Source organism: Macaca nemestrina, chromosome 14, assembly GCF_043159975.1.
Source record: "Macaca nemestrina isolate mMacNem1 chromosome 14, mMacNem.hap1, whole genome shotgun sequence".
In the NCBI taxonomy this organism is placed as follows: domain Eukaryota; kingdom Metazoa; phylum Chordata; class Mammalia; order Primates; family Cercopithecidae; genus Macaca; species Macaca nemestrina.
The window spans coordinates 51129951-51202039 of NC_092138.1; the positions used below are offsets into that span (position 1 = coordinate 51129951).

A 72089-nucleotide genomic window follows, 5' to 3' on the forward strand; every position below is an offset into this window, starting at 1 on the left:
CTTTTGTGGTATCAAGAACTTTGATGTTTCTGCCTAGTAATTTTCTGTCCACTGACCATGAAATCGAGGGGGCAGGGGCTTGAAGGGTAACATATTCATGATAAAAGAGACCTAGATAGAAAATTGAAGGTGGCAGAAGGAAGGAAGTGCAGGAATAAATGGAAGAACAGGTCTTAGAGGAGCCATATTGGTAAGACTTTAAGCTTCCCAGAAAGGCCATTGAAGTTTTACTTTTTTTTCCAGCAAAAATTATGCCAACAAGAAGGGAGGCAGAGGGATCAAACATATAATTTAAAAGAGGTTTAGGTCTACTGAAGAAACTTCCCACGGGAGAAACAGGATCCCATTTTAAATCTCTTGTCAGATTTCAGCAAGAATAAGCAGCCAATATTTCTAGCTTTTGAAATTGTTTTCTTTTTTTCCTTTTCTCTTTTAAAACAAAGGTATCTACCAGGTAACTCCAAACAGAAACCAATTAAGTCTTTTATGATTAATGAAGGATGCATAAGACATCTTCAAAGAAATGCAAAGATGCAACCCTCTCAGAATTCAAAGTTACCCCTAAAAATAGCCAAAAGAAAGATTTAGACACTTTGTGAGCTAGCAACAGTCGATGACATGTAAGCTTGTCATGGGAGCCCCCAACATTTTTTTTTGGCCACCTGCACATGCAGGTGTGTTGTACAGGCAGCAAGCCAAGCCAGGTTCTCAGGACACAATATGAGACAAACAGGGACACAATAGCTGTCTATGGAAGGGAAAGGTTTAATAACAAATGGGTACTTTAAATCAAAATTACACAAGAATTACAATCCAAACAAATAATTTTCTCCTGCTATCCTGAATTTGGAAAAAAAGAAAGAGAAATTTTTACTTTCCATCCTTGACCAGGCACTATAGGCAGAGATCCAGGAGAACAGACCTTGATATAAATTCTTACCTTTCTTTGCCAACTTTTTGCCAGTTGTCCCGGGACCTCATCAGTAGGTGAGTCAGTTGCTTCAGCCATCCCATCCTCATCACCAGGACTATAGGGGCAGAAATGGTGGATCTCTTTCCTTCCTATCGTAAGGGTCATAGCTGGCACCTCTTTAACAAAAGAAAGACAGGTTAACAAAAGAAAAGCAAAGCGTATTTATTTAATTATAGTTTTATGCGACATGGGAGCCTTCAGAATGAAGACCCAGAGTTACGTAAAAAAATATTCATTTTAATGCTTAAGTTCAATGAAGAATGGACAGACAGCTGTGTAAAAACTGTGATTAGACAAAAAGGGCATCACCTAATGCTAATAGACTGAGTGGGGAAACCCAGCAAGGCCTTTCTGGTCAGATTCTTCTTGACCTCTCTGTGCAGCATTCCTTCCTCCCTGGCATGGGGCAGAGCTCCTTTTGGAATGGAGGTCTTATAACCTACAATTGAACAAGATAGTTCAAAGAATTTCTTTAGAGTCAGTTCTTACACAGAAAAGTAAGAGTAGTATTTCTAGGTTTTATGGCTTACTTTGGGGAAAAGGAGCCTTGGGAAAGGGGGTTTCTGGTTTTTATGGCTAACCTCTAGAGAATGAGGAGTGAGAAACAGGAGAGGAAAAAAGATCAGAGAGAAAATTTGCTTCTGAGGCTGCTTCTGAGACCATCAATTTTGAGTATTGTTTTTTCTGAGCCCCAACAAAAGTGAAGAATGGGATTCAAGAAAACAGGGGAAGAAGGAGGGAATTCTGCTAGGTATCAGAATCAGCCAGTATATATTATGTATAATTTACATCAGTTTAGGGAAACAAACTGAACATATTATGAAATATATTATATGTATTTCATAAGTTACCATTTCCTGACTAAATATACAAATCAAACTTACCTTCGATGTGAAGGGTGACTATTTTTCAGTTTTCTCCAGAATGCTTCCAAGAATTCTGTTTTTCAGACTGTCACGTTCTTGAAGATAGTAGGTACTGAGTTTGAGGAGAGTGTTCAATATTCTGATATATATGTATAAAATAAGAAAATAACCATATATCCATAAAATAAGAAAATGATGGCCATATATATGTATATATCAATTTCTAGATATTTATGTATAGATATATGATGTTGACTGTGTAGCTTGAGGAAAAGATTCAAGAGACCCCTCTGCAGTTGCAGGTCCTCCCTCCCTGCTACCTCAGCAATTCACACACACTCCCTGGGAAATACCTCCATGAAAATATGGTACCAATTACAGGAATGCCTCTCAAATTCTACCAAAATTGACACATGTGAATAAACAGACTTCACTAGCTCTCAGAGAATAATAATAATATTATTATTTTATATTCTTTAGCTTCTGTGGGATTTTTCCCTTTTGCTATCTAGGTACAGTTTTTATTGCTGAGCTGAGGAGTTGTCAAGATTACTATCTAAAGTTACAGTAAGAAAATGTTGATTTGTTAAAGTTTGAACTCTGACATTGGGAAGGAATCTGTAAAACTAAGATTGCACTGTCAAGAGTTTAATGCACTAAGAAACATGATATTTTTGTGAATAGTATTAAGTTCCAATCCAAATTGGCAGTTCTGTGTGTCCCCAAGAGTCCCAATATATGTGGAAGGGGTGATCCTAGGGAGCGTAGACTGGTCTACACAGTAGGCTGTGGGCAGGGAATACATGTCTCTCTGTCCCTATAACTGGAAATCCCAAGGAATCCATGCCCTGACTGTAGCCAGAAACTCATTCTCTTTGTAATAAACCAAGTGTAAGGAAACATGCTATGACAGCATACAAATCTCTTCTGGCGAAGAAGTAGCCTTTCTGCAGCATGTGGATAAATCCCCAGAACTGGTAGGATTTCTTCATAGATCAGCAACCTGCCCTCCAGTTTTGGTTGCTGCCCTTGTCACACTTGGCCCCCAGGGACTGTCTTTCCCTGAGAGGTTTGCAGGAGCCTACGTATAAACTGAATTCTGCTTTCTCTTTCCTTTTTGCTACGCTACTATTATGTCATATTCAGTGGAGATTCTAGAAAGCCCCTCTTGCATGTGTTTCTGTAAAACCTAGAAATTTTATTTCACTTCTGCTTTCTCCTTGTGGCATTCTGCTATTTAGGGAAGCCATTTGAAGCCAGAACCACAATAGAACAGAAAGCTGCTCTGTGTGAATAGGCAGGAAAATCAAGGGAATGAATGACCAGGATCCCATGGGAAATCCACCTCGGAGAGCAAGGAAACCCTGGTGATATGAAAATGCCTCCTGGAGTGCTGAGAGACAGGGAGGGAATGTGTCAGGTGCCTGAATCAGTAAATAAACATCACATCTCTTCTCCACTTCAATCTATATGCTTATTCTCCTGTCTCAGGTATTTATAAAAGCCACCATTCCCTGACTGCATATAAATAGGACATTTCTTTGAAATGAGGAGTAACCATTTTTCAACCACTCTACAGTTGCTGACAGAATCTAGCTTTTTTAGGCCACTTCCATTGGCAGTCACTTACTGAAATGTAGGACACAGGTCCTAAGAATTTTATAGAAAGATAAATATTATCCTCATCTACAGCTGTATGAAGAAAATAGGGAAATACCTATGATATTTTAACTTCTTACTAGATAGAAGACACAGTGGTAGGTGCTTCAAAATGCATGTTTGTTTCTAATATTCACAACTACACAAATATTTTAAAACCAATTTTTATGAGAAAAGTGAGGCTCAGTGAGATTAAGTGGGTTGATCAAGATCACACATACATCCAAGCAGAATGAAATTTCAATGTCAAAGTCTTTAATGCAAATTATGGGTGATTTTGTCAGTTTTGTATTCTGGATTTCTATTACAATTGCTAAATCTCCTTGTACTCGTGAATTATACACAACTCTTTGGTACGTTCTGAATTTCCATGCTTCGGGTTGTATTTTTAGCTGGTTTGATTAATTATTTTCTTTTCCTTAAGTATTGAGGAAGAGATTCTCTGATCCAGTTTCCCAATTTAATTTGTGAAGGAAGTTTGTGAGTTTGTATGTTTATGGTAATTTAGTTATTTTTGCATTCATGTAAGATTGTGATATTCATAAAATCAGGAAAAATAATTACCAAGGAGTATTAAACTAAAGAGCTTCTGCACAGCAAAAGAAACTACCATCAGAGTGAACAGGCAACCTACAGAATGGGAGAAAATTTTTGCAATCTACTCATCTGACAAAGGGCTAATATCCAGAACCTACAAAGAACTCAGACAAATTTACAAGAAAAAAACAAACAACCCCATCAAAAAGTGGGCAAAGGATATGAACAGACATTTCTCAAAAGAAGACATTCATACAGCTAACAGACACATGAAAAAATGCTCATCATCACTGGCCATCAGAGAAATGCAAATCAAAACAACAATGAGATACCATCTCACACCAGTTAGAATGGCAATCATTAAAAAGTCAGGAAACAACAGGTGCTGGAGAGGATGTGGAGAAATAGGAACACTTTTACACTGTTGGTGGGATTGTAAACTAGTTCAACCATTATGGAAAACAGTATGGCGATTCCTCAAGGATCTAGAACTAGATGTACCATATGACCCAGCCATCCCATTACTGGGGATATACCCAAAGGATTATAAATCATGCTGCTATAAAGACACATGCACACGTATGTTTATTGCGGCACTATTCACAATAGCAAAGACTTGGAATCAACCCAAATGTCCATCAGTGACAGACTGGATTAAGAAAATGTGGCACATATACACCACGGAATACTATGCAGCCATAAAAAAGGATGAGTTTGTGTCCTTTGTAGGGACATGGATGCAGCTGGAAACCATCATTCTTAGCAAACTATCACAAGAACAGAAAACCAAACACCGCATGTTCTCACTCATAGGTGGGAACTGAACAACGAGATCACTTGGACTCGGGAAGGGGAACATCACACACCGGGGCCTATCATGGGGAGGGGGGAGGGGGAAGGGATTGCATTGGGAGTTATACCTGATATAAATGACGAGTTGATGGGTGCTGACGATTTGATGGGTGCAGCACACCAACATGGCGCAAATATACATATGTAACAAACCTGCACGTTATGCACATGTACCCTAGAACTTAAAGTATAATAATAATAATAATAAAAATTCTGCAAACTCCCAAAAAAAAAAAGATAGGAGCAATTATTTAGATACAGTAATCTTGACATCAATGGAACAAAGTAATGGTCAATTCAGAATTTTGAATATAATTTGTAACACAAACATGCAATGGGTATTATCAGACAAATGAAATCATCTTGGAAATAAGTAATCTTATCAAAATTATGTGAATAATGCCAATTATAAAAATGTGCAAAAACATTAGTATATAATAAGATAAAATAAAAATGTCCAGAATTTACAGATAATCAAATATCTGTATTTCTATCTGTGCATCAAAAAAATGTATTCAACAGAAAATATACTTCTAAATAAATATATGGGAAATTGTTTGTCTCTGAGAGGAATATTATTGATAGATTGTGTGTGCATATGCAGTGTTTTCTAACATGTCTTTGCACAACTGGTACATTTCTGAGTAAAATAAATATTTTAAAATGCAAAAAAAAAAAAGATTTCTTATCATATCTGGCTCTATCAGAGAATTGCAGTGAAATTGTAGTAAACTAGCATGACAATGGCACAAAGTAAGTAACTTAATTAAAGCCAGTAATTGCAATAACCATTATATTATCAATATTAATTGAATATTTTGATGAAAGATTGAATTAGTAATCTATTCCGGCCTAAATAATTAACAAAACTAGGCATCTTACTGATAGTCACAGTAGTATTAATTAAAACTGATAAATTACTATTGTAATTAAATATGCCATGACTTAAAATAAATATGAAATATATTAATGTCATTTGCCAGTACCTCAATTACATGAAATCTATTCAGAAAAATATACATTGCAAAAAGGAAAAACTATGCACAGAAAAAATAACCCACATTCTTTTCTAATCCCATTTTCTTTCTTTCTCCACTTAAGGTCACTAATCTTATTTAAACTTCCACTTACTCCAGTATGGTTTCTGTGTATTAATTTTACCCAGCCGATTCTCACTAAGGGTGCCAATGCCATCTATTTCCCAATTAGTAGGCAGTTTCAAGCCACACCTTGGGCAAATCCACTGAATCCTCTTCTCGGCACATTTATTTCCTTTTGTTTGTTTGTTATTTTGAGATGGGGTCACTCTCCCTCTGTCTCCCAGGCTGGAGTGCAGTGTTGTGATCATGGCTCACTGCAGCCTTGAACTCCTGGGTTCAAGTATTTATCTTCCTAAATACACTTTCATTATCTTTCTCTCCTCTTGCCTTCTAATGTACAGCCATTCCTTTGTAGCTGTGGTTGTTTCCTTTGTGGCTGTTCTCTCCCCTCCCTTTAAAAGTGAAAGGTCCTCAGAATCATGTTTAAACCTTTTTCTTTCTCTACACTCTCCTGAAATTGTGACCTTCATTTCTTGGCTTTCCCTTATCACATATGAAACCCCAGCAATCACATTCCTTGCAAATTGCAAACTTGTATATCTAACTGGCAATGGACAGTTTCTACCAGATGTATACTAGTCAATTCAAAGAGAATATCTCTGTCTTATTTTTACTTCCTCACATGCCTCCATCTACCTTCTGCAGAGAGAAATCATCGGTTGTTCCTTCTTCTCTTCATACCATTTACCATAACTGATATTAAGTATGATTACCGTTTTTAGGTTTTTTCATACAAAAATCAAATACGCAAGAGAGCAGAATTGTATTTGTTGGGTTCACCTTGTTATCTTGAGTACAACACACAACCTGTTCACAGAAAGTTTATTTTTACTTATATCTTGAATATAATATTGATGGATAAATGAAGTGTACCAGTTATTCTTTAATTAGGTTGCACAATTAGGCTTGGAATTTCATTTCAAAGAATAAACAAGTACAAAAAGTTTCCATAGCAAAAGTTCAATGAACAAGACAAAATAAATCTACCAAAAAACATATTTTATTACATTAACCACACTGCAAAGGTGCACATGACATAATAAGAACAAAAATAAGTTAAGTTTTATAAGTAGTTAAATAATATTTTAAAAATATTTAAATAGTAGATCAGTCAGCATGGTCATCTGTAAGGGACTAGTGCCTTAAGAGCTGAATACAATGTTGCTTAACACTCCTAAAAACATTTGAAAAGATTTAAATCATGTCATGGTCATAGCAGAAACATGAATCTTTGAAATGGCAGATCATAAAAAGGTGAGCTGGTGTATTAGTCAATGAAAATAATTTCCATGTTGAACCAGTTTTCATTCCTTACTTCTTAAACTTTCTTGCAAGTTTGTTGACAAAGAAAAAGATCTCATAATTTCTGCTCTGACAACCTCCCAGGCACAAAGACTGTATTTCTTCTCTTTTAGATAGAGAGTGATTCTTTGGAAGTATTTCCTCACGGCCAGGATGGAGTTCTTGTTCATCAGGGGAGTCTCTGTCACCCCCATCTCCTGCATCACACAGGCTTCCAGGTCATTCAGCTGCTGGTAGAGTTCAGTGTAGAATTTGTTTAGGAGGGTCTCATCCCAAGCAGCAGATGAGTCCTTTGTGCTGAAGAGATTGAAGGTCTGCTGGATCATCTCATGGAGGACAGGGATGGTTTGAGCCTTTTGGAACTGGTTGCCAAACTCCTCCTGGGGAAATTCAAAGTCATGTCTGTCCTTCAGGCAGAAGAAAAGAGAGATTCTCCTCATTTGTGCCAGGAGCATCAAGGTCCTCCTGTTACCCAGGCTGTGGGTTTGAGGTAGATCACAGCCCAGAGAGCAGCTTGACTTGCAGCTGAGCACCACCAGGGCCACCAGTAAAGCAAAGGTCAAGGCCATTGTAGATGTTGCAGATGCTGCTAGGCTGGTTGAAATGGGTGAGCCTAAATGTTAGGCTCTAGGTTCTCTGAAGACCTTGCTTTGTGCCTAGCCTTAAATAGGGAACATATTCATTTACATTTTCCAAACGCCCCTGTGTTACTTTCTACTTCTCTTTTTGCTTTCTTTATGCACTCCTTATGTGGGTTTTAAGCCGTTTTTCTCACCACATTTTTTTCATTATTGTTTCCTTCCTCTTTTACCCCATAGCCTTTTTAGAAACTTTTTCTGATTGAATCTCCCATTATATTTTAATCACATATATACTGTGTATCTATTTACATATCCTATGTATATCTCTATTCTATACATTAAATTAAAAAGTATAAAGTTAATGTTTTTTATTATTGTAAAGAATGGTAAAACAATTAAAAATTAAATTAAAAGGCTATTGACATTTTACTTAACTTGATAATTATATTTTAGAGCAACCTTTTAGAAAATAGATTTTTGTGGGTACATAAGAGGCATCTGTGTTTATGGGATAAGTGAAATATTTTGATATAGGCAGACAATTCATAATAATCACATCAGGGTGAATGGAGTATCCAATGCTTCAAACATTTATCATTTCTCTCTGTGACATACATCCCATTTATACTATTTTAGTTATTTTACAATATATAATAAATTATCATTAACTGTAGTCATTCTATTGTGCTATCAAATACTAAATCATATTCATTTTTTCTAACTATATTTTTGTGCCTGTTAACCACCTCCATTTTCCCCCATATGATCCAGAAATCCCACTACTGGGTATTCATCCGAAGGAAAGGGAATCAGTATGTCAATGAGATATTTACACTCCCATGTTTATTGAAGCACTATTCACAATAGCTAAGATTTGGAAGCAACTTAGGTGTCTAACAGATGAATGGATAAAGAAAATATGGCATTTATACACAATGGAGTACTACTTAGTCATAAAAAAGAATGAGATTCTGTCACTTGCAAAAACATGGATGGAGCTGGAGGATGTTATGTTCATTGAACAACATCAAACCCATTGATTTGCACGTACTTAACCACACTTGAATCTCTAGGACAAATTCCACTTGGTCATGTTGAATGATTGTTTTAATGTGTTCTTGAATTCAGTTTGCTAATTTGTTGTTGAGGATTTCTGCATCAATATTCATCAGAGATATTGGCCTATAGTTTTCTGTCTTTTAAATGTGTCTTTCTCTGGTTTTATTATCAGAGTAATACTGGCCGCATAGAATACATTTGGAAAGATTCTGTCCACCTCTATTTTTTTAATAATTTGAGTTGGATTGGTATTAGTTTTTTAAATATTTGGCAAAATTCATCAGTGAAGCCATCAGATCCTGTATTCTTTTCTGGGAGACTTTTTTTTTATGGCATGTGTCTCATTACTTGTTATTGGTTTGTTCACATTTTGTATTTCTTCATGGTTCCATTGTTACATGGTTCCGTGAAGAAATACAAAAACCATGAAGGAATACAAGAAACAATTCTTGTATTTCTTCTAGAACCATTCTTGTATTTCTTCATGGAACTATGAAAAAATACAAAACCTGAACGGATCAACATGTTGTATGTTTCTAGGAATTTATCTATTTTGTTTAGGTTTTCCAATTTATTGGCATATAGTTTCATAGTATCCTCTAATGATCCTTTAATTTTTTGTGGTATTGGTTGTGATGTCTCCTTTTTCATCTCTGATTGTATTTATTTGGGACTTATTTTTTTCTTAGTCTGTGGTGAGAGAAAACATTTGAGATTATTTCATTTTCTTCTACATTTTAAGATTTGTTTTGTGACATAGCCTTTGGAATATCCTTGAGAATTATCCATGTGCTGAGGAGAAGAATGTGTATTCTGCAGCTGTTGGATCAAATGTTCTGTAAATATCTATTAGGTCCATTTGGTCTATGGTGCAGATGAAGTTTGATATTTGTTAATTTTCTGTCTGGATTATCTCTCCAATGCTGAAAGTGGGGTGTTGAAGTCTCCAGTTTTTATTGTGTAGGGGCCTCTCTCTTTAGCTCTAATAATATTTGCTTTATATACCTGAATGCTCCAGTATACGGTGCATATATATTTAGAATTGTTACATGCTCTTGCTAAATGGAACACTTTATCACTATATAATGTGACCTTCTTTCTCCCTTTTCATAGTTTTTGTCTTGCAGTCTATTTTGTCTGATATAAATGCAGCTTCTGCTTCTTTTTGTTTGTTTCCATATGCATGGAATATTTTTCCATCCCTTTACTTTCAGTCTATTTGTGTCTTTATAGATGAAGCATACTTCTTGTAGGCAATGGATCATTGGATCTAGGGGTGTTTTGTTTTGTTTTGTTTTGTTTTTTTGAGGCAGAGTCTTACTCTGTCACCTAGGCTGGAGTGCAGTGACTCGATTGATCTTAGCTCACTGCAACCTCCACCTCCCAAGTTCAAGCAATTCTTGTGCCTCAGTCTCTCTAGTAGCTGGGACCACAGGCATGTGCCACTATGTTCAGCTAATTTTTTGTATTTTTAGTAGAGACAGGGTTCTGCCATGTTGGCCAGGCTGGTCTCGAAACCCTTGGCCCAAGAGATCCACCAGCCTCAGTCTCCCAAAATGCTGGGATTATAGGTGTGAGCCACCACGCACAGATGGGTGTAATATTTTTTTTTTGAAATACATTCAGCCACTCCATGTCTCTTGATTGGAGATCTTAGTCCATTTACATTCAGTGTTATTATTTATAAAGACTTATTCCTGTCATTTTGTTATTCATTTTCTGATTATTTGATGGCCTTCTCTTCCTTCTTTTCTTCCTTTTTGTGTTTCTTTTAATGTAGGTGATTTTCTCTGCTGGTGTGTTTTAATTTCTCCTTTTTATTTTGTGTGTATTTATTATATGTTTTAGATTTGAGGTAACCATGAGGCTTGCATATAGTGTCTTATAACCCATTATTTAAACGGATAACTTAACACTGATTGCATAAACAAACAAGCAAAAAGAAAACAAAAAATCAAACTTCATCTCCCCACTTTTAACTTTTTGTTGTTTCTATTTATATCTTACTGTATTGTCTCTGTCTTGAAAAGTCATCATAGTTATTATTTTTATTGATTCATCTTTTCTTCTTTCTACATAAGACATGAGTAGTTTACACAGCACAGTTGCAGTGTTATAATATTTTGTGTTTTTCTTGTACTTACTATGACCACAAGTTTTGTACTTGCACATGATTCCTTATTGCTCATTAACATCCTTTTCTTCCAGATTGAATAACTCCCATTAGCATTTCTTGTAGGTCAGGGCTGGTGTCGATGAAAGCCTTCAGCTTTTGTTTATCTGGGAGTCTTTTTTTTTCTCTTTTCTTTTTGAAGGATATTTTTGTCAGTTATATTATTCTAGGGTGAAAGGTTTTTTTTGTTGTTGTTTTTGTTTGTTTTTGTTTTTTGTTTTTCTTTCAGCATTTTAAATATATCATGCCACTTTCTCCTGGCTTGTGAAGCTTTCACTGCAAAGTCCGTTACCAGATGTGTTGGATGCATTATTTTCTATAGTATACATTATTTGTTTCTTTTCTCTTACTACTTTTAGGATCTTTTCTTTATCCTTGACCTTTGGGAGTCTGATTCTTTTTTTTCTCTCTCTCTCTCTTTTTTTTTTCCAATAGGGTCTCACTCTGTCACCCAGGCTGGAGTGCAGTGACATGATCTTCGGCTCAATGCAGCCTCCACCTCTGGGTACAAGCGATTCTCATTCCTCAGCTACCTTAGTAGCCGGGATAACAGGTGTGTGCCACCATGCCCGGCTAATTTTTGCATTTTTAGTTGAGGTGGCATTTTGCTGTGTTGGCCAGGCTAGTCTTGAAATCGTGGCCTCAAGTGATCCGCCCTCCTTGGGCTCCCAAATTGTTGGGATTACAGGTGTGAGCTGCCACACCCAGCTGGGAGTTTGATTTTTAAATGCCTTGCGGCAGTCTGCTTTGTGTTAAATCTGCTTGGTGTTTTATAATCTTCTTGTAACTGAGTATTAATATCTTTTACTTTTACTTATGCTTCATCAGAGAAAATAATTTGTAACTTCCACAGCTGTTAGATATTCATCCAAATATCAACATTTTTTTTCTTTTCAGCACTTGACATAATTATTGTTGTGTTGAAAAACATTAGTAAAACTAAATAATAAAATGCAAACTATTTGCATTTAATTCTCAAAGCCCACCTTACACTCAGAAGGAATGAGGCTCAAACATAAGCAACATTCAGGAGATAGCCAATGATATCTCACAAGTAGGTAAAGGCCACCACTCACAATATGACTTTGAGATTAAGCAAATGACTGAAAGTCCTCCAGTAAGCTCTCTATTTATCACGGGTTTCTAACACTTACCTTGCATGTATTTTCTCTATCTTCAATGAACTCAATGTCAATGCTTCTTGTGTGATACATGAGAAAACACAGTTGGAGAAATGAACACTAGGGAACAAGATTATGTTAAATAGGATTAAGCTTTGCAGGAATACAAACTATTGTAATATTTGGTCACACCTCAGAAACTAATTTTCACATGCTTGGGAGTGTTACCATCTCCAACAAAACTACACAACTTAGAAAATATCATCAATTTGATTTTTGTTTTGCATTTTTTTCATTAAAGTTCAAACATCCTAAGGAATTTTATATGTTTCAAACCAAGGTAATTCTTATAAAACAAAGAAAATAATCTTTTTCTTATATTTTAAACTGGATAAATGTTGAATATTAGTATAGGAAGCACTAACTTACAGCTCCTAATCCTGAACTCTGGCCTTACTTTTTATTTTGCGTAAGAAACTATGTTGTCTCAAACCTCTAGATTCCTCCTCATGTAAAAATGGTAGGTATGGGATCATCTTCAGCCATTCAGCTTTTTAATAACTGGACACTGTCTTATTCATTGCATTATCCTCAGCACCAGGCCTAGTGTACTCACTCAATAAATAATTTTTACAGAAGCAATTCCTCAGATTTTCTCTTCCTACTGGAAGACACTCATGAAGTATTTTATTTCATCATGGTCATATTTGCTCAATTTAAAACAGATAATGACTAATATTTTCACTTTACTCTTACTGAGTGTCAATAATGCCTATTGAGCCTATTGCTAAAACCAGTGGATATCTAATACTTTAAGGCTTACATAGCTCTTGGGATTCAAATTGCAACAACAGCATAATATTCAACATTTGTCTAGCACTATATTATGACCTCATCTGTAATTTGTCCTCTACTTTGTCTTAAAAGAAAATAACTAGCCTGTAGTTAGATACAAAGATATATGTCTAAATTCAAACTCTCTGATTCACACAGCTGTCAACAGACAACATACCATTCCACTCTCTGGGGTGTGGTAGCCCTACTTCCCCCAAATCATCAATCTTCTACCTTTCCTGCACTTGTAAAGGATGTATTAAATCCCCAGAATGTGTGTGTGAACTATAAATAGTTGTGACATCATTTTCCATCCCTCAGAAACCTAGGCTTCAAATAATTTGATGATCTTTAGGCAACATTAGTATAAAATCAGTCTATATATAGAGAGAGCAGAAACAATCAGTTTTTTAAAATAAACCAAATAAATTGTATTATCGATTATTTTCATGATACAATTAAACTGTATTATTAAACAATTCTAATGCTCCAAGTTCTTAAATGGGCACAGGAATTTCTATAACGGATAAACTTTCTTTTCAGAAATATATATTGCAAAAATTAACAACTTTTAGTAGTTTATCCAGTCAGTACATTTTTATTGGCTTAAACGTTAGTCTGTCAAACACTGAGAAATGAGCATTTTGTCTATATTCAATTCAGATTTTGCTGGGAACTTAAGTATATTTACTTTTTATGTGGTATTTGACCATGCAAATTTGTTTGGCTAATCCTGATTTTTTTTATTCACCTTCAGCTTTATGTTAATAAAGGGATATGAATATGATAAAACCGTTGGAATATAAAGTATTTCCATATAGTGCTCACAAGACCAAATATATTTCTTTCTCATTTTACTTTTTGTAGAAAGCAAAACTAGTCTGATTTTGCATCCCAATGCATAGGGCCTAAAATAAAATAAATCTATGTCTAAATGAGATAAGAATTTAAGAAGGAAGTCAACAGAAATTAGAAAACGTCTTGAGATAAATGAAAATAATAAGACAACATTACAAAACTTACATGATGCAGTAAAAGCAGTACTATGTGGAAAATTTACAGCTATAAAAGCTTACACGAAAAGAGAGGAAAAAAAGAGCCCAAGTAAACTACCCAATTTTATCTTATGTAACTAGAAAAAGAAGTGCAAACTAAACTCAAAGCTAGTACAAGGCAGGACATTCTAAAAATTGGAGCAAAGATATACAAAATAGAGAAAGAGTAATTTAAAAATTAACAAAGTAATAGTTGGTTTTTTGACAAGTTTTTAAAAATTGACAAAACCCTAACTAGATTGATTAAGAAAAATGAGAGCGTTATCCTCATATCAAATCCAGACAAGGACATGACACAGACTACTACAGAACAACATCCCTACTGAATATTGATGCAAAAATCCTTAACAAAAACTTGGAACTCACATTTAATAGAACATTAAAAGGATTATGCATAATGACTAATTGGGATTTATTCCTGGTATACAAAGATGGTTCAACTTAAAAAAAAAAAAACCAGTGAATGTCATACGCTTCATTAACAGAATGAAGGGGTAGAAACTGCAATCATCTCAACTGACGCTGAAAAAGCATTTCACAACACTCAATACCCTTTCATGATAAAAACACTCAACTAGAAACAAAAGGAAATTCTCTCAACATGATAAAGGCTATTATATGAAAATCCCACAGCTAACATCATATTCAGTGGTGAAAAACTATAAACTTTTACTCTGAGATCAGAAATAAAGCAATAATTCCACTCTCACCACTTCTATTTAATGTAATACTTGAAGTCCTAGCCAGAGGAATTGGTAAGAAAATGAAATAAAAGGTAATCTCAGTACTTTGGGAGGCCGAAGCAGGCAGATCACAAGGTCAGGAGATGGAGACCACGGTGAAACCCCATCTCTAATAAAAATACAAAAAATTAGCCAGGTGAGGTGGCGGGCACCTGCAGTCCCAGCTACTCGGAAGGCTGAGGCAGGAGAATGGCGTGAACCCGCGAGGCGGAGCTTGCAGTGAGCCGAGATCGCACCACTGCACTTCAGCCTGGGTGACAGAGAGAGACTCCGTCTCAAAAAAAAAAAAAAAGAAAAAAAAAGAAAGAAAGAAAATGAAATAAAAGGCATACAAACTGGAAAGGAGGAAGTAAAATGATCTCTGTTGGCAGACAGAATGATCTTATATGTAGAAAATCCTAAAGATTACACACACACACAGGCATATACACACATTGTTAGAACTTATAAATGAAATGAGTAAAGTTAATTAAAATGTACTTCCTGCTTCCAGCCTGTTGTGCAGGTCACAATCTCCTGACTAACCTTCCTTACCACACTATAAAGTGGAGCTGGAAAAACTCAGTGTGGAAGTGCAGTGGTAGTTTAAATCAGTGGGAAATCTCCTAGTTGACAGTGTGTGAAATATCTTTGTTAACAGTACATTTCCAGTTTCACAGGTTCATTATGAATATCAGATAATGTCTGCCTGTATAATTTGAAAATACATTCATCATCACATTAGTCAAATAGAGAGCTCAGATATATTTTAAGAACTTGTTAGAGAATTCTACATTGCCAACTGTCAGAGGCTTTTTCATAGAAGCATATGGATGTTGGTAGAATTTAGGAGATGTTACTGTAACCTGCACAATTTTGTATTTGAGGTCATTAATGAGGAGGTTTGTGTGCATGTGTGTGTGTGTGTGTACATTGATTGCTCAGGCAGCTGGAAGGGACATCAATTTTTGGGAGGGTTTCTTGAATCATTGTTTCAGATTTCCTAGCCAATGCTTTAGCCTGCTTCCCTATAAATTGGAGGGGAGGGTCTTAGTAATATTTTAGTATATTTCTGTCCTTTTTCTTTTTCTCCATGACTACTTCTGGGTGGACCAGGTTAGGAGCAAGGGAAAGGCTTGGCAACTTTTGAATCTCTGTTTCTTTCTTTGATTGCCTTACCTATTTTCAATTATTATGATCCTTTCTATTCATGGAATGCTGTAGAAGATTAGGTATAATACATATATGTGTGTATATATATGCATACACAGACATACATATAGACACATGCATGCATATAACTGATACATATATTAATAATTTTACTTATTTTTGTTCATTTTGTTACGTTATTTTTAGTGTGAAAAGATTGTCCTAGCTAACTCTGTTCTGTCACTTTGCCCTGAAAATCTCTGCAGCCATATCAAGAGTTATTAACTTTATGCATAGTTGACTGTAGAACAATGCAGGAGTTAGAGGCTGACCCCCCTCGAAGTGAAAAATCTGCATATAACTTTTGACTTTCCAAAAACTTAACTACTAATAGCCTACTGTCAACTGAAAGCTTTATCAATAACATAAACTGTCAATTAACATATTTTGTATGCTATATGTAATATATATTCTCACAATAAAGCAAGCTAGAAAAAAAGAAAATGTTTTAAGGAGATCACAAGAAAGAGAAAATATATTTATTATTCATTAAGTGGAAATGGATCATCATCAAAGTCATCATCACACTAAGCTGCGAAGGAGGAAGAGGAATGGGGGGATTTGTCTTGCTGTTTCGAGAGGTGGCAGAAGTCAAAGAAAATCCACTTATAAGTGGGCCCTAGTAGTTCAAACCTGTGTTATTCCAGGGTCAACTCCATATTCAAAAGAACTGGAGAACCGAGGCAGCGCTGGTAGCAGCAGAGTTGGGGGCAAGAGCTGATCCACTGCAGCGCTGAGCCACCCATCCACTCTGCCTAAGTCTCTCTCCGGCTCTGGCCTTTAGCCACTGAAGGCACATTCTCACTTGGGAAGAGGATGAGGGAAAACTTGGGTCACAACTATATTGGTCACAAATGTCTTTGCAGAATCATAGTGCAGTGTCAGCAGGAAGAAGCTGAATTTGAAGGCAGATACACCTTGACTCTTCCTGCCTGCCAATGCCCTGCATTGCAGTGGACAAGTCTCCATAGATGACCAGCCAAGCACAGAAGTGCAGTAATAGAGGGGTCTGCAGTACCAACACTGCTCACACATCTATACTTCACAAGCCGGTAAAGAAATCCATTGTGGATTTGTTTAGGTGCATTGAAGTTCTTATTCCTCTAGGAGGAGATTACACAAGTCATATGATGCTCATTTGCTTAATAAAGAAAAGTGAACATCAAGAACTGTGAAGATATTCCTAGAGCCAGAAGCAGCTTGAGAACTTGGAACGCAAGAAACTCAGCAAAATCTGGTATTCTGAGCTCTTGACTGCACAGACAGAATTTGTCAAATTTGTTAAAAATTACAACTGTGTTATTTACACACAATTATTTTGACAGTTAAGTTCACCCAAATATTGATATTGTGTGAAAGTATGTGCCCACAATAGATGCCATGATCCTGTCCTCCAAAGTTGCATGGGCTGTCAGGACAGATCAAGTACTCATAAGTCACCCTAGTGAAGCCCCATATTTACAGAGAACCTCTGCTCTGCTCACCCAGTGCCTCAGTCCTCCCCCTAATTCTCCTCTAATCCTCCTAGAAACTAGGTTATAAACAAATCTTCTGTCACCAGCACTAGTGCAGTCCAGGCTCCCCCAAGGAGTCTGGGAGTTTGGAGTGCTTCTCAACATTATGTCCAGAAACAAAGGGTGACTTTCACACTAGTTTAACATCCCCCACATGCAGAGTGCTGAGATGGGCTGACTGGAGAGAGGAGACTACCACTCTTAACCCTCCTGGCCTCAGATTCTGCCTGTTCTGTAGAAAGGAGAAAAAAATAATGGTTCTGCCCCGTGCTCAAATTGGACTCTGTTCCTTGCCAGCTGTGGCCTTCAGGCAAATCTCTACTCTTCCCGGAGCCTCATGCTCCCCACAACCTTCTGAGACACAATTTAGAAAATATGAATGCTAACAGTAAGTGTAAAACCACTGCAAAGTGTTAAGTGGATGTTACTGGTTATTCTTCAACATATCTAATTGTGTTGAACTGGACTACTTTTCCAGCTTTACCGTTATTTGTCATAGGATTGTTTGTTGGTTTAAAAGTATGATTCTGCAGCCACAGTTCATAGGCTGGATCCCAGGTCTGACCTTGTAAAATACCCTAAACGTGTGTTCCCTAGTTTCCTTATCTTTAATATGGGGACAATTATAGTATTTTTTTTCCATAGGATTATTGTAAGGATTAAATGAGTAAATACACACAAAAGGCATCAAAGTATACCTACTAAAAATAATTAGGACTGTTAGAAGTCAGAGTAGCTACCTTCAGGGAAGAAACAGGAAAGCTGGTTTTAAGTAGTGATGAGAAGGCAGCACTCAGGAGGCGTCTACGTCCTGAGCAAAATCTTTTATTTATTTTTCACACAGGTGCTAGTTTCATAGTGCATTCAGTGTACGAACATTCATTGTGCTGTATGCCTAAGATACTTGTAATTTCTGCGTATTATACTTTTTCTTTTCTTTTTTAAGATAGAATCTCATCCTGTTGCCCTGGTGGGAGTGCAGTGGCATGATCATAACTCACTGCAGTCTCAAATTTCTGGGCTCAAGCAATCCTCCTACCTCTTATCTCAGCCTCCTGATTAGCTGGGGTTACAGGCACATGATAGCGCATCTGGCTTTGTTATTTTCATGGTTAAAAAATACCACAATATGTGTAATTATATATATTTGTCTGCTATGGTATATAGATTTGTCTGCTATGGCTGTGTCCTATTAGGCCCTCTAAAAAGTTGTTCATGCTTGATCAAGGACAAGATTCGGCTTTTTGAGAATCTGTTCCATTATGGCTAAATGTTTTCAAAAAAACTGGTTGTGTAAAAATATTCTAATGAAGATTTGATTCATTGTGACATCCTCTTTTATTCCAAAGAATCCTTTTAAAATTGTTTCCATGCATACGTTTTAGCAGTAATGCAACGTAATCAAGTATTAGCACCTCAAAAATATATTCAAAGATTTGTAAAACTCAAACAAAACTTGTGACCATGAAGTTTTGATGTTTCGTCATGTTTCCTAAAATAGAAAGTTTACAAAATCTTTCAATCTCATAAGTTACTAGATGATGCTTACAGAAGCAATAAAATCAGAGAAATAAAAATGTTAGCAAATTTTTGCAAGTGATTTTCAATATTGTTTTATTTTATGCAAAAAATAACCTCTTAAAAGGTCCCAGAGTATTAGCAGCCCAAACTCTGGAATATTCTCAATTTTAGTTGAGCTTTTCAGTTATTATAATATTCGTATAGCTACTCATATAATTAATAATAAAAAAGGTTCTAGTCTTATTTGTGAATAAAGTTCAGAATGAGTCATAATGTTATAGGTAATCATGTTAGATATAAACCACTATTGAGAAAGAATATAAAAACAAAATATTTTTTGATTATACAATATACATAGTCCATTATGTTCACATTAAGAATGATGTTAACAATTGTTTTATTGACATTTTTTAAATGAAAGAAAAACTTCAATATATCTAGTTCATGAAACTGTTAATAAACTAGTAAATGATACGGACATAAAAATGACACTAGCCAAGTATATGATAACGGGGCAATGGTGGGAGGTGCACACAAAGGCACAAAAGCCATTATTTCCCACCCAAAATGGTAATGTGACATACGTGCCTTACTCAGCTCATAATCTTATATAAAATTCTGCATTTGTGAATTAAGATAACCTTTTAAAAGTATTGTACAAAGGGTATATATACATTTTTGAATTCAACTAGCAGATGGGAAATTATCATATCTGTATTAACCACTACATTAAAAACACTTAAGGATATCTAGGGCATAAAAATCAAAATCGATGTACTGGCACATAAGATAAATATTAAGTAGTAAATGATACCAAATGCAAACCTGCATTATGCTGAAATGGAAAGCATCTTAATGCAAACAGATTACACATTTTTATGCAACTTATCTATGTGGGATGACATTTTGAACCAAGTGGAAAATGTTAATAAAATTCTCCAATGAAAACCATGACTATACAGCATATGAAGCTGAATGGTTCATAGAAAGCCCTTGCTTAAAACAAACGAGATTTAAAAGTTCCTGAAAGTTGAAATTAATGAAAATAGTTATTGGTTCATGAGATATTGCTAAATATGGTAATGCTCTTAATTGAAAATGAGATAAGCAGAAAAGTAATTTTGAAAGTATTCTAATGTTTGCCTGCATTAAAATCAGAAACTTACCAAAAAAAAAAAAAGAAAAAGAAAGAAAGAAAAAGTCTGGTCTTGGCATAAACTTAAAATAATGTGTTTTAATAGTTTTCAGTTTTCAAGTGTTTTCAACTACTTTGTTGTAGGAAAAAATAACCATTAAAACTTAATACAATCACCTACATAGGGGCACACGTTTTCCTTTTCCCCGGGGTGCCCTGTCCACTGAAAGGTGGACAGTACTTTGTAAACTCGCTTCCCGTTTGTTTATGATTTTCCCCTTTCTCTGAATTCGGGCCTTTCTCCGTAGAGATGGCCCTGAATCTCTAACACAGACTACGGCACGATCTGATTTTGAGCCGTCAGTCCCCTCAATACACTGGCACAATATACAGGTCTCGCTAAAATGTTTCATGAGAAAAACGTCTCGGGGAGGCGGCGGTAGAACTCTCCCTCTGTAGTCAGAACCGTGAGAGGCGGCGTTTACTCGCTGCTCACGAGGCCCGTGGACCCTAATCCCCAAGCGCCGGGCCTCGACTCAGCGGACCCCGAGCGCGGGTCTCCTTGAGGAAGCGGCGCCAGCGGGTTAAGATCGCTGGTGGGTACGTTACAGCTGGTCCGGCGACCGCTGCCGGCTGTTTGGAACAGCGAAGGGAGCTTTGTGCGCTGTTAGCAGTGGTCGCGCGCTCAGTGTCACTGCTGTCCTAGTGATTGAAATTCTCGGGGGAGGGGGGAGGGATTGCATTGGGAGTTATACCTGATGTAAATGACGAGTTGATGGGTGCTGACGAGTTGATGGGTGCAGCACACCAACATGGCACAAGTATACATATGTAACAAACCTGCACGTTATGCACATGTACCCTAGAACTTAAAGTATAATTAAAAAAAAAAAAAAAAAAAAGGAAATTCTCCGTGTCCTGATCTCTGCTGATGGCACTCATCACCTGCTCTACTCCATCCTTCACATTTCACTCATCAGCATATGTCATCTTCTATTTTCACAATCATTTCCCACAGTTACGTAAATTGGAAGCATAAGTATCCTCTCCTTTCCACCCACAAGAGCCACTAGCTCTGTTTTCTACAGGAGTCACTGAAATAATTGTAAAAAACTCACTCACTGGTCCAGAGGTCATAAGTCTCACAGGTCTTGTCTCCCACACACCTCGTGAACCTACAGTGAGAATTAACTGAGCAACTATAGAGCCACCTGGGCCACAGTAAATATGGTTATTTTATCCAATAATTATGGTGATTATTAATTTTGTTGATCACATTTTAGACTCTCAGAGATAATTACCAACTGTTCATTTCATTTTGCCAAGTATATAAAATAGTCAAGATATTTCCTTGTCATTTTGTCAACACATCTACACATTTGTAGGTGAGGCACAAATTGGTGAAAGTATCTGATAATTTGTAATCAATTTGAGAATTGTAGGAGACCATAAAGGAACATCAGTGTATTATAAGCAAAGTGTAGGGCTTTCTAGAAAATAAGTGATGGTTCAGCACATGTTTTAATAGTTTTCAGTTTTCAAGTGTTTTCAACTACTTTGTTGTAGGAAAAAATAACCATTAAAACTTAATACAATCACCTACATAGGGGCACACATTTTCCTTTTCCCCCGGGGTGCCCTGTCCACTGAAAGGTGGACAGTACTTTGTAAACTCACTTCCCATTTGTTCATGTTGGTGAGGAGGAGGTGGAGTTTGGAGTCTGACAAAAATCTAGGTTTTGAAACCTAGATTTGCCTTTTATTTACTAGATTGTTTTAGTTATATACACTCTGTTAGCATGTAGTTTTTTGGTAAATGAGATTATGGTGGGGGGATTAAATGAGTCCCTCAGAAAGGGGAAAATAATTTGTAGTTGCTATCATCATCATCATCATCATCACCACCATTTTTGATAAAGGCTGAAAGAAGCCTGTGTGATTTGTCTGTCAGGCCCTTGGTGGTCATGATCAGAGCAACACTGAAACATTTAATTAGTAATCAATTCGGGATTAATGTGCCATAAGAAAATAAAGGCAGCATCAAGGAATGTGTTCTTTATCCTCAAACAAATGCGGAGAATAAAAACTATTTTAATGAAACCTTGCCATATAACCATGATAACCTGAGATCTCTTCATCATGATATCATTCACGTAGCACCTGTAATACATTAGATTGTGACCCAATATTTCAAGTTTAAATCATATATGACAGACAAAATTATCAAGTATAATTATTAACCCTTTCTCTAAAAGAGGATCTCATATCTATACTCACAAGTAAAATCACAGATATTGAATCAATGAAAGGAGAGAAATGATGGCCTCAATTTGGCCCCATTTAAGAAAGGCACAGGGGTATGAATGAGAGAAAGAAACCCACAAGAAGTTGGAGGAGGGTACAAGAAAGAATACGCAGTTGTTTGGGGGGAAAAAAAACCACATTTGCTCAGAAGGAGCTACCATGATAAAAGTGACTCATGGAGTGAATGGTTAAAGAGCATTTAATTTTTATGTTTGTTTCCTTTAGAGACAGGTCTTGCTATGCTGCCCAGGCTGGAGTGCAGTGGCATTATCACAGTGCACTGCAGCCTTGAACTCCTGGGCTCAAGCTATCCTTCTGCCTTTTTCAAGAAACATAAGTAAAACTGAATTAGTTCCAGCTAGTAAAACTGCCAAAGTGTTTGGTGCATCTTTTTCATAGCCCTAGAAAGGGTTCCTACTGATTACTTACTCTATAAGACCTGTCACCTTTTCCAGAGTGCTCCACTACAGAAATAATACATTTCTCTTATTTACCAATATATTCACTAAATAAGTACATTACTTGAAAAGATATACTCAAAATATTTTGTGAAGCAATGAAATAAAACCATTTATGTTCTTTTTGAAATTGAAGGCAGATTAAAGGTTTGTGGACATTTAAAAAAAAACAAAAAAGAAAAAACAGAAGGCAAAGCTGACCATATTTATAAAGAATAAAATTTGAAGACAAGTATAATGAGATAAATTGTAATTGTTACAAACTACAAATGTAATTTCCTTATATTCAAAAGTACTGTACAATTTCTTCTTATTGAAAAAGTCTAACAAAAATGACTCAATACATTTTATTATAGAAGCAGAAGGAAAGTCTTTGAACTGAGCTTAAAGCAACATATTAACAGATGAGACCCAACTGACCAAAATGAAGTTTACATCTAAATCTCTTTTCCAAACTTCTGAGTTTTCTGATAAGCCTATTAGCACAGAGAAATAACTTACTGATTCTTACTTCTTTATTTCTGGTAGGACAATGTCCTGGGCACAGCAGCTATGTACTTTTCTTTTTCAGATACAGACTGGTCCCTTGGGAATAACCCATCACAGCCAGACTGGAGTTCTACTCAAGGTCTCTTCCATTTCCTGTTCCAAACAGCTCTCCAGAAATTCTAGCTACTGATCAAGCCCAGTGAGGAATTTCAGCCCTTTGTGCTGAAAACATTGGAGATCTGTTGGATCATCTCATGGACAATATTGGTGGCCTGAGCCTTTTGGAATTTAGTGCCATCCATCTGCTCCAGGAGAACCTTAAAACATTCTTGTCCTTCAGACAGGAAGAAAAGGAAGATTCTTCCATTTGGTGAAGAACTGTGAAGGTCTCCTGCTTCTGGCAGGCTGGGCCAGGTCATAGCTAAGGGTACAGAGAAAGCTGGAAAACATCATCCTCAGTGTCACTAGTGAAAAGGTTGGCAGGGCCACTGGTGGGATGCAGCTGGCTGGCCCTTGTGAGCCTTCACTCAGCTGTCTCAGCACTTTCTGGTTGTGAGACCATTACATAACCAGGCTAGGATTTTCAGTTTTTGTACTTATCTCAATTTTGTTTCCATTTTGTTCACTTTCTATTCTACTTATGGATTTCAGATAATGTCATGACCTCAACACTTCTTTTGTATTATAATCAAAATTAAACACTTCGAAAATGGCAGAAATCTCAATCTAACAGGATGTATTCATCCAAATGAGAACCAATGTTTAAACAAAAACCTGTCTGAGTCTTAATCTATTTCTCTTAAAATTCTAATAATGGTACTTAGAGGTTTTATCTTAGATGTCATTTTTACTTTTTTTTTTTTTTTTTTTTTTTGAGATAGAGTCTCTGTCACCTAGGCTGGAGTACAGTGGTGCGATCTCTGCTCATTGCAACCTCTGCCTCCTGGGTTCAAGCAATTCTCCTGCCTCAGCCTCCCAAGTAGCTGTGATACAGGAACCTGGCACCATGCCTGGCTAATTTTTCTGTATTTTTAGTAGAGACAGGGTTTCACCATGTTGGCCAGGCTGGTTTCGAACTCCTGACCTCAAGTGATCCGCTTGCCTCAGCCTCCCAAAATGCTAGGATTACAGGCATGAGCCACTGTGCCTGGCCCATTTTTACTTATTAAATTGCACTGAAATACATATTTCCTCACCTCTCTCCATTTCCCTTTTAAGGGGTTAATGCACTAGATTTGATTTCTTCCACCTTTCTTTACAGGAGCCACAAATCACAATCTACAGATCACGGGGCATAAAACTGGCATACCAATGGTTAACTCATCCAGTTGTCTTCATTCTGTCACTAAAAATGTGTTCACTGCATACATGGGACAAACAATGTGCTTGGCAATGTGGATTCAAGGATAATAAGACAGGAAGATAATTGCCCTCTAGGGAACAAAAGCCAGACATTAAAGATATGATTATGATTAATTAAGCACTAGCATTCTCAGTGCAGCCAAGAGGAAGTACTGAGAGCAAATCAAGAGGGGAGTTGGGAGGCAGTAGAAAGCTTCACTTTCTGACAAAATCTGAGACTCTTAGCAAGTTAAACATCAGATTTTTGTTTCCTCTTCTGAAAAATTTAGAATATTTTAGTAGTTGTCATGTTAGAAACTGTAAAGATTAAGTGAAATGAAGTTTGGAAATTACTGGCTGAGAATATGAACATGATAAATTATAGTGATGTGGTTTGGCTGTGTACCCACCCAAATCTCACCTTGAATTGTAATAATTCCCACATGTCAATGGTGGGGCCAGGTGGAGATAATTGAATCATGGGGGTGGTTTCTCCCATACTGTTCTTGTGGTAGTGAATAAGTCTCACGAGATCCAATGGTTTTATAAATGGGAGTTCTCCCTGCACAAGCTCTCTCTTGCCTGCCACCAGGTAAGACATGACTTTGTTCCTCATTCACCTTCTGCCATGATTGTGAGGCCTCCCCAGCCATGCGGAACTGTGAGTCAATTAAACTTCTTTCCTTTATAAATTACTCAGTCTTGGGTATGTCTTTAGTAGCAGCATGAGAACAGACTAATACAGATAGTAACCTTTAGTATAAATATAATCTATATAGTTTGAATTTGTGAACTATATAGAAAATACATATACATACAACCATATATTTATAATCTGTATAGTCCATATTCAACCAAGTCCATCCAAGAAAAGCTTTGATTGCAGCTCCCCTGACACTCTCAGGGTCTTGCACGCTGACGCCTCCTAAATGGAAACTCTAGGAGAGGAAATAGTCTGTAGGACTAGAAAATATTTTAAAAATGTTTATTCTGAGCCCATATGAGTGACCATATCCTGGAGAAGCAGTCTTAAGAGGTCCTGAAAAAGTGCACCCAAGGCGGTTGGGTTATAATTTGGTTTTAGACATTTCAGGGAGATACGAATTGCAGGTAAAATCATAAATCAATACATGGAAGGTATACATTGGTTTGGCCAGAAAAGGCAAGACATCTCAAAGTGGGGATTTAAAAGTCACAGGTGGGTTTCAGGGATTCTTTAGCTGGCAGTTGGTTGAAAGAGTTAAGCTTTGTCTAAAGACTTGAAGTCATTAGAAAGAATGCTTAAATTAAGACAAACGAGTCTACAATCTGCCATGCAAGGCTATGTGACAGTTAGGTTAGAAAGTGAGCCACATTTTACTGGGTTAATTTTTAAAAATCCATTTAAGGAGATTTTATGGTTTGCAGCGCATGACTCAACCCTTGCCTTGCATGGCCTTAGGTCTTGCTTATAATTTGCTATCTTATTGCCACAAAGAGTCTGTTTTGTCTTATTGTCTCTCTTATAACATTAATGCTGGCCAGTTGATGTCCAAACTCCAAAACGGAGGGGGATATAATGAGGCGTGTCCAACCTGTTTCCCATCATGGTTGAGAATTCAGTTAAGGTTTTCAGGGTCCCATTGGCCAAAAGGGGGCGTGTTCAGCCAATGGGTGGCTTAGTATTTTACTTTTATTTTTAGTTTATAACTATATATCTCTATATATGTAAGAATATGTAGTATATGTACTTACATTTTATATATTATGCGTTTTTAAATACATACATGTTATTTTATATAAAGTATATGCTGAAATATATAAATATGTTATATATAAGTATTTAAATGTACAGAAACACATAAAATAGATCAATATAAAAATATACATCCTTTATATATTTAAATATATATACTTAAATTATAAACTCAAATAGTATTTTAATACAGTATTAAAATTGGAAATTAATGCCTAAACATCAATGATGAGGCAAATATCAAAATTTTAAGTAAAGGCAGGAAATGTAAGAAGACCCTGAGGGTCTTACAAAGGAGAGGGGCCAGTGTAACAAATTATGGCAAACTCCACTCAGGCTTTAAAATTCTTACCCTAGAAAATAAAGTTCTGACCTGCTTCTCTATTCCTTGTAGGCAACACTGCTCATTTCTCTTTTCAGCAACACAAGTCAAGGTGGGGTCCTGAGGAAGGCCTTTCAGTAAACTAAAATTAAATAAAATTATCTCAGTGTCCCTGAGTCACCGGAAATGTCAAAGTAGGGATCTTGAAAGCATTGCTGAGCTTGCTTCCTTTAAAGCTAGGGAAGTAAGATCACAACATTCTTGTTTTGGTATAAAGTATTTAAAATAATGCTGTTGAGTTTTAATATACCTGAGTTGAGTTATGGTTTCAGCGATGTTGACGTCTGAAGCTGAAAGCTTAGCCCCTGGCACACCCTGGGGCAGGCACGGGCGCCTCTCTCCTCCTGGCTCGGTACGCGGCGTCCCCAGCCCCGGGCGCTCCCAGGACCCGTCCGCTCGCCCCAAGGTCCAGCGTGTCCCCTTCCCCAAGACGTCCCTGCCCCGCGCCCCCACACAAACGGAATCCCGAAGATTAAACCCGTGCGATCTCGAGCCCTCAAGTCCCGGAATCAACTGGTCCTTCCGTAAAACAAGTCTCACTAAAGTCTCTATGGGAAATAAAAGCCCTAAACCCAGGGGGAAATCCCGAAAATAAAAAGTGCCCTGCTGGCTACCTGAGGAAGATGTCTCAAGGGAGACCACGGCGGTGCTGCCTCCTCAACAGCAAAGGAGATTTTTTTACTCAGGTTGAAGCTGCACAAAGTTGGCGCGATAAGCCGCGACGACGTTTCCCTGGGGCTGCCGGACGCCCTGAAACTCAAACCCGCGGTTCCCAAATCCTGGGCATCGGGAAACGCCATTCTGGCGCCTTGCTGCGGCCGTGGTGCGCAGCGCTGGGAGCTTTGCGCTCTTTGCGTAGCAGGCCCGCGCCGACCTCGCGGCAGGCTAGTGGATCTCTGAAATAGCAGTGGCCCACACCTCCCTGGTAATGGCGGGAGTGATCGTTCTCATCTCCAGCGCTGCCTGCTCACTTGGGAGGGACAAGCCTTGGAACCATGGCTAGAAAAGAAGAAAGGCAGGAGGAAACCGCTGTGCTATTTACACAGCTGAAAAGTATCCCCTCTCAATCATGTTCTAATGACAGAACCCACTTCAAGTTTTCTAGGAAACGAGGAAATATCACCCAAATCCAGAAGACAGACATCCGTTTCCACCGTCAGCTCTCCAACAGATCTTCAGCCTCTTCCCCAGGGACGACACACTGGTTGCTTGGCGTAAGATCCTCCTCAATAAACGACTCTCCAGACCTGATCACAGCCTAGAACGACTGCAGCTGACAAAAGTAAATTTCTACAAAAGTAGAAAAATCTATCTTGTCTCTATTTAGGAATTGCTGTCTGGAAATATTTCCAAAGAATCATTCCCTATGTGAAGTAAAGGGAATAAGGCCTCTGTGCCTGGGAGGCTGTCAGAGGGGAAATTGAAGGGTGCTTTTCCCTCGTTAACAATCCTCAAAGAAAAGACAACAAATAAACAAGAAAGTTATTATATATTCATGACTCTCTCTAATCAATTACATTATTGTTTCCTGAGCCAAAAAAGCAAAGTCATCTCAGATTTTTTAACCAGCTAGAAAAATCTGAAACCAAAATCAGTAGATTATATCAAAATTATATTGTGTATTACAAATTTATAAAAAATGCAGAAAAGAACATGTATTAGTTTCTCAAGATGATCATTTATAATTTTATTTATCTGCTTAAATCTTTGAGGGGTATTTGCTATTTCCAAAGTTGGAAATTTAATTTTTTATGGAAAAGTTTCTTCAAGATAGTATTTTAAAAGACTTCGTCAGTTAAGTTGATGAGAGCTGCTGTAACAGATAAATAGAAAACAATTAGCATTTAGATCAATATGCAAATTTACCTTTCCTTCCTATAAAAGCTCAATGCAGGACTTCCTGCTCAGATGACTCTGGTTGGCTATTCAGGGATCTGAGTACCTTTTATTTTGTGGCTTTGCTATCGTCAACATAAAACCCCAAATGTAGCTGTGGTGCTTGAATCTATTTTAGTCAATTGCAAAGGTTAAACTGTGTGGTACATCACGTGTAGATGTTTTCACAGGCCAAGATGTTACAGGGCAAGAATCTCTTCCAACCAAATTAACTTGGCCTGGATTTATTCTCATAGGATACCAAGATACAAAGAAGTTGTGAAAGGGAGTCCAGTTGGGTGACTAGTAGGAGAAGAAGGAAAGTTCTTTGAATAAGATTAATCTTCATTTTTATAATATTTGTACAAATGCTGTTTTTAGAGGGAAAAAACAATGTTTTTGCTCACATACTCTATTAAAAACTCTTTCCAAAATCTATTTTAACAATTCAAACGCAGGGAAGTGGACACAGATGTCATTTATTAGAGTTTATGGCATCATTGACTCTTTGAAATAAATGGTTAAATTGGTTCCCAAAGGCATTGGCTAAAGTTGAAAAAAGGCCAAGAGTATGGGATAAGGCCTTGGAACACATTGTAAAGTTGAAATTGTTTCCTTATTGTCTGAGGAGACAAGGAAACTATGACAGATATCTCTGCAGGTACTTGAAGACCACTGAAAGAAAAGTGGAGAGGGAGTCTTCCATTTGTCCAAGTCATTATTTCTCATTCAGATATTCTAATTATTAAAAACACGAACTTGAAAATGATTCTACAATCAAATGACTGTTCTTTCTTGGAATATTCCACATAATTTTCAATTATAACTTCCAATGAAGAACCTTGAAGATTTTACAAATTATCTTTTGATTTATTTTCCTTTCAAATTACGTATTTAATATGAATTGATAATATTCTTTCCACTAATATTATAGTGATTACTCTTTTTCATAGATTTTGACTGAGCTCCTGAAATGATAGGGACTGGGCCAAGATGCCAGGGAACAAGGTTGGATAAGATGATATATCTGTCCATAAGTATCTTATGGAGTCCTGATAAAATATTCTAAAGAGAAAATAGGTCAGATCACTAAAGGCGACATCTGTGACAGCAAAAAAAGAGAAAATTATAACCATGCATAAAGAAGAATAAGAACACTACCAGGCAAAAACATCTGACCAAGGACTCAAAATCCAAAATCTTGGTTTTTTCCACCTGAAGTAGCACTTTGAATATTACATGCCAAATTTTGGAAATCAAACAGAAATGGACCCCACTATTGCATGGAAAATGGATGGAGATAACAAGAAGCAAATGGTCCCTTATTTTTTGTATGAGGAGAATCTTAAAAAATCACTGGATAAGATGACATAATTATCACATTAAGACACACCTAAAAAAATGGAAGGCCAAACGGAAAGAGTAAAGGCATAGTTTGCTCCAATTCTATGCCCATTTTTAGCAAACATCTTTCCACCTATGCAAACACATTTTTTTTTCCAACCCCTTTTCTTTTTTTTTTTTTTTTAATTTATTTATTATTATTATACTTTAGGTTGTAGGGTACATGTGCATAACGTGCAGGTTTGTTACATATGTATACTTGTGCCATGTTGGTGTGCTGCACCCATCAACTCTTCATTTACATCAGGTATAACTCCCAATGCAATCCCTCCCACCTCCCACCTCCCCATGATAGGCCCCTGTGTGTGATGTTCCCCTTCCTGAGTCCAAGTGATCTCATTGTTCAGTTCCCACCTATGAGTGAGAACATGCGGTGTTTGGTTTTCTGTTCTTGTGATAGTTTGCTAAGAATGATGGTTTCCAGCTGCATCCATGTCCCTACAAAGGACACAAACTCATCCTTTTTGATGGCTGCATAGTATTCCATGGTGTATATGTGCCACATTTTCTTAATCCAATCTGTCACTGATGGACATTTGGGTTGATTCCAAGTCTTTGCTATTGTGAATAGTGCTGCAATAAACATACGTGTGCATGTGTCTTTATAGCAGCATAATTTATAATCCTTTGGGTATATACCCAGTAATGGGATGGCTGGGTCATATGGTATATCTAGTTCTAGATCCTTGAGGAATCGCCATACTGTTTTCCATAATGGTTGAACTAGTTTACAATCCCACCAACAGTGTAAAAGTGTTCCTATTTCTCCACATCCTCTCCAGCACCTGTTGTTTCCTGACTTTTTAATGATCGCCATTCTAACTGGTGTGAGATGGTATCTCATTGTGGTTTTGATTTGCATTTCTCTGATGGCCAGTGATGATGAGCATTTTTTCATGTGTCTGTTGGCTGTATGAATGTCTTCTTTTGAGAAATGTCTGTTCATATCCTTTGCCCACTTTTTGATGGGGTTGTTTGTTTTTTTCTTGTAAATTTGTTTGAGTTCTTTGTAGGTTCTGGATATTAGCCCTTTGTCAGATGAGTAGATTGCAAAAATTTTCTCCCATTCTGTAGGTTGCCTGTTCACTCTGATGGTAGTTTCTTTTGCTGTGCAGAAGCTCTTTAGTTTAATGAGATCCCATTTGTCAATTTTGGCTTTTGCTGCCGTTGCTTTTGGTGTTTTAGACATGAAGTCTTTGCCCATGCCTATGTCCTGAATGGTACTACCTAGGTTTTCCTCTAGGATTTTTATGGTATTAGGTCTAACATTTAAGTCTCTAATCCATCTTGAATTAATTTTCGTATAAGGAGTAAGAAAAGGATCCAGTTTCAGCTTTCTACTTATGGCTAGCCAATTTTCCCAGCACCATTTATTAAATAGGGAATCCTTTCCCCATTTCTTGTTTCTCTCAGGTTTGTCAAAGATCAGATGGCTGTAGATGTGTGGTATTATTTCTGAGGACTCTGTTCTGTTCCATTGGTCTATATCTCTGTTTTGGTACCAGTACCATGCTGTTTTGGTTACTGTAGCCTTGTAGTATAGTTTGAAGTCAGGTAGCGTGATGCCTCCAGCTTTGTTCTTTTGACTTAGGATTGTCTTGGAGATGCGGGCTCTTTTTTGGTTCCATATGAACTTTAAAGCAGTTTTTTCCAATTCTGTGAAGAAACTCATTGGTAGCTTGATGGGGATGGCATTGAATCTATAAATTACCTTGGGCAGTATGGCCATTTTCACGATATTGATTCTTCCTATCCATGAGCATGGTATGTTCTTCCATTTGTTTGTGTCCTCTTTTATTTCACTGAGCAGTGGTTTGTAGTTCTCCTTGAAGAGGTCCTTTACATCCCTTGTAAGTTGGATTCCTAGGTATTTTATTCTCTTTGAAGCAATTGTGAATGGAAGTTCATTCCTGATTTGGCTCTCTGTTTGTCTGTTACTGGTGTATAAGAATGCTTGTGATTTTTGCACATTAATTTTGTATCCTGAGACTTTGCTGAAGTTGCTTATCAGCTTAAGGAGATTTTGGGCTGAGACAATGGGGTTTTCTAAATATACAATCATGTCATCTGCAAACAGGGACAGTTTGACTTCTTCTTTTCCTAACTGAATACCCTTGATTTCTTTCTCTTGCCTAATTGCCCTAGCCAGAACTTCCAACACTATGTTGAATAGGAGTGGTGAGAGAGGGCATCCCTGTCTTGTGCCAGTTTTCAAAGGGAATTTTTCCAGTTTTTGCCCATTCAGTATGATATTGGCTGTGGGTTTGTCATAAATAGCTCTTATTATTTTGAGGTACGTTCCATCAATACCGAATTTCTTGAGCGTTTTTAGCATGAAGGGCTGTTGAATTTTGTCAAAAGCCTTTTCTGCATCTATTGAGATAATCATGTGGTTCTTGTCTTTGGTTCTGTTTATATGCTGGATTATGTTTATTGATTTGCGAATGTTGAACCAGCCTTGCATCCCAGGGATGAAGCCCACTTGATCATGGTGGATAAGCTTTTTGATGTGTTGCTGAATCCGGTTTGCCAGTATTTTATTGAGGATTTTTGCATCGATGTTCATCAGGGATATTGGTCTAAAATTCTCTTTTTTTGTTGTGTCTCTGCCAGGCTTTGGTATCAGGATGATGTTGGCCTCATAAAATGAGTTAGGGAGGATTCCCTCTTTTTCTATTGATTGGAATAGTTTCAGAAGGAATGGTACCAACTCCTCCTTGTATCTCTGGTAGAATTCAGCTGTGAATCCATCTGGTCCTGGACTTTTTTTGGTTGGTAGGCTATTAATTATTGCCTCAATTTCAGAGCCTGCTATTGGTCTATTCAGGGATTCAACTTCTTCCTGGTTTAGTCTTGGAAGAGTGTAAGTGTCCAGGAAATTATCCATTTCTTCTAGATTTTCCAGTTTATTTGCGTAGAGGTGTTTATAGTATTCTCTGATGGTAGTTTGTATTTCTGTGGGGTCGGTGGTGATATCCCCTTTATCATTTTTAATTGCGTCGATTTGATTCTTCTCTCTTTTCTTCTTTATTAGTCTTGCTAGTGGTCTGTCAATTTTGTTGATCTTTTCAAAAAACCAACTCCTGGATTCATTGATTTTTTGGAGAGTTTTTTGTGTCTCTATCTCCTTCAGTTCTGCTCTGATCTTAGTTATTTCTAGCCTTCTGCTAGCTTTCGAATGTGTTTGCTCTTGCTTCTCTAGTTCTTTTAATTGCGATGTTAGAGTGTCAATTTTAGATCTTTCCTGCTTTCTCTTCTGGGCATTTAGTGCTATAAATTTCCCTCTACACACTGCTTTAAATGTGTCCCAGAGATTCTGGTATGTTGTATCTTTGTTCTCATTGGTTTCAAAGAACATCTTTATTTCTGCCTTCATTTCGTTATGTACCCAGTAGTCATTCAGGAGCAGGTTGTTCAGTTTCCATGTAGTTGAGCGGTTTTGATTGAGTTTCTTAGTCCTGAGTTGTAGTTTGATTGCACTGTGGTCTGAGAGACAGTTTGTTATAATTTCTGTTCTTGTACATTTGCTGAGGAGTGCTTTACTTCCAATTACGTGGTCGATTTTGGAGTAAGTACGATGTGGTGCTGAGAAGAATGTATATTCTGTTGATTTGGGGTGGAGAGTTCTATAGATGTCTATTAGGTCTGCTTGCTGCAGAGATGAGTTCAATTCCTGGATATCCTTGTTAACTTTCTGTCTCGTTGATCTGTCGAATGTTGACAGTGGAGTGTTGAAGTCTCCCATTATTATTGTATGGGAGTCTAAGTCTCTTTGTAAGTCTCTAAGGACTTGCTTTATGAATCTGGGTGCTCCTGTATTGGGTGCATATATATTTAGGATAGTTAGCTCTTCCTGTTGAATTGATCCCTTAACCATTATGTAATGGCCTTCTTTGTCTCTTTTGATCTTTGATGGTTTAAAGTCTGTTTTATCAGAGACTAGTATTGCAACCCCCCCTTTTTTTGTTCTCCATTTGCTTGGTAAATCTTCCTCCATCCCTTTATTTTGAGCCTATGTATGTCTCTGCGTGTGAGATGGGTCTCCTGAATACAGCAGACTGATGGGTCTTGACTCTTTATCCAGTTTGCCAGTCTGTGTCTTTTAATTGGAGCATTTAGTCCATTTACATTTAAGGTTAAGATTGTTATGTGTGAACTTGATCCTGCCATTATGATATTAACTGGTTATTTTGCTCGTTAGTTGATGCAGTTTCTTCCTAGCCTCGATGGTCTTTACATTTTGGCATGTTTTTGCAATGGCTGGTACCGGTTGTTCCTTTCCATGTTTAGTGCTTCCTTCAGGGTCTCTTGTAAGGCAGGCCTAGTGGTGACAAAATCTCTAAGCATTTGCTTATCTGTAAAGGATTTTATTTCTCCTTCACTTATGAAACTTAGTTTGGCTGGATATGAAATTCTGGGTTTAAAATTCTTTTCTTTAAGAATGTTGAATATTGGCCCCCACTCTCTTCTGGCTTGGAGAGTTTCTGCCAAGAGATCTGCTGTTAGTCTGATGGGCTTCCCTTTGTGGGTAACCCGACCTTTCTCTCTGGCTGCCCTTAAGATTTTTTCCTTCATTTCAACTTTGGTGAATCTGGCAATTATGTGTCTTGGAGTTACTCTTCTCGAGGAGTATCTTTGTGGCGTTCTCTGTATTTCCTGGATTTGAATGTTGGCCTGCCCTACTAGGTTGGGGAAGTTCTCCTGGATGATATCCTGAAGAGTGTTTTCCAACTTGGTTCCATTTTCCCCCTCACTTTCAGGCACCCCAATCAGATGTAGATTTGGTCTTTTTACATAATCCCATACTTCTTGCAGGCTTTGTTCATTTCTTTTTCTTCTTTTTTCTTTTGGTTTCTCTTCTCACTTCATTTCATTCATTTGATCTTCAATCGCAGATACTCTTTCTTCCAGTTGATCGAGTCGGTTACTGAAGCTTGTGCATTTGTCACGTATTTCTCGTGTCATGGTTTTCATCTCTTTCATTCGTTTATGACCTTCTCTGCATTAATTACTCTAGCCATCAATTCTTCCACTTTTTTTTCAAGATTTTTAGTTTCTTTGCGCTGGGTACGTAATTCCTCCTTTAGCTCTGAGAAATTTGATGGACTGAAGCCTTCTTCTCTCATCTCATCAAAGTCATTCTCCGTCCAGCTTTGATCCGTTGCTGGCGATGAGCTGTGCTCCTTTGCCGGGGGAGATGCGCTCTTATTTTTTGAATTTCCAGCTTTTCTGCCCTGCTTTTTCCCCATCTTTGTGGTTTTATCTGCCTCTGGTCTTTGATGATGGTGATGTACTGATGGGGTTTTGGTGTAGGTGTCCTTCCTGTTTGATAGTTTTCCTTCTAACAGTCAGGACCCTCAGCTGTAGGTCTGTTGGAGATTGCTTGAGGTCCACTCCAGATCTTGTTTGCCTGGGTATCAGCAGCAGAGGCTGCAGAAGATAGAATATTTCTGAACAGCGAGTGTACCTGTCTGATTCTTGCTTTGGAAGCTTCCTCTCAGGGGTGTACTCCACCCTGTGAGGTGTGGGGTGTCAGACTGCCCCTAGTGGGGGATGTCTCCCAGTTAGGCTACTCAGGGGTCAGGGACCCACTTGAGCAGGGAGTCTGTCCCTTCTCAGATCTCAACCTCCATGTTGGGAGATCCACTGCTCTCTTCAAAGCTGTCAGACAGAGTCGTTTGCGTCTGCAGAGGTTTCGGCTGTGTTTGTTATTGCCCTGTCCCCAGAGGTGGATTCTACAGAGACAGGCAGGTTTCCTTGAGCTGCTGTGAGCTCCACCCAGCTCGAGCTTCCCAGCAGCTTTGTTTACCTACTTAAGCCTCAGCAATGGCGGGCACCCCTCCCCCAGCCTCACTGCTGCCTTGCCGGTAGATCACAGACTGCTGTGCTAGCAATGAGGGAGGCTCCGTGGGTGTGGGACCCTCCCGGCCAGGTGTGGGATATGATCTCCTGGTGTGCCTGTTTGCTTAAAGCGCAGTATTGGGGTGGGAGTTACCCGATTTTCCAGGTGTTGTGTGTCTCAGTTCCCCTGGCTCGGAAAAGGGATTCCCTTCCCCCTTGCGCTTCCCAGGTGAGGCAATGCCTCGCCCTGCTTCAGCTCTCGCTGGTCGGGCTGCAGCAGCTGACCAGCACCGATCATCCGGCACTCCCCAGTCAGATGAACCCAGTACCTCAGTTGAAAATGCAGAAATCACTGGTCTTCTGTGTCGCTCGCGCTGGGAGTTGGAGACTGGAGCTGTTCCTATTCGGCCATCTTGCTCCGCCCCCTCCAACCCCTTTTCTTTAGTTCTCTCCATATATTGCCCAGTTTCTCAGAACAAGTGGTAAAATTAACTCAGCAGCAAACTCTGCGGGCCTGCAACATAAAAAGCATCAACCAGCTGGCAAGTCAGGTGACTCCGACTTTGGTATCACAGTCCTCTTGCTATAATACACTGGACTCTCCTCATTTCTCCAGAAGTCCTTTCATTCCCACTTTTAATCCTTTTAGTGAGCCCTTCTAGATGTGATCTCCCTGAACTCTGAGCCTTAGTTCATTGGTTTAGTTCTGATTTAGCTGATGTCTCTAGCTTGTCATGACTTAGTCTTAAACTTGTGCTAAGATAGAAATCTAAAGCCTTATGAATATTTGAATAAAAGGATGGACATATGCAGGGTTTTACAGAGTTGTTTATGAATATATTACTAGGGCAAACAAAGAGTTTTGCAACTACATTCAAGTTTATGAATATACATTCTCAAGAAAACAAAACTAGTATATAACATGTAAATAAATTGGGGCCCATCTTTATTATAATGTAACATATCAGGCATAAACAAATAGGGCTTTTCAGTGAAGGAGAGGGTGAATGAGCTGAAAAGAAAAAGCTTGACCTTCTTTATGTGGGACTATACTAAGAAAACATTGACCGGCGTCTAGAAACCAGCTTTGGGTCTTGTGGCCAGAAATAATTCCCAGGGAGCATGTAAGAACTGAGGATTTAGAGTCAGATGTTCTGGGTTTGAATTGTGGCTCCACAACTCAATAGCTCCCTGTGCTTCTGTGTTTTCCTTTTGTAAAAGGGGACAATAGTACAACCTGTCAGTGTCTGCTTTGGTCACTGATATCTCTAGCAACTAAGTAGGAATGGGCATATAGTAGATGTTCAATAAATATGAAAATGAGGGTATATCTCACTGAATGAAGTGAAAACAGTTTTTGTAAGTGCTAAGAACAATATCCGATTGATAAGAAATACAATAAAATTTAGCAACTTTTTCTTATTAGTATTGTCATTATTGTCCTTTTTATTAAGTCAAGAGAAGTTTCCTTTGAAATCATCTATTCCCTGGCTTCTTGTTAGATAGATATATTAGTCAGAGTTCTCCAGAGGGACAGAACTAATAGGATATATTTATATATAAGAGGGAGTTTATTAAGGAGAATTGACTCACACGATCACAAGGTAAAGTCCTACCATAGGCAGTCTGCAGGTTGAGAAGCAAGGAAGCCAGTGGTGGATCAGTCCGAGTCCCAAAACCTCCCAAGTAGAGAAGTCGACAGTGCAGCCTTTAGTCTGTGGCCAAAGGCCTGAGACCCCCTTCCAAATCACTGGTGTAAGTCCAAGAGTCCAAAAGCTTAAGAACTTGGAGTCTGATTTCAAAGTCAGGAAGCATCCATCAGAAAGATGAAGGCCAGAAGACTCAGCAAGTCTCCTCTTCCATCTTCTCCTCCCTGCTTAATTCTAGCCATGTTGGCAGTTAATTAGATGGTGCCCACAGTGACTGAGTGTGAGTCTGCCTCTCCCAGTCCACTGACTCAAATTTTAATCTCCTTTGGCAATACCCTCATAGACACACCTAGGAACAACAGTTTGCATCCTGCAGTTCAATCAAGATAACACTCAATGTTAACCATCACAACAGATAATATGAGATATATTGATCTTCTGAGTTGATCCATCTACTAGTGGAGAACTTGAGATAATTATATTTGTCCATTCTACAGAGAGAATATTGTACTCTCACAAATTTGCCTTTCTAGTGCACAATATCTTGTGTTTGGTTCATCACCCTCAACAGTCTAGTAAGGCTGAATTCACTAAAGCTGAAAACACCCCTCTGGACCAGTAATGATTAATTTTCTTTGAGCTCCTGCCCATTTGCTACCTTTGATCTACATCTCTCCCACCATTTTGCTTCTGCTCTTCCCCACCCCTTAATGTCCATCTAACCTGGGCTGAATATCCAAGTTATATTTTTTTAGTTTTTTTTCTCCGGTGGGATATTACTTCCATTCTTACATTTTTATCACATTTAGATATACATTTGTTTTCTTTTTGTTCTCATTTATTGGGATACAAAAAAGCAACAACTTTTGCTTTCTGTGAAAAAGGAAATGAGAAAGATATCTGGTATCTTGCGTGCTATGTAGAACAATTGTATACATCATTTACTCTATCATACTTAGATATTATTACTGACCTTAGGAAACAGATGGCTTTTTTTATTTTATAAGAATGAACTAGAATTGGGATGTCCCCAGGTTCTTTGGGAAATCTAAACGTTAATGCAAAAATTGTTTTGAAAAATTAAATTGATGTTTTCTCGATTGTGTATTCTCATTGGGGATGATATTGCTCCTAAGGGTACAAACCTTAGTTCTTGTGGTGTGAACATATTGTAGATATTATATTCGTTTATGGCCCCTCAATGCCGAACTCTAACAAAACCTTATCCTTTAGTATTTATTTTCTTTCACTTGGTTTTCTTATGTATTACATGAAAAAGATTGATAGTGAGTTCATGGAAGATACACAAAATGTATGTGAGATTAATGCTGCAAACCAATGTGAAATAGATGGTTGTCATTGGTGGACTTTCTCTCCACTATGTGCTCAATCTCAGAGTCATACCATGTGATGTGGTCTCCGTTGGCATATGAATAGGCTGCCATTGGCTGTCTTGGGTATGTAGCTTATGTTTGATCCTCAGTGCTTTCAAGTGTATTGTACTCTTTTATACAAATGCTCTTATTTTATTATTAAATTGTATAAAACATTTTCAAACATCAATACTTACAGCAAGTGCTGAAAAGAAAAATATGTTGACAATATCTGGATGAAAATCTAGCAGTTAGTGAAGGTAAAAATTATTTTCTATATGAAGCAATACTAAAAGTTAAGTATGATAAATTAAATGTTATAGGAATAATTTAATTTTAAATAGGCCCTTAGCAGTTTTGTGAGATTTTTAAGTATTTTTATTCTATTGGTATTACATATTTTTATATAAGTATTTTTATTATATTGGTATTATATATTTTCATATATTATAACTTTGCATGTTTCACTTGATTCATTAATATTTATATAAGTAAATATACTAGAAGTCACTCAGCAAATAACTTTTATAAAGTTAAATGCCAATAGTTTTTATATTTAACTTTTAACATAAAATTTGTACTTAATGCTGCATTGCATAAAAAAGTAAACTGTCCACTTTGCTTTTTAAAGTGGATAGGAATGCAGTACATCCATATATGCACTTAATATATCTATGTTATTAAATTATCAGGAGGGGTTTACTTAGAAAAAAATTATCAAACAGGACTCTGGAGGTTGAGAAAGGGAATGCAGTAATGAAAAGAAAACTGGTTGAGAAACACTTCCTTAAGCCCATGTAGAGAGTGCATAAAGGAAAGCAAAAACAGAAGTAGAAAAAAAATGCAGTAGCGTTCAGAAAATGGAAGTGAGTATGTTCCCTATATAAGGCCGTGTACAAACCAAAGTCTTCAGAGATCCTGGAGCCCAAAGTTAAGGGTCATCCATCTGAACCAGCTCAGCAGCATCCGCAACATCTACAATGGCCTTGACCTTTTATTTACTGATGGCCCTAGTGGTGCTCAGCTACAAGCCATTCAGCTCTCTGGGCTGTGATCTGCCTCAGACCCACAGCCTGGGTTACAGGAGGCCCTTGGTGCTCCTGGCACAAATGAGAAGAATCTCTCCTTTCTCCTGCCTGAAGGACAGACATGACTTTGAATTACCCCAGGAGGAGTTTGATGACAAAAACTTCCAGAAGGCTCAAGCCATCTCTGTCCTCCATGAGATAATCCAGCAGACCTTCAACCTCTTCAACACAAAGAATTCATCTGCTGCTTTCAATGAGACCCTTCTAGTTGAATTCTACATCGAACTTGACCAGCAGCTGAATGACCTGGAGTCCTGTGTGATGCAGGAAGTAGGGGTGACAGAGACTCACCTGATGTACGAGGACTCCATCCTGGCTGTGAAGAAATACTTCCGAAGAATCACTCTCTATCTGACAGAGAAGAAATACAGCCCTTGTGCCTGGGAGGTTGTCAGAGCAGAAATCATGAGATCCTTCTCTTTATCAATCAACTTGCAAAAAAGATTGAAGAGTAAGGAATAAGACCTGGTGCAACATGGAAATGATTCTTATAGACTAATACGGCAGCTCACACTTCCAAAGTTGTGCTCTTTCAAAGACTCTTGTTTCTGCTGTAACCATGCCATGAGTTGAATCAAATATGTCAAGTATTTTCAGGAGTGTTAAGCAACATCCTGTTCATCTGTATGGGCACTAGTCCCTTACAGATGACCATGCTGATGGATCTATTCATCTATTTATTTAAATCTTTATTTAGTTAACTATTTATAGGACTTAAATTAGTTTTGTTCATATTATATTATGTGGACTTTTACATTGTGAATTGTGTAACAAAAATATGTTCTTTATATTTATTATTTTGCCTTGTTTATTAAATTTTTATTATAGAAAAATTCTTATATTTATTTATTTATTCTTTAAAATTTAACTCCAAACCTGATTGTGCAAACTGATTAAAGAATGGATGGTACGATTCCTTTATCCATGCTTAGTACGTTCAAATTATAAGTAAAAATGAACTTTGTCTAAATTAAGTTGTATGTTGCCCTCAAGATATCCAGGTGAACATAACAAATACAATTCCTGCTCTCTCATATCTTTGTTTTTTGTAGGGAAAGAAACCTAAAAACAGTAATCATACTTAATATCAGTTATGTCTAATGCCATAATGAGAAGAAAGAACCAATGAATTTATCTCCCCAGAAGGTAGACCAAGGCATGTGAGGAAATAAAACTAAATGCAGAGATATCCTCTACATGCTAACTGGTAGACATCTAAGCACAATTGTGCACTGCCAGTTGGATATATGAGTTTGCAATTAATAAAGAATGCAATTGCTAGAGGTTCATATGCGGTAACTGAAATGGAGGAGCTCATGTTGGGAGAGAGTGTTGAGGGAGAAAATGGCTTAAACATGATTCTGAGGACCTTCCAAAGTTAAGGAAGGAAAGAAAAGAGCCACAAAGAAACAGATGGAAAGGCCACACATTAGAAGGACAACAGGAGAAAATACTAGGAAAAAAAGTTTAAGAAAATTAATATTCTGAAAAGAGTTATCAGTAGAGTCCCAGAAGGTATACATTGAAACTGTCCACTACCTTGGGAAAACAGATGACACTGGCAAGCTTATGAGAGTTATTATGGTAAAATAAATCAGAACAAACCACACTGTAGCAGCTGGAAGTGTAAATAAGAGAAGTTAGTGACTCTGAAGAGGGTGAAAAAATAGGATGTGATGGGGGAAAGAAAGAACGTGGGTTACCTTTTCTGTGCATAGTATTTCCTTTGTCAATATTTTTTTCTGGATAGATTTCATATAACTGATGTACTAGCAAATCATATTAATATATTTAATATATTATTTTAAATCATGGTATATTATTTATAATTATAATTTATTCTTGTTTTAATTAATACTACTTTGACTGTTAGTAAGCTGCCTAGTTTCTGTTAACTTGTTAGGGAGTAAGAGATAACTAATTCAATCCTTCACCAAAATAATTAATGATGATGATATAATGACACCTGGAAGTTTTGGCCTTATTTGTTGTTAGTTAACTTCCACTGTTGCCACACTGGTTTAGTACAGTTCTTCTGCAGCTTTATAATCCATCTTAATTTCTTGTAGTGCTAGATATAAGAAGACCTTTTATGTTACACTTTGGTAATTCTTCCTGATTTCATGAATATTGTAGTCTTTGTCAATCCAGAAAGAACCGAATTACTATGGACATAAAGACTGACAAACATCCCTCACAAAATAAAAGTGGGAAACAATCAGAGACTTTCTTTCTCAATACCTAAGGTAAAGAAAAAAACTGGTCAACACCAAGTGAAAATACATGAACCATGGATATTCAGAAAACAAGGAAGACTTGTGTATAATTGTGTATAATTCATGAATAAAAGGAGATTTAGCAATTATAACAGAAATCTGGAATACAAAACTGACAAAATCACCCATCACTTACATTAAAGAATTTGACACCAAAATTTCATTCTGCTTGGATATAAGTGTATTGTTGATCAATTTGCTTAATCTCTTTGAGCCTTAGTTTTCTTGTAAATAAAATGGTTTCAAAATATTTTTATAGTTGTGAATATTAAAGGAACACATGAATTTTAAAGCACCTATGATAATATCTTCTATCAAATAAGGAGTTAAAATACAGTAGGTATTTTCCTATTTTTCTTCATACAGTTGTAGATGATAATATTTGTCTTTCTATAAAATTCTTAGGGACTATGTCCTATATTTCAGTAACTGACCTCCAATGGAAGGAGACTGAGAAAATGAGAATTCTAGAGAGGCTGAAAAATTGTCACTCCTCGTTTCAAAGATGTGTCCTCTTTATATGCAGTCAGGGAATGGTGGCTGCTGCTTTTCCTGAGATAGGAGAAGCATCTAGTTTGAACTGCAGAAGACACATGATGTATATTGACTGATTCTGGCACCTGGTACATTCCTTCCCTGGCTTACAGCATTCCAGGATGCACTCTCATATCACCAGGGTTTCCTTGGTCATTCACTCCCTTTATCGTCCTGCCCTTTCACACAGAGCTGTTTTCTGTTTTGTTGTGGTTCTGGCTTCATGGTTTCCCTAAAGAGTAGAAAAGTAAAAGTAGAAAGCAGAAGTTAAACAAAAAAGACAGTCCCCTGGGACCAAGTGTGACAAGGGCAGCAATCAAGACTGGAGGGCAGGTTTCTGATCTATGGAGAACTCCTACCAGTTCGGGAGATTTCTCTTTGTGCTGCAAAAAAGCTACTTCTTGGCAAGAAGAGATGCTAGTGTTGTCCAAGTTTGTTCCTTATCCCTGGTCTGTTACAAAGAGAATGAGTTTCCAGGTGCAGTCAAGGCATGGGCTCCTTGGGATTCACAGTGATATGGACACAGAGATGTAATATCTGCCCACACCCTACTGTGCAGAACAGTCTACTCCCCAGGATCACCCCATCCTCATACATTGGGACTCCAGGGCATAGGTAGAGCTGCCATTTTGTATTGGAACTTAATACTGCTTACAGAAACCTCATGTTTAATGGTGCATTAAAACAGCAGTACAATCTTAATTTCACAGATTTATTCCTAATATCAGAGTTCAAACATTAACAAATTAAAATATTTTCTCACTGTCACTTTGAATAATGATCTTTACAATTCTTCCACTCAACAGTAAAACCCTTGCCTAGTTAGCAAAAGGAAGAATTCCCATGGAAGCTAAGGAATGTGAAAGAATAACATTACTGTTCCCTGAGAGCTAGTGAGGTCTATTTATTCAAAGGTATGAATTTTGGTAGAGTTTGAGAGGCATTCCTATAATTGACACCATATATTCATGGAGTGATTTCACTGGGAAGTGTGTGTGAATTGCTGAGGTAGCAGGGAGGGAGAGCCTACAAACTGCACACGGGCCTCTTGAGTCTTTCCTCTGGCTACACACTCAACATCTGGATTTGCTGCTTTCAAACTGGGAGTTGACCAGGGCCTTAGACAAATTACAAAAATTGTATCATTTGCAGTCTTCTGTCCTCTAGAGGGGAGGATGGAGAAATTTAGGAGGTGGACATGGCTTGGCTTCCCGACCTGTGTATGTCAGGCTTCTCCAGAGAAACAGAACCATCAGGTTGTGTGTGTGTGTGTGTGTGTGTGTGTGTGTGTATGTGTGTGCACGTGTGTGTGTGAGACAGATTTGTTTTAAAGAATTTGCTCACGTGATTGTGAAAGCTTGGCAGATCCAAAATCTGCAGTGTAATTCAGCAGGCTGGAGACCTGGAGAAGAGTTGCCGTTGGAGCCCATAGGTGGTCTGCTGGCAGAATTCCCCCTGCTTCTGGGGAAATTAATCATTTTCTTTTAAGCCTTCAACTGATTGGATGAAGCCCACCCACATTATTGAGGATAATCTGCTTTACTCAAAAATTTAAATATTAATCTGATCTAAAACATACCTTCACAGGAACACCTAGAATAATGTTTCACCAAAACATGGGTGCCCTGGCCTAGCCAAGGTGACACATAAATGTTATCATCACACTCTGCTTCTCTAATCAATGTCTTAATTCTTTTCAAATATTATTTCCCTTCCATTCATTGGTGGTGGTTTATGTGTTATACATTTTACCTAACTTTCTTGCATTTTTTTGTTTTAGGTAAGAAAATCCTGACACCAGGCTTTATTTCATAATTTGCCATCCAAGTCTCTATAGCCATACCCTGTTTCACAGGAAAAAGTTAGAAATTTGTGTACATTAAAAAAAAGCAAAAACAAAAACAAAAACAACATTTAAAAAATTTAGCTATTATGAGCATAAAATTATACCCCAGGAATTCTTATTTAAAATGTAATATCACTCTCAATTCTCTGTTCTATCAAGATTTTATTAGTGTTTGTAGTGTGACATTTTCAATTGGATTTCTGCCTTTATTATCATTTTAAAATAATTTATTGAAAACTTCTTTCCACCATGTTAACATCAGCTATATCTTTTTCCTAAATATAATTAATAGAGATAATATAATTTCAAATGTATTTCACCATGTATTTGGTGAAATTATATGCTTTAAAAGTTTGCTAACTTTATTTTCTCCTATATCACATTGTTTTTAGTATTACTGTTATAAATTCATTTCATTTCCTAATAGGGAAAGGTATGCCAATAATTCTTCTGTTGTTTTACATTATCAGTGTATTCTTCCTGATTAAATTTATATTTCATCTATGTAGAACAGTAATTTCATGAAAATCACAAGTTCTTCAGGATGCACAAATAACCAAATTGCAATAAATGTAACATTTAGGACAATTTATAAGACAGAAGAGTAAAACTGGATCAGTGAAGTTTTCTCCACTATCTAAGGTAAAAAATAGGTAAAAACTAGCCCCCCAAAACATGATAGCATGCAACAATTAAAAGAAGACCAGGAAGACATCTGTTTAATTTTGGAATCAAAGCTTTTTAAAAACTCAATAGTAGCCTAATATATGAAACTTTTAACATTTCCCATAATATGTAATGTAGGATTCTACATTAGATTCTGACAGCAGTTCTGTGTGATCTAAGGAAATTCACCAAATTTCTCTGAACTTTAGTCTTTATAGATAAATACAGAGAAGAAAATATTTGTAGTTGTGAATGTTGAACAAACATTTAAGAACACTTAAATGTCAGTATTTCTCACTGAAGGCTTAAAATACAGTTATTACTTCATTTTATTATCTTTGCACACATGTAAATATCAGAGCAGAGAGCTAACTCTGCCCCCACCCCTCAGTAACTACCTACAAAAATATGACAGTCTAAGTAATGCCATTCTGGGAAGTGTTCCAGAGAATACTGAAAAATAGTCACCCTCCAGATGAAAGAAAAATCTGGTTTATATATTCAGTCAGGAAAATGCAGCTTGTAGAAATATCTGGAAGGGAAGTAGTCTCCTAAACTGAAGTGAAATAGACCTGTACATAGTACCCATTTTTCGATTCTGATATCTGACATGCCCTTGCCCCCCTGTTTTTCTGGATCCCAATTTTCACTCCCATATCACATTAGTTTCCTTCGTCTTCCTTTAGAAATCTCCACTGTGCTCTCTTCTTCACTCCTCATTAACCTGCTCTGCCTCTTCATACATCCGACTTCCGTTCCCTTGCAGGTTTTTTTCATCAGTTTCCTTTAAGAGTACAAAGCCACCAATTAAAAGTAAAACGTGAGTATAAGTTTTAGTTTTTCCGGAAACTGTTATATAAGAAGTTCTTTTTCTTTTCTTCCGGCGAATATTTCTGAAAATGAGGGAATGCCCCTGTTACAGTGATGTAAGAGTAGCTGTAGGAAAAGGGGAAGATGGAAGATTCCATTTCACTTGGGACCTATTACATTAACAGGGGCAGGCAGCCACCTACTGGCGGTGATGGACCAAGACAGCAGCCAAGTCCGTGGGGAGCAGGCTGTTTTCTATATGCAGAAGTGTGTCCCTGGCAGGAGATTTTTCTTCCTAGGTAAAAGGGGCTCTTTCTCGGAAAGAACTGTTCCTGATATTGGAAGAAGGCCATTTCCAAAGCTTTTGTATCATAGAGAGGGAAAATACTCCCGGGTCAGGCAGGACATGTCCTTTGGGCAATGGACAGCTATGTGGAGAGAGAAAGGGTCAGAATGTGTCCCTTGCCTCCAGCCTGCTCAGCGTCTCAGGGCCTCCTGACTCATCCCTCCCTCTATGTTCTGTGTCAAACTAGAAGGCAGGCGAGCCTGCCAATCTGGGTGTTGAATTGCAAAGAAACTCAGCAAAACATCTCCTGTTTGAAGGGACATGATCTGTTTCTTAAGAGTAAGTTCTTAGTTTTACGAATTCCTTCCTATTCTAAGATTCTATCCCTTGATTTTATATCAGGAGAAAATCCTCACTCTTACACTGAATGACAAATAAGCTGGCATCAGTCCCACCTGACTTGGTAGTTAAATGGAATACTGGCACAAGTAAGGAAATTTCAGAGGCCTCAATGAATGATTGCCAACTTTCACCTGTGGATTTTTGTAGGGCTAGAATTGACACATATTGAGGTGATCTGCTCAAAATTGTAATTGAGGTAGTTTATCAGAAATTGTGTGTGAATTGCCTAGGTGTTAATTGCTTAGGTAGCAGGGTGGGGTTTCAATTTGGCAGAAACCTCTCAAATATCTGCCTCAGGTTAGAGACACAACCTTTAGATTGCTTCTCTCCTAGAGGGCCCTATTTGTTATGTTAAATAATTTGATTTTTCTTTAGTCCTCCACCACTTGTGGGAAAATCAGTACAGGAGAAGGGCCAAATAGACCTTTTTAAAAAATAAACCTGGTTATGTCTTTGTGATTCTTTTTTTTAAAATGTCTTTTTTTATTTTTAATTTTTGGGGCTATATAGTATGTGTATATGTATGAGGTACATGAGATACTTTGGTACAGGCATGCAATACCTAGTAATCACATCAGGGTAAATGGTGTATCCACACCCTCAAGCATTTGTCCTTTTTGTGACAATCCAATTATACTCTTTCAGTTATTGTAAAATGCACAATTAAATTATTTTTGACTGTAGTCACCCTGTTGTGCTACCAAAAATTAGGTCTTATTCTTTTTAACTATTTTTTGTACTCATTAACTGTCTTAATTCCCCCGGCCCCCCAACTACCCTTCCCAGCCTCTGGTAACCATCCTTTTATCTCCATGGATTCAATTGTTTTCATTTTTAGCTTCCACAAATAAATGAGAATTTGCAGTTTGTCTTTCTGGACCTGGCTTTTTTCGCTTAACATGACGATTTCCAGTTCTATCCATGCTGTGTGAAATGACAGGATCTCACCGTTGTGTACGGCTGAATAGTACTCCATTGTGTGTATCACATTTTGTTTGTCTGTTCATCTGCTGATGCACAGTTAGATTGCTTCCAAATCACGGCTATTGTGAATGGTGCTGCAATAAACATGGAAGTCCACATTCTCTTCGATATGCTGATTACGTTTCTTTTGGGTATATACATAGCAGTGGGATTACTGGATCTTATGATAGATCTATTTTTAGTTTTTGATGAACCTCAAAACTCTTCTCCATAGTGGCTGTACTAATTTTCATTCCCACCAACAGTTTATAAGGGTTCCCTTTTCTTCATATCCTTGCTAGCATTTGTTATTGGCTGACTTTTGGATAAAAGCCATTTTTACTGGGGTGAGATAACTTCTCTGTAGTTTTGATTTGCATTCGTCTGATGATCAATGATGTTGAGCACCTTTTAATATACCTGTTTGTTATTTGTATGTCTCCTTTTGAGAAATTTCCATTCAGTTCTTTGGACCATTTTTAAGTCCGATTATTAGATTTTTTCCCTATAGAGTTGTTTGAAATCATTATATATTTATTTGAAGTTATTTGAAGTTTTTCTTTTTTGTTGATGTTATAATGATAAACTTCCCTCTTAGTACTGCTTTTGCTGTATCCCATAAATTCCAATATGTCATGTTTTCATTATCATTTGTTTCAAGACATTTTTCATTTTCCTTCTTAATTTTTTTATTGATGCATGGTACATTCAGGAGCATATTGTTTAATTTTCATGTTTTTGTATTGCAAAATTCCTCCTGTTATTGATTTTTAGTTTTGTTCCACTGTGGTCAGAGAAGATGCTTTATAGCATTTCATTTTTTAAAATGTTTTAAGACTTGTTTTGTGAGATAACATATGGTCTGTCTTTGAGAATGATCCATGTGTTTAGGAGGAGAATGTGTACTCTGCAGCTATATGATGAAATGTTTCCTAAATATCTCTTAGATTTATTTGGACTAGAGTGCAGAATAAGTCTGATGTTTCTTTGTTGATTTTCTGTCTGGAAGATCTGTCCACTGCTGAAAGTGGGGTGTTGAAGTCTCCAGTTATTACTGTATTTGGATCTACCTCTTGGTTTAGCTCTAATAATATTTGCTTTATATATATGGGTGTGCTAGTGTTTTAATATATTTACAGTTGTTATATCGTCCTGCTGCATTGACCCTTTTATCATTATATAGTGACCTTCTTTGTCTCGTCTTATACTTTTGGTCTTAAAATCTATTTTGTTTGATATAAGTATAGTTACTCCTGCTCTTTTTTGGTTTCCATTGGCATGGAGTATCTTTTTCCATCCCTTTATTTTAGTCTATGCGTGTCTTTATAGGTGATATAGGTGAAATAAGTGAAGTGTGTTTCTTGTAGACAACCTATCACTGGGTCTTACTTTTCTTATCCACTCAGCCACTCTGTGTCTTTTGCTAGGAGAGATAAGTCCATTTCCATTCAATGTTATAATTGATAAATAAGGGTTTACTCCTGCCATTTTGTCATTTGTTTTGTTTCCCCCTTGTTTTGTTTTATTCTCTTTCTTTTTTCTTTCCTTTCTGTCTTCCTTTCTCATTTGAGGTGATTTTCTCATGTAATATAATTTAGTTTCTGACTTTTCTTTTTTTTATGTGTTATAAGTTATTAAATTTGAGGTTACCATGAGGCTTGCAAATACTATCAAATAACAGTTTTAAGTAGATAACAACTTCTGTTTGTGTAAGTCAATAAATCAATAAACAAACAAGCAAAGAGAAAACTAATATAAACTCTGCACCTCAACTTCATCTCCCTGCATTTTAGCTTATTGTTGTTTCTATTTCTATCTTATTGTATTGTTTATGCCTTAAAATTTGTTAGACATATTATTTTCAATTGGTTCATATTTTATTTTTCTACTTAAGAGTAGTTTACACACCACAGTTACAGTGTTATAATATTCCATGTCATTCTATGTACTTACTATTACCAGTGACTTTTGTAACTTCAGATTATTTATTACTTCTCATTAATGTCCTTTCCTTTCTAATTGAAGTACTGCTTTAGCATTTCTTGTAGCACAGGTCTGATATTCATGAAATCCCTCAGATTTTGTTTGAGAACGTCTTTTCTTCTCTTTCATGTTTGAAAGATGTTCTGGGAAGGCTTTCCAGATATTTGAAAAAACTTGGGTGTTGCTGTTTCTGCTTTTGGGGGCACCCCAAGCCCAGTAATGCTGTTTCTTATGGACTCGTAGACGTAACACCTTGATGGTCTTTGACCAGATCTGGGAGAATTCTCTGAAGTACTCTTGTTCTCTTCCCTTACTTTCTCCCAAACAAACAGAGTCTCTCTCTCTCTCTCTCTCTCTCTCTCTCTCTCTCTCTCTCTCCTGAGCCACCTGGAGCTGGGGGTGGAGTGCCAGAGCAGCACCCCTGTGGCTACCACCGCTAGGACTGCACTGGGTCAGACCTGAAGCCAGCACTGCACTAGGTTTCACCCAAGCCCTGCTGTAGGCACTCCCTGGCTACTGCCTATGTTTGCTTAAGGACCTGGGGGTCTACAATAAGCAGATGGCAAAGTCAGCCAGGCCTGTGTTCTGCCTTTCAGGACAGCGGGTTTCCCCAGGCCCCTGCACATCCAGAGGTGCCATCCTAGAGACAGGACTAGAATCAAAAACCCTAGAAATGTACCTGGTGTTCCATTCTACTGCAGCTGAGCTAGCCCTCAAACCACATGACACAGAACTTTCCACTCTTCTCTCCCCTTTCCACAGTCAGAGGAGCCTCATCACATGGCCACCACCACTACCACCAGCTCTTGAGAAGTACTGCCAGTCTACTAACGATGCTCAGTTAAGGACCCAGGGCTCCTCAGTCAGCTTCTGGTGAATGCTGTCAAGCCTGGGGTACAGTCTTCAGAAAAGTAGGCTACCCTTTGGCTTAGGTCAGATCCATAAATATTGTCTGAGAGCCAAGTCCTGAAATCAGGGCCCCCAAGAGCACACTTGGTGTTCCACTGCCTTGTTGCCAACCTGGTACCTAAGGTGTAAGACAAAATCCCTTTACTTTTCTGTTTGCTTTTCTCAAGCAGAAGGAGTCCCTCACTGTAGTCACCACAGCTGGGAATATGCTCATTCTCACTTGAAGCCAGCATGTCACAGAGACCCACCCAAGGCCTGTGGTATACTACCTGGATATTGTCACTGCTTTTACAGGGCTCAAGGGCTCTTTAGTCAGTAGATGATGAATCTTCCCTGAACTGGGTTCTTCATTTCAGCAGCAGGCTTCCTTCTGGCCCAAGGTGTGTCTAGAAATGTCATCTGGGAACTAGGGTCTTGAATGGGTGACTCATGACCCTGAATGGTACCATATCCACTGTGGCTGAACTGGTATCCAAGATGCAAGACAAAGTCCTGTTTACCCTTCTGGTATGGTTTGGTTGTGTCCTCACCCAAATCTCAACTTGAAATGTATCTCCCAGAACTCCCACATGTTGTGGGAGGGTCCCAGGGGGAGGTAATTGAATCATGGGGGTCAGTTTCCCATGCTATTCTTGTGATAGTGAATAAGTGTTACAGGATCTGATGGGTTTATCAGGGGTTTTCGCTTTTGCTACTTCCTCATTTTTCTCTCACCACTGCCATGTAAGAAGTGCCTTTGGCCTCCCACCTTGATTCTGAGGCCTCCCCAGCCATGTGGAACTGTAAGCCCAATAAAACCTCTTTTTTTTCCCCTCAGTTTTCGCTATGTCTTTATCAGCAGCATGAAAACAAATTAATACAGTAAATTGGTACCAGGAGTGGGGCATTGCTGAAAAGATACTCAAAAATGTGGAAGCGAACTTGGAACTGGGTAACAAGCAGAGGTTGGAAGAGTTTGGAGGACTCAGAAGAAGACAAGAAAATGTGGGAAAGTTTGGAGCTTCCTAGAGACTTGTTGAATGGCTTTGCCAAAAATGCTGATAACGATATGGACAGTAAGATCCAGGCTGACGTGGTCTCAGGTGGAGATGAGGAACTTGTTGGGAACTGGAGCAAAGGTGACTCTTGTTATGTTTTTGCAATGAGACTTTTAACATTTTGCCCCTGCCCTAGAGATTTGCAGAACTTTGAACTTGGGAGAGATGATTTCAGGTATCTGGTGGAAGAAATTTCTAAGCAGCAAAGCATTCAAGGGGTGACTTGGGTACTGTTAAAAGCATTCCATTTTAAAAGGAAAACAGCATAAAAGTTCAGAAAATTTGCAGCCTGACAATGTGATCGAAAAGAAAAATCTATTTTCTGGGGAGAAATTCAAGTTGGCTTCAGAAATTTGCATAAGTAGCAAGGATTCTAATGTTAATCCCCAAGACCATGGGGAAAATGTCTCCAGGGAATGTCAGAGGTCCTCATGGCAGCCCATCCCATCACAAGCCTGGAGGACCAGGAGGAAAAAGTGGTTTCATGGGCTGGGTCCCAGGGTCCCCATGGTGTGTACAGCCTAGGGACTTGGTGCCCTGTGTTCCAGCTGCTCCAGTCATGGCTTAAAGGAGCCAACGTAGAGCTCAGGCTGTGACTTCAGAGGGTGGAAGCCCCAAGCCTTGGCAGCTTCCATGTGGTGTTGAGCCTCAGGGTGCACAGAAGTCAAGAATTGAGGTTTGGGAACCTCTACCTAGATTTCAGAAGATGTATGGAAATGCCTGGATGCCCAGGCAATTGTTCGCTGCAGGGGTGAGGCCCTCATGAAGAACATTTGCTAGGGCAGTGCGGAAGGGAAATGTGGGGTTGGAGCACCCACACAAAGTCCCTACTGGAGCACTGCCTAGTGGAGATTTGAGAAGAAGGCCACCATCCTCCAGACCCCAGAATGGTAGATCCACTGACAGCTTGTACAATTAACCTGGAAAAGCTGCAGACACTCAATACCAACCAATGAAGGCAGCCAGGAGGTAGACTGTACCCTTCAAAGCCACAGGAGTGGAGCTGGCCAAGATCAAGGGAACCCACCTTTTGCATCAGCGGAAGTCCTGGATGTGAGACCTGGAGTCAAAGGAGATCATTTCAGAGCTTAAACATTTGACTGCCCCACTAGATTTTGGACTTACATAGGCCCCTGGAGCCCCTTTGTTTTGGCCAATTTCTCCCATTTGGAATGGCTGTATTTACCCACTACCTGTACCTCCATTGTGTCTAGGAAGTAATTAGCTTGCTGTTGACTTTACAGGCTCGTAGGTGGAAGGGACTTGCCTTGCTTCAGATGAGACTTTCGACTGTGGACTTTTGGATTGATGCTGAAGTGAGCCTGGGGGACTGTTGAGAAGGCATGATTGGTTTTGAAATGTGAGGACATGAGATTTTAAGGGGCCAGGGGCGGAATGATATGGTTTGGCTGTATCCTCACCCAAATATCAACTTGAATTGTATCTCTTAGAATTCCCCCATGTTATGGGCGGGACCAAGGGGGCGGTAATTGAATCATGGGGGTCGGTCTTTCCCATGGTATTCTCATGATAGTGAATAAGTCTCATGAGATCTGATGGGTTTATCAAGCATTTCTGCTTTTGCTTCTTCCTCATTTTTCTCTTGCCAGCACCATGAAAGAAGTGCCTTTCACCTCCTGCGGTGATTCTGAGGCCTCCCCAGCTATGTGGGACTAACTGTAAATCCAATTAAACCTCTTTTTGTTCTTAGTTTCAGGTATGTCTTTATCAGCAGCATGAAAACAAAATAATTTATCTCCCCTCTCCTTTCTTTAAACAGAAGGAAGGGTCTCATTTGGAGTTCTGAACTGTGCTACCTGGGGTTATGGTAGAAGTGTTGCAAGTACTCCTTTAACCTTTCTTGCTGGTATCTCAGTAGGTCACATGTACCCTTCCTGTTCACTGCCTCTCAGCCCAGCTCAGCACTAGGACTTGCTTAGGAATTACAGTCCTTGTGGCTGAGGCTGCCTTTCAAATTTATTTAGGGTTTCAGAGTCCTTTAGTCCCTGGTGGGGAGGTTTTCTGGAATTCAATCTTCCATCACTGGGATAAGATATTTCCCTCTGGCTAGGGCTGGTTCAGATGCTCCCTCTATGGGCAGGCACAGCTGAGGACAGGTGCATACTGCTTTCTGCTGTCAGAGGGCAGCCATGAATTTAATGCAAGTCTCACTTACTGTACTCTCCCTCTCCCAAGTACACAGATTCTCCATGCCATGTGGCTGCTGCTAGGGATGGAGGCAGTGTGGCATCTTTCCTACCCTCTCCAGTGCCTCTTTTAGTGATATAGAGTTAAAATCAGACACTGTGAGTGCTCACAAGATTTTTGGTTCCTATGAAGATGCTCCCTTTGTATAGACAGTTATCAAATTTGGTGTTCCTAAGGAGAGGGTGGGACCATCGATGGTGCCCTCCCTTCAGCCACCTTGCTCCACCCACCGTAATGTCTTTCGGCCGGGTGCGGTGGCTCAAGCCTGTAATCCCAGCACTTTGGGAGGCCGAGACGGGCGGATCACGAGGTCGGGAGATCGAGACCATCCTGGTTAACACGGTGAAACCCCGTCTCTACTAAAAAATACAAAAAACTAGCCGGGCGAGGTGGCGGGCGCCTGTAGTCCCAGCTACTCGGGAGGCTGAGGCAGGAGAATGGCGTAAACCCGGGAGGCAGAGCTTGCAGTGAGCTGAGATCCGGCCACTGCACTCCAGCCTGGGTGACAGAGCGAGACTCCGTCTCAAAAAAAAAAAAAAAAAAAAAAAAAAAAAGTTTTATGACTCGGCTCCAAACTGTCACCTTGCCCTGGAAATCTCCATAGTCATATCTTGCATCATATCCTGGAGTTATTAACCAGTTATGTGTTCTACAGTAATCAGGAATCAAGCAGTGGGTCTGGAGGACCAGGACAGAGAGTGAAGTTGGAGGGTAGTGAGTGCTGAGATGCCCCACCCATTCAGGTCCCTCTGTAGAGCCAAACATTACTTCCCCTTACACTCCTGACCCAGCTGAAGTGCATGTAGTCTACCTGAGAAGGGCCACAGGGAGCGTGGAGAAGCACTCCAGTTCCCATGGAGGCTTGGCAAGGGCTAACCAAGCAGCACTAGCTGGAGACAGCTACGTTTTTAGAGCCTTGGAGGCAAGAATGTGAATATGACCTTGCTTTGACCCCTCCTGCCAGGTGATGAGCTGTGGGGGTTGAAGACCCACTGATGTCCAGTCAGGTCACAAAATGCAGTAAATGGAAGGAGGCCTGCTCCCATACTTATGACCCAAAGAACTAGTAAAGAATACAGGAGCTCATCTGTGCCTATGTTCAGACATTTCCATGTTCTGATTCCCGTAAGAGGAGACCGCACCAGACATAGGACTCTCATTTGTTTAAAAAACAAACAAACAAACAAAAAAAAAAACAGCGTACATCATGGACATAAAAAAGTTGAAAAAAAGAGGAGCAGTTTGATATCTTGGAAGGAGAATAGAGATTTTTAAAACATTGACTGCAACAGTGGCAGGTCCTCGAGATGGAACTACATGAATGGGCAGATGGAGTCAACTGTTCAGATCCTCTGGTCATAGAGAGGAAGAGAATATTGAAAGTGGATGAAGATTGAAGCACAGAGTCCTCTCACAGAGACATGGCCAACATCAGTGACTCCAGCATGGGAGACACTGACAGACCACAGTAGCCTGCAGAGTATTGGAAGGGACAAGGCTTATGCTAGTGCCAGCTGCCAATTGCTGTTTCCTCTTAAGGACCTAGCAAGTCTTCACTCTATAGGGAAAATTATTCCATGAGGCCAGTGCAATCTAAGACATCTCTTAAATTTTGATTATAATGCAGCCTCCTTTAAAACTAAAACAAAATGAAGCAATACCTGAACAGAAGGGACACATCAGGTATTTGAGTATATTTAGCAGCAAGTAGGGCAGAGCCTTCTAAGCAGGACAGATACTAGTAATGTGCATATTTGAAGATCCTAATAACTAATGACAGCAAAGACCTTTGTCAATATTCATTTAATGAAAATAATTGAAAATAAAACATTGGCAGTTTGATTCCCTTTCTTTTCTTTCCAGTTGGTACATTCTGCAATGAGTCAGCATATTTAGAATTTGGAATTCTTCCTGAAGATTAGAGTCCATAAAATAAAAAAAAAAAATCAAATTTAAATAAGTAACAAATTAGAACTATTAGCCATTAATGTATTGTATAGTACCCTGTGACAGCTAATCATGAAGCTGGTGATGATGAAATCTTTAAAGAATCAGACAAGACAACTACAATTCATCTCTTGTCGTGTAAAAGGAAACTCCAATTGTGCCTGTTAAAGGAGTTATAATGAGCTCCGCTTGCTGTGATTTCATGTGAAGCAAGCTACATCCTGTACTGATGGCACTCAGGCACTATCACAACTCCCCAAATGACCAAGACACCTTGACAGGGATTATTGTCAGAGCATCTGGGTTATAGGGACAAGAGTGACTGTTTTAGATGCTAATCTGCCATGTGACTCCTGATTAATCCCAAGTCTGGGAATGCCTCCAAGATATCTAGTTAATGCATTACTCTTTACATGGAAACACCTATTTACTGTAAGTCATACTTTTCCTCCATAACAAGTCTTGACGTTGCAGAAATCATAGACTGTGACACTCTAAGCATTCTCTCAGCCACCTACACATTCCTTCCAGAGCAGATATACTTTTCCCCCAAGATACAACCCCTGGGTCCAGGGGACTGCAACATTGAGACCTACTTGTCTTGCTGCTACGCAATGACACGTTTCTGTCTGTAAGCTCCCCAGAAAATCACCCCTTACCAACAAACTAAATTTATTTGCCTTGTTCTTTGGTTTCTGGGCTCCTTTGGCATTTGGGGACTGCTTTGCATATATAGCCTTTTCATGGAATGGGGTCTTTGCACATATTAATTGAATGTGCAGTCTGGGGATGCTGCAGCAGATCTTCGCCTCTTCCACACAGAGTGCTCCTCTGCTGCCTGGAACACGACCCTCCTGGACCAACCCCATACTGGACTTCATCAGCAGCTAGAATACCTGGAGACCTGCTTGGTGCAGGCAGTAGGAGAGGGAGAATCTGCTGAGGTGATTGGGAGCCCTACACTGGCCTTGAGAAGGTACTTCCAGGGAATCCGTCTCTTCCTGAAAAAGAAACAGTGACTGTGCCTGGGAAGTTGTCAGAGTGGAAATCATGAGATCCTTCTCTTTATCAACAAACTCACAACAAAGATTGAGAAGTAAGGAAGGAGACATGGAGTACTCTTGAAATAATTCTCATTGACTAATCTGCCATGTCACACTTGTACATGTGATCTTGGATGTTTTAAAAGACTCATTTCTGCTTTAGTTACTGAATTGGTTGAGATAAATTCAGCAAGTACTTCATCAGTATATTAAGCAAGTATATGTTCAAAACATTCAGCTCCAACGGCATGGGACTCTAAGAGATGACTCCCCTGATGTTATTTATTTATTTCCATTGTTTTGCATCTATTGTATTTATAATATTTAGATATTTTACATATAACATGTTAATCTTCACATTGTATTAACATTTACAAAATATGTTCACCATTTAATGTTATTAAATTTGCAGTTTTGATTTATTAAATGTTTATCAAATAAAATTTTCATTTTGTTTATTCTAAAACCTAAGCCAAATTGAAGAAAGGATTTCAAATCCTTTGCAATTGTTCATTCATTCCATTCACATTGTATTTGTGAACTAAGTAAGTGGCAGACTGTAGAAATTCCTTCAAGTAATACAGGTGGCTAGAGCATACAGTTTCTGCTGTGTTGGAATTCTCAGTCTAAGAGGGAAGGAGACATAAAAACCATACTAATGTTTATATCATTTCAATTATATTAAGTGCTTCAGAGAGAAGTAAAGGAAAATTATGTTCTCACACCAGAATCTTTAGGTGTAAATGATGCTGGGAAGGGGAAAAAAATTGATGTTCTTCCCAAAGCGCCTGGGAGACATGAAAGTGCAGAGGTCTTATTGGCAGTTGGGAATGCTGGCCTAGAATGAACAAATACCATGGGCATAGGTATTACTTTAAGATTCTTTATTGCATTTCTGGTAATGAGGGCATGGGAATGAATGTGATCACATATAAATAAGGGGAGAAAATTAGATGAAGACTAATCTATGTTCTGCAGACTGTTAATATTTAAAGGTACAGCAGAGAAGGAGACTCTACAAAAGACACTGAGATTGAGTGGCCAGTGCACTTAGATGAAGAAATAAGGAAGAATGAGGGAGAGACTAATGAAGGGAACAGTAGTGCTTTCAGGGAAGATGGAGACTGACCTGTTCTACTAGACCTGAAATATACTCCACCACTGATCTTAGGATGATCTGGTTTTGCAGAATGAATGGGACAGAGACCAGATGGGAGTAGTTTGAAGAAGAAACACAAGAAGTGGCATTAGGTGCGCTATGTATAGAAGGTCATCTTGGAAAGCTTGTTTGTGGTGTTAGGAAATAGGGTGATACCTGGAGAATAGTGTGGGTTAACATCACCATGCATATGTTTCAAATGTTTTCTAAGCATCATTTTCAAAGAATAGCTGAATTTGAGTAAAACCTTTAAATATTTCTTTATTGAGATATGATTAAAATGTATTATTTAAAGTGTAAAACACAGTGTTGAGGTATAAGTACACCTTGTGTAATAACTTCTACACATTACATAATCTACAGCTAATTAACACATTCATCACCTGACATAGTTAACAGTTTTGTTTTTGTGTGCTTGCTGAGAACACCAAAGATTTACTCCCATTTAAATCTTTAATCTTGAGTTAATTGTTGTATGTGGTGAAAGGTAGGGGTCCAGTTTTATTCTTCTGTATATGGCTACTCAGCTATCCCAGCACCATTTATTGAATAGGGAGTCTTTTCCCCATTGCTTATTTTTGTAGGCTTTATAGGAGATCAGATGGCTGAAGACATGTGGCTTTATTTATGAGTTCTCTATTTTGTTTCATTGGTCTATGTGTCTGTTTTTGGTTACTGTCATCTTATAGTATAGTTTGAAGTCAGTAATGTGATGCCTCTGGCTTTGCTCTTTTTGTTTAGAATTGCTTTAGCTATTTGGACTCTTTTTTGTTTCCATATGAATTTTACAATAGTTTTTTTTTCCAGTTTTGTGAAAATGACATTGGTCGTTTGATAGGAATAGCATCAAATCTGTAGATTGCCTTGGGCAGTGTGGCCATTTTAACAATATTGATTCTTCTAATCCATGAACATGGAATGTTTTTCCATTTGTTTGTCTCATCTATGATTTCTTTCAGCAGTGTTTTGCAGTTCTCCTTGCAGATGTCTTTCACCTCATTTATTAAATATATTCCTAGGTGTTTTATTTTTGTGTGGCTACATGGATTACATTCTTGATTTGACTCTCAGCTTGAACATTATTGATGTACAGAAATTCTACTGATTTTTGTACATTAATTTGTATCCTGAAACATTAGTGAAGTCGTTTATCAGCTTGAGCAGCCCTTTTCACAGAGTCTTTAGGGTTTTCTAGGTATAGGATTATATCTTCCACTCAGAGAGGTAGTTTGACTTCTTCCTTTCCTATGCCATTTCTTTCTTTCTCTTACCTGATTGCTCTAGCTAGAAGTTCTAGCACTATTTTGAATAGGAGTGATGAGAGTGGACATCCTTGTCTTGCTCTAGTTCTCAAGGGGAATGCTTCCAGTTTCTGCCCATTCAGTTTGATGTTAGCTGTGGGTTTGTTGTAGATGGCTCTTATTATTTTGAGGGATGTTCCTTTGATGCCTAGTTTCTTGAGAGTTTTTAGCATGAAGGGATGGTGGATTATACTGAAATTTTTTCCATGTCTATTGAGGCTATTATATGGTTTTGCTTTTAATTCTATTTATCTGATGAATAACATTTATTAATTTCTCTATGTTGAACCAAATTTACATCCCAGGAATAAAGTCTACTTGATCATGATGAATTAACTTGTTGATATACTGTTGAATTCGGTTTGCTAGTATTTTCTAGAGGATTTTTGCACCTATGTTCTTCAGGGATATTGGCCTGTTCTTTGTGTTTTTCATTGTCTTTGCCAGGTTTTGGTATTAGGGTGATGTTGGCTTCAGAATGAATTAGGGAGGAGTCCCTCCTCTTTTTTTTTGGCGGGGGGAATAGTTTCACTAGAATTGGTACCAGCTCTTCTTTGAATTTGGCTGTGAAGCCATCTGGTCTGGGGCTTTTTTGTGGTTTGTTTGTTTGTTTGTTTGCTTGTTTGTTTCTGTTGCCCAGGATGGAGTGCAGTGGTGCAGTCTTGGCTTACTGCAACCTCCACCTCCCAGGTTCAAGTGATTCTCCTGCATCAGCCTCCTGAGTAGCTGGGATTACAGGCATGCACCACCATGCCCAACTAATTTTTGTATTTTTAGTAGAGATGGGGTTTCACTATGTTGGCCAGGCTAGTCTCAAACTCCTAACCTCAGGAGATCCACCCATCTTGGCCTCCCAAAGTGCTGGGATTATAGGCGTGAGCCACCACACTCAGCCACATGTATCTTTATAATAGAGTGATTTATATTTTGGGGGGTATATATCTAGTAAAGGGATTGCTGGGTCAAGTGATCTTTCTGGTTCGAAATCTTTGAGGAATCACCACACCATTGTCCACAATAGTTGAATTAATTTACATTCCCACCGACAGTGTAAAAATGTTCCTATTTCTCTGCAACCTCACCAGCATCTCTTGTTTCTTGACTTTTTAATAATCATCATTCTGACTGGCATGAGATGGTATCTCATTTTGGTTTTGATTTGCATTTCTCTAAAGATCAGTGATGCTGAGCTTTTTTCATATTTGTTGGCTGCATGTATGTCTTGTTTTGAAAAGTGTTTGTTCATGTATTTTGCCCACCTTTTAATGTATTTCTTTTTTTATTTTTCTTGTAAATTTGCTTAAGTTCTTTGAAGATTCTAGATATTAGACCTTTGTCAGATGGATAGATTGCAAAAATTTTCTCCCATTCTGTAAGCTTTCTGTTCACTCTATGATAGTTTCTTTTGTGCAGAAGCTCTCTAGTTTAATTATATCCCATTTGTCAATTTTTGCTTTCCTTGCAATTGCTTTTGACCAATTTCATCATAAAATATTTGGTCATGCCTGTGTCCTGATTTTCTTCTAGGGTTGTTATAGTTTTGGGTTTTACATTTAAGTCTTTAATCCATCTTGAGTTAATTTTGTATAAGGTGTAAGGAAGAGGTTCACTTTCATTTTTCTGCATATGGCTAGCTAGTTCTCCCTGCACCATTTGTTAAATAGGGATTCCTTTCCACATGGCTTATTTTTGTCAGGTTTGTCAAAGATCAGATGCTTTTAGATATGTGGTTTTATTTCTGAGTTCTATATTTTGTTCCATTGGTCTATGTACCTGTTTGTGTATCAATACTACACTCTTTTGGTTACTATAGCCTTATAGTATAGTTAGAAGTCAGGTAGCATGATGCCTCTGGTTTTGTTCTTTTTGCTTAGGATTGACCTGGCTATATGAGCTCTTTTTTGGTTCCTTATGAATTTTAAAATAGTTTTTTCTAATTCTGGAATAATTTCAATGGTAGTTTAATGGGAATAGCATTGAGTCTATAAATTTGCTTCGGGCAGTATGGCCATTTTCACGGTATTGATTCTTCCTATCCATGAGCATGGAATGTTTTTCCATCTGCTTGTGTCCTCTCTGATTTCCTTGAGCAGTGGTTTGTAGTTCCCCTTGAAGAGGTCCTTCACTTCCCTTGTTAGCTGTATTCCTAGGTATTTTATTCTCTTTCTAACAATTGTGAATGGCAGTTCTTTCATGATTGCACTCTCTTCTTGTCTGTTATTGGTGTAAAGAAATGCTTGTGATTTCTGCACATTGATTTTGTATCCTGAGACTTGCATCCTGAAGTTGCTTATCAGTTTAAGAAGCTTTTGGGCTGAGACGATGTGGTTTTCTAAATATGGGATCATGTCGTCTGCAAAGACAATTTGAGTTCCTCTCTTCCTATTTGAATACCCTTCATTTTTTTTTCTTGCCTGCTTGCCCTGGCTAGAACATCCAATACTATGTTGAATAAGAGTGGTGAGAGAGGGCATCCTTGTGTTGGTTTTCAAGGGGGAATGCTATCAGCTTTTGCCAATTCTGTATGATAGTGGCTGTGGGTTTATCATATCTGGCTCTTACTATTTTGAGATATGTTCCTTCAATACCTAGTTTATTGAGAGTTTTTATCATGAAGCGATGTTGAATTTTATCAAAGTCCTCTTATGCATCTATTGAGATAATAATGTAGTTTTTGTCTTTAGTTCTGTTTATGTGATGAATTACATTTATTGATTTGAGTATGTTGAACCAGCCTTGCATCCCAGGGATGAAGCTGACTTGATCATGGAGGATAAGCTTTTTGATGTGCTTCTGGATTCAGTTTGCCAGTATTTTATTCCTCAGTATTTTTGCATCAATGTTCATCAGGGATATTGGCCTTTTTTGCTGTATCTCTGCCAGGTTTTGGTATCAGGATGATGCTGGCCTCATAAAATGACTTAGGAAGGAGCCTCTCCTTTTCAATTGTTTAGAAGAGTTTCAGAAGAAATGGTACCAGCTCCTCTTTGTACCTCTGGTAGAATTGATCTGTAAATCCATCTGGACCTGGACTTTTTTGGTTGGTAGGCTATATATTACTGCCTCAATTTTGGAACTTTTTATTGGTCTATTCAGGGATTCAACTTCTTGCTGGTTCAGTCTTAGGAGGGTGTATGTGCCCAGGAATTTATCCATTTCTTCTAGATTTTCAAGTTTATTTGCATAGAGGTGTATGTAGTATTCTCTGATGGTTTTCATTATTTACCCAGAAGTCATTCAGAAGCAGGTTGTCTAATTTCCATGTAGTTGTGTTGTTTTAAGTGGGTTTCTTAATCTTGAGTTCTAATTTGATTGTGCTGTGGTCTGAGATACTCCCTGTTATGATTTCCATTCTTTTGCATTTGCTGAGGAATGTTTTACTTCCAGTTATGTGATCAATTTTAGAGTAAGTACAATGTGGTGTTGATAAAAATGTATATTCTGTTGTTGTTGGGTGGAGAGTTCTGTAGATATCTATCAGGTCCACTTGATCCAAAGCTGAGTTCAAGTCCTGAATATCTTTGTTAATTTTCTGTCTCGATGATCTGTCTAATATTGACAGTGGGGTATTAAAATTTCCCACTATCATTGTGTGGGGATCTAAGTCTCTTTGTAGGTCTTTAAGAACTTGTTTTATGAATCTGGGTGCTTCTGTATTGGGTGCATTTATTTTTAGGATAGTTAGCTCTTCAAGTTGAATTGTACCTTTTATTATTACATAATTCCCTTCTTTGTCTTTTTTGACCTTTGTTGGTTTAAGATCTATTTTGTCGGAAACTAGAATTGCAAGCTCTGCTTTTTCCTGCTTTCCATTTGCTTGGTAAATTTTCCTCCATGCCTTTATTTTGAGCTATTCGTGTCTTTGTATGTGAGATGTGTCTTTTGAATACAGCACACTGATGGGTCTTGTCTTTTTATCCAGCTTGCCATTCTGTGTCTTTTAATTGGGGTATTTAACCCATTTACATTTAAGGTTAATATTGTTATATATGAATTTGATCCTGTCATCATAATGCTGGCTGGTTAATTTTGCAGACTTGTTAATGTAGGTTGCTTCATAGTGTCATTGGTCTGTGTACTTCAATGTGTTTTTGTAGTGGCTGGTTTTTCCTTTCCATGTTTATTTCTTCCTTCAGAAACTCTTGCAAGTCAGGCCTGGTGGTGATGAAATTCCTCAGCATTTGCTTGTCTAAAAAGGAATTTATTTATTCTTTGCTTATAAAGCTTGTTTTGTTTGATATGAAATTCTGGGTTGAAAATTATTTTCTTTAAGAATGTGGAATATTGCCCCCTAATCTCTTCTGGCTTGTAGTGTTTCCCTTCAGAAGTCTGCTGTTAGTCTGATGGGCTTCCCTTCGTAGGTGACCTGGCCTTTCTCTCTGTCTGCCCTTAACACTTTTTCCATCATTTTGACCTTGATAAATTGATAATTATGTTTCTTGGAGTTGTTATTCTTGTGGAGTATTTTATTGGGGTTCTCTGGATTTCCTGAATTTGAATATTGGCCTTTTTTGCTAGGTTGGGGAAGTTCTCCTGGATGATATCCTGATGTGTGTTTTCCAACTTGGTTTTATTCTCCTCATCTCTTTCAGGTACTCCAATCAGTTGTAGGTTTGGACTTTTTACATAGTCCCATTCTTCTCAGATATTTTGCCCATTTCTTTTCATTGTTTTTTCTCTAATCTTATCTGCCTGCCTTATTTCAGCAAGACAGGCTTCAAGCTCTAGTATTACTTCTTCCACTTCTTGGATTTGGCTATTGATACTTGTGTTTACATCATGATGATACAGCTGCTTCCTGTTCCATTGTGGTTCCTGGCTGTTAATTTTCAATTGAAAGCAAATGTTGAGTGAAAGTTTTTGGTTTTTCAGAAACTTCTATATGGGAGACTTTTCTTTTTCTTCTCCTGGTGAATATTTTTTGGAAATGAGAGAATGCCCCCATTACAATCTAACCTTTGCTGTAGCAGAAAGGACAAAGAATGCAAGATCAATTTTACTCTGGGGGTTGTTAAAATATTTACAGAGGATGAGAGATACCTACTGGCCAAGATGACAAAGACATACTCCAAGTCTACGGAGAGCAAGCTTTTCTGTTCTATGCAGTATGCTGCCTCCTTGCAGGTGATTTTTCTCCAGAGGTAAAAAGGGCTCTTTCTCGGAAAGAACTGACCCTATTGTTGGAAAAAGACTGTTTCCATGGCTTTTGTATTGTAGAAGGGGAAAACACTTCCAGCTTTAGGCAGGACGTGTCCTTTGGGCAAAGAACAGCTATGTGGGGAAAGGGTGAGAATATGTCCCTAGCCTCCAGCCTGTAGAGCCTCCCAGGACCTCCTGAATCATCCCTCCCTCTCTGTATTGTGCTAAACTAGGAATCAGTACAGCTTGCCAATTTGGGTGTAGAATTGCAAGGGAAATGAAGAAAAAAATCTTCTGTTTGAAGGTACATTAGTTCTTTCTTAATAGTGAGTTGCTAATTTTACAAATGTATTCCTTAGATCACGTCACTTAACTTTATAATTAGGTGAATATTCTCTGTTACTTTGAATAACGACTCAACTTGCATTCTTTCTACTTTTAGTAGTAAGACAGAGCAGAGACATTTGCAAAGGGATCAGAGGATACAATTCTTGCCAAATGACAGCCAGCAGAGGTATCTATTTGGGTAGAATTTGGGAAATTTAAAGTAATCTGCAAAATAATGTAATTCAAGAAGTTAATCAGGAAGCGTGTGTGTGTGTGCACGCGCGCGCATGTGTGTATGTGTGTCTGTGTGGTGGTGTGTGTGTGTGAATTGCTGTAGTAGGAAAGGGCCTCAGTTTAGAAGGAATTTCACAAATCTTTGCTAAGTTATACACTCAACCTTTAGATTGCTCTTTGTAAGTGGGAGAGGAGAGGGATTGGAGAACTCAGTTATATTTTGCCACATATTTTTCACTTTCTTTTTTTCTCCCCAGTTTAAAAGCACAGAAAAACATTAAAAATTTTGAATTTACCTGGTCCTCTCTCTCTCTTCCTGTCTTAGTGATTGCTTAACACTTTTCAGATATTACTATCTCTTCTATTCTTTTATTAATTTTTATGCTGCTAATTTCTTTAGTGTGATTTTACTTTTTTGTTGTTCCTCATTTTATGTTCAGTCAGCAAAAATTATATGATATGGCTCTGCATTTTCATCTTACCCTGAAAAATCTCTGTAATCATATCCTGATCATATCCAGAGTTAATTTTTTGTGTATCCTAAAGTAATGGAGAACTGAAGCGAGGGGGTGGCAAAGTTGGCAATGAGGGCTCTATCACAGGCTGCCCTGCACAAGTGCCTGGGAAGCACCCCTCAAGAGGGACACATGGAGCCTTGATTCTTTCCCTGGATCCCTTGGAGGAGTAACAAAGATCGTGGTGCAGCACTGGAGACACTGGGGCTTCGTCAGGTCAGGGTGTGAGAATGTGAATGTGGCCATGCCTGGACTCCCCTTCTCTGCCAAGCTCAGGACTGCAGAAGTCAAGGATGTCCCACTGGGCACAGAAACACTGAATAGAGGGGGTCCTGCCCACAGACTATACCCAATGAGCTGCTAAAGAATCCAGGAGCAAATCTGCCCCTGTTTAGGCACTCCCATGTTTTAATTCTCCTAGGAGGAGATGCACAAGGCTCAGGACTCTCATTTGTTCAAAAAAGCAGAGCCCACATGCAATGTGAAGAAGTTGAAAGAACCAGCCACAGCTTGAGAACATGGAAGGAGAACAGAGACTGGAACAGCAACAGGTCCTCAGAAGATGGAACACTTCCAATGAGAGCACTAAGTCAACTGTTCAGGTTATTCTAATTAGAGGGAGAGAAGATTCAAGTGGATGCTGAGAGCACAGAGCTCTCCTATGGAGATGTGGCCAACATCAGCATCCCAGGATGGATGACATTGATGCCACAGCAGCCTGTAGTGTACTGGAAAGGATGAGGTATTTGACTACCTGCTGCCTCTTGTGGTTTCTTCCTTGGAGCCAACAAGTCATTCCACTGCAGGGAAAATTTTTCATGGGGCCAAAGCAATCAAAGGAAACTCTTAAATTCAGGTCTTGATACGGCTTCCTTTGAAAACAAATAAATCATATTTGAGCAGAAGAGATACAGGTAGGTATTTGAATACATTTAGCAACAATTGGAGCAGAGCTTTCCCAGCAAGACAGATACTAGTAATGTGGGTATTTGGTGGTCACAACTGCTAATGGCAGCAAAGACCTTTATTAAAATTTATTTAACTCAATTGAAAATAGAACATTGGTGGCTCAATTCCTCCCCCCGCACCCCCCCCCCCGCCCCAGTAGATGCATTCTACACTTGGTTGGCACATTTAAAGTGCCTACTTTCCACTTCCTGAGGATTAGGTTCCAAAGAACAAGCAAGGGATATCTTTTATGTTTGGTAAAATAATAATGTTTTTATCATTTTATCAATTAATGCTGATTTTAATGATATGTTTATTTCAAGACTACAGTTTTATTTTATGATTTTTAATAAGATGAGGTTAGAAATTAAATAAAAACCACCATGTTAGGCAGGTGGGCTGAGTTTGGCATTAAAGCCAGACTCATTGGTAAGCTGCCCTTTAAAAGCATTCACTGCTTCTGTGCAGGAAATGGAAAATATTTTTCCATCTTGATCATACAAAACATCTGATGGCACGATGCCTCCAGCTGTTCTTTTTGCTCAGGATCGTTTTTTCTATTCAAAGTCTTTTGTGGTTCCATGCAAATTTCAGTATTTTGTTTACGATTTCTATGAAGAATCATTGGTATTTTCACAGGGATTGCATTGAATCTGTAGATTGCTTTGGGTAATATAGACATTTAATGATACTAATTCTTTCAATCCATGAGCATGGGATATCTTTCCATTCGTTTGTATTTTTCTCAATTTCTTTCATTAGTGTTTTATAGGTTTCCTTGTAGAGCTCTTTAATCTTGTTGGTTAAATTTACTCCTAGGTGTTTTATTTTATGTGCAGCTGATGTCAATGGGTTTGCCTTCTGGATTTCTATTTTAGCTAGTTTGTTGCTTGTATATAGAAATGTGATGGCTTTTTACATATTAATTTTGTATCTTGCAATTTTTCTGCATTAGTTTTTCAGTTCTAAGAGTTTTTTGGTAAAGCCTTTAGGTTTTTCTACATATGAGAACATATTGTCTGCAAACAGAGGCAATCTGACTTCCTCCTTTCCAGGAAGGAAAGGATGCCCTGTGCTTGAGTCCCTGGCCTGAGAAACAACCCCATGGGCCACCCCTGGCAGACACATCCCCAGGATGGCTAAGCGGCTGTGTGACCATGTCTCAGGCCCGAATTAATATTTGTAAAAATCTTAGAGTAGTGTATCATTCATTGTAAGCATGCAATCTTGTTTTTTTAAAAATTTTTAAATCTAGTATTTTGTTTTTTTTTTTAATATCACAATTATTATTACTAGCCAGATTAAGAGCAGAATCTTCTGGGATAATCTAATTCCTCTCTTTTAACTGTAGATTCATGGAAGAAATTTTTTTATTGCCTTTCCTTGCCTGGGTAGATTTATTAACTTGGTAGAGTGCTCAGGCAAGGCTAATATCTACTACCCTCCAGAGAGGATTGGTGTCATAACAATGGGGGTCTGATTGCTTGTCTCTTGGGAGGTAGTTGGTATGACTCCTTCCTTTTCTCCTCAGAGCTGACCACATGTAGGCATACAGTTAGATAGAAAAAATAAGTTTTAATGTTAGATACCATGGTAGGGTGACTATAGTTAACAACAATGTATTATATATTTAAAAAATAGCTAGAAGAGAGGAGTTGAAATGTTCCCAACATGAGGAAAGAATATAAATACTAAAAGTGATAGGTATCCTAAATACTCTGGCTTGATCATTATACATCCTATGCATGTATTAAAATAGCACGCATACCCCATAAATATGTATAAATATTATGTATTGGAAAAATTTTAAAAATACATACTATAATAAAATGCAAAGGGATAAGTAATGTGGACTTAATGAAAGAAATCTCATGTAGCTGGTCTTGCAAATCTGAGGACAGTTCATTGACCCAGGAGTTGCTCTTCTTGGAGCCTCTGGCAGAAGCTGCCGTTTCCCTGCCTTTGTGTACCTCAACATTGGCCTTCATTTTTCTTCTCTGCCAGAGCACCTATTCCTCAATTTTATTGTGTTGAATTTTGCTAGCTTACACTTTGCAATTTTGTCACTAGAAAGTCACTTCCCTCTTTCACTTTCATGACATTTGTACTTACATTTGTTTTCTTTTTGCTCACAAATAATGTCATGTTTTGCTTTTTAGGAAAGTTCAAATGAGAAACTAAAAATATGAAATCTTGACAATTACAGAGAAAAACTATGTGGCTTGTTTTCCTTTTACTTCTTTTTATTTGTGTTACTTCATCTTGAATTAGAATGTAATATAGAAAGAGTAAGACAAACCTTGCCCAGTAAGTAAGTCATGTGAACAGAAATTATGCAAAAATTTAAAATGAAAAACCACAAATGAGTAAAGGAAATAAGGTTGTTTCTCCCTGACATAATAGCCTGGGCCTAACTGCCTTGCATTACCAGGGTGAGACAGAGTAACAAAGAACCCTAAGAGAATCATACTGAGTGGATGAACAACTGAAAGTCACTAGTTTCTGTCTTATTAGTTTCTATGAGAGACAAAAATCATCATTGAATCCCCTGTGCCTAGCTCTGAAAGGTCAAATATAACAAGCATTCAATAGTTTTAAATATTGAATAATAAAAATAAGACTGGAGCAATAAAAGCTATACTTGGCAAAATACAAATTGTTTGCTTACTTGAGTAAAAATTATTGAAATTGAATAATTCTTCCACCTACTTAGACAAAACAAATTTTGCTATCAGCATCTGAGCACTGTAGACACATTTGATACCCAGGGACATGGGATCAGGACAGGAGGAGGTAACCACTGAGAAGCAGAGTCCTTCACACAAACACTCTAGGGGAAAGGGCAGGGGTCTTTGAGGACTAATTATTTTGGCTCAAGGAAACAGGCCCCTCCTTAGTAAAAGAGTTCAAAAGTTGTCAGCCTGCCTAAGGGAACGAGTTGGGAAGAGTTTGAGTTGAGGACATTGTCACTCTAGAGGAAAGGGTGTTACTGGATATGATAAACACTTTGTGAGTGAAGTGATGGTAGGAAAATAAAATTATCTTAGAATTTGAATCTCCATATCCCCATGTACCCGGAAAAGACCAGGATTCTTGCTAGGGATATTATTGGGAACAAGCCCCCCAAAATCTGGCCTTAAACTGGCCCCAAAATTGGCCATAAATAAAATCTCTGCAGCACTGTGACATGTTCATGATGGCCTTAACACCCATGCTGGAAGGTTGTGGGTTTACCGGAATAAGGGCAAGGAACACCTGGCCCGCCCAGGGCAGAAAACCACTTAAAGGCATTCTTAAGCCACAAACAATAGCATGAGCGATCTGTGCCTTAAGGACATGCTCCTGCTGCAGTTAACTAGCCCAACCTATTCCTTTAATTTGGCCCATCCCTTTGTTTCCCTTAAGGGATGCTTTTAGTTAACTTAATATCTATAGAAACAATACTAATGACTGGCTTGCTGTTAATAAATACGTGGGTAAATCTCTGTTCTAGGCTCTCAGCTCTGAAGGCTGTGAGACCCCTGATTTCCTACTTCACACCTCTATATTTCCATGTGTGTGTCTTTAATTCCTCTAGCGCAGCTGGGTTAGGGTCTCCCTGACCGAGCTGTTCTTGGCAGGATATTATCACAACCTGAGGAGCACTGTAGACCTCCAGTAAGAACATTATGGGAAGAAAGGGCTATGTCTATAGTAATCCTGACCTAGTGGCCCCAGTGAGGTGTAATCATATGGACCCACATGAATGTATTTTAGAAGAAAGAGAAACATAATCACAGCTTCTATTGTGAATAAAAGAGTGAACAAAACCCAATGATTGGTTCTAAAGAGCTTATTGTCACAGATGGTCTGGTAAATTGCCAACCAAATACAGAAACCTATCAGGTAGGGGGCGCCTGATTTCCTATGTAAAGCATGGAGGGTAAAATGTAGCTTAGGATTAGGGCAAAAATCTTGCTCCTGACATAGAACAAAATAATAATTATATATGAAAAAATGTATGTGAGCATTTTCATGTGTGAGTATTCACATTTCTACATGCACTTCAGTTTTTTAGGAGAAAAGATATTTCTAATTTAATTAATAAAAATCTGATATCTGATCAAATTCCCCATCCCACATACTCAATATATAATTACCCTGACTTGCCTTTAGAAAGAATTATGTTCAGTTCAGCAAGGATCTCCCTACCTTTGATGTCTCCTTTTAGTGATTTTCTATCCACTGACCCCCTCATTCTGCTTGCTGGGTATAAACCACAGGCTGTCTTTGCTGATTTTTGAGTTGAGCACCAACTGACCTCTCTCCCCTATTGATATGGTTTGGGTCAGCATCCCCATCCAAATCTCACATGGAATTGTAATCCCCGGTGTTTGAGGTGGGACCTGGTGGGAGGTGATTGGATCATGGGGTGGTTTCTTGTGGTTTAACACCATCCCCCTGGTGGTGTCATGGTAAGAGTGAGTTATTGCAAGATCTGGTTGTTTAAAATTATGCAGCACCTCCCCTACTTTTCTCCTCCTGCTCTGGTCATGCAGGACATGCCTGCTTCCCCTTAGCCTTCTGCCATGTTTATTAGTGTCCTGAGGCCTCCCCAGCCATGCTCCCTATATTGTCTGCAGAATCGTGAGCCAATTAAACCTCTTTTCTTTCTAAATTACCCAGTCTCAGGTTTTTCTGTATAGTAATGCAAGAACTAATACACCTATCGTGATAGTTTCAACACCTGTTGCAATACTTCTAAATAAAGCCTTCCTTACTGTTATACCAAGTGTCAGCATAATTTTTTCTTTAACAGATCCTTAAATTAAGGCAGTACAATCAATGCTGTGGTGACCTACAACATAAAAGGCATCAACTAGCTGGCAAGTCAGGTGACTCAGGGTCTTTTGTCATCTCAGTCCTCATCCTCTAATGCCATGGACTCTCCTCATTTCTCCAGAAGTGTTTCGATTTCCACACCTTTAATAACCCCTTTAGTTAACCTGTCCAGGTGTGCTCTCCCTGAGCTCTGAGCCTTAGTTCATTGATTTAGTTCTGATTTAGTTCATGTCTCTAGCCTGACAATGACTTGTTCTTTCTTAAATTTGTGCTACACAAGTGGAAATCTAAAGTATTGTGGATATTTGATTAGAAGAATAGTACTATGTAGAATTTTAAATGGATAGAAATATACAGGGTTTATGAACACATTTACTGGGGTGAACAACGTGTCTTACAAATGCATTCATGTTTATGATAGTGTATCCTCAAGAAGACAAAACTAGAATATAACGTATACACTCCTTTACCAGGAGTGTAAGTAAAGCGGGGCCCAATTTCATTGTAATGTTGGCATGAGAAAATGGGGCATTACAGTGAAGGAGACAAATGGAAACTGAAGAGAAAGACCCTATCATTA

At 38.2% G+C, this 72089-nt stretch overlaps 2 protein-coding genes across 2 annotated transcripts; one reads left to right on the forward strand and one right to left on the reverse strand.

Annotated features, from left to right (window-relative positions):
- Positions 1-5391: 5391 nt before the first annotated feature.
- Positions 5392-12244, reverse strand: LOC105498426 (interferon alpha-2). Its single transcript, XM_011770498.3, has one exon. The coding sequence runs from the start codon at positions 7856-7858 to the stop codon at positions 7292-7294; it is 567 nt and encodes a 188-aa protein (XP_011768800.1). The 5' UTR covers positions 7859-12244; the 3' UTR covers positions 5392-7291.
- A 27744-nt stretch (positions 12245-39988) lies between these two features.
- On the forward strand, positions 39989-41064 carry LOC105498422 (interferon alpha-8). Its single transcript, XM_011770492.3, has one exon. The coding sequence runs from the start codon at positions 40048-40050 to the stop codon at positions 40615-40617; it is 570 nt and encodes a 189-aa protein (XP_011768794.2). The 5' UTR covers positions 39989-40047; the 3' UTR covers positions 40618-41064.
- The last annotated feature ends 31025 nt before the right edge of the window (positions 41065-72089 follow it).

Excerpts from the sequence above, each read along its gene's own strand:
- LOC105498426 (XM_011770498.3), bottom strand. The coding sequence starts at position 7,858 with ATGGCCTTGACCTTTGCTTTACTGGTGGCCCTGGTGGTGCTCAGCTGC.
- LOC105498422 (XM_011770492.3), top strand. The coding sequence starts at position 40,048 with ATGGCCTTGACCTTTTATTTACTGATGGCCCTAGTGGTGCTCAGCTAC.